Genomic DNA, 66,955 nt, shown 5'->3' on the forward strand with positions numbered 1-66,955 from the left:
GTGCAGTCCACCCTCAATGTACGACTGGCTTTCCCCAGGTTGCACTCCCTTAACATCTCACCTGAGAGATCCCAACTAATTCTTCTGTTTCTGCTCTGGACAGGACTATGAACTCCAAGCAGGCAAATACAGCTCTTCTCTGGACCCTACCTTGACCGACTTTGCTGCCAAGAGGCTGCGTGTGACCCCTCTGCAAGAAAGCATCCAGGCCCAGGTAAAATGTAAAGGTGAAGACATAGAGTACCTTTAGTTGATATTGAGACCTTTGTCTCAGCCCTGCAGAAGCATGTCAAAGAGCAAGTAATTTTCTATCTTTCTGAGTATTCCTGCTGAATGGTATCTGTGTCACATTCTCTCCAAATTTGGGGACCTGTTTTAGTGGTGCCTTAAAGACTGAATTCCATCTACCTGGGCAGAGCAAGTGATCAGGTACTGGGGACAGGACTGAGCCAGAGCTCATGCATGCTTTTCCCAGTTACACCCCAGTTCTCCTGCATCACCTTGGGTTATTCCATCCATATGTGGCCCAAGGTGAATTTGGAAGTCTTGGACCCTGTGCAGGCCAGCAGGTATCTAACAGGCATTCAAGTAAGGGGACAGAATCTCCTACATGAGTCCTTAGACTCTGTGTCTCAGTTTTTCTAGGAAGTCAGATGGGAAGACACTAATTCCTAGAATGGTGCAGTACACAAAGTGCATCCAGGTGAAATGAGGGGTGGGAAAGTGTGCCATCCAACGGAGCTGTGTCAGAGTGAGGGGGACAAGGGTCTCACCACTGTTTCTTTTTCAGGAAAATGATGTAACCAAGCTCTACATGGAGCTGGCAGCAGAAAATAAACAGCAGCTCAGCCGGCTGGAGTTTGCCAAGAAGATTGTTGAGAAGGTACCAGCTTGGCCAGATGGGGCTGCTCTAGATTGGGGTTTGAAATGATCTTTCCAAAGCTGTGAGCAATCTGGTCAGCCTGGGATCCCCCCACCATTTTGCCAGGTCTCCACATCTAGGTGGGAGGAAGGACAGGAATGGAAACCAATGTGAGAAAAAGACCATGAGTTTCACTGACATTTGTCACCTCTGTGGGCCCTCAACTGTCTACTAAGCTGTAGTTTATGCTAGGGAAAAAAAAAATGAGTTAGGGCTCTGGAGTCCTGTTCTCAGCTGTACCTAACCAACATTCATAGACTGAGAATTCTGGATTTGTCTGTGGACGTGACTGGAATTTAATGCTCACAACCTTCTGGAAACATTTCAAAGCAATAGGACTTCTATACATTTCTAGGGCTTGACTCACCTGTAGGAAAGTTCTCTGGTCTGGGTAATGTTCAGTGTGCTCAGGAAGGACAAAAGATTAAACTGTACTGGTTCTGTCTCCTGCCCTGCCTGGTCATGGAAAAGGCCTCTGCGCCAGGTTTAAACAGTGATTCTGTTTCCCTGCCTTATTTTCTTTTAACTTTTGTTTTTCCCTTGCAGAAGGAGGTGCATGAGGACATTGAAGCTGTGCATGAGCAAACCCAGCACTCTGAACACAAAGCCACAACAAGCAGGGAATCGGAGGGCTTAAAATCGCAGCTGGAGGAGGAAAGAAGGAAAGTGGCCAAGATTGAAGAGGACCTGGAGGAACATAGAAACAAGCTGCTAATGTTGAAGACTCAGAAGCCCATTGAAAGAGTGGAAGAAAAGGAGGTAATAGAATATTACAGAGACCCACAGGTGGAGAGCAACCTGTCTAAGATGGCACAGCAGATCGAAGGGGAAGGCAAAAAGAGGCAGAGACTGCAAGAAGACATTGAAGTGATGAGCCGTAAGCTTGCCCAGATGGAGAGCGAGAAGAAGGTCACTCCTGCCCAGCTCCTCACCAAAGAGATCACAAAAATTGAGAAAGATCCAAGCCTGGATAGCGAGGCAGCTGCTCTTCGTCAGGAGATCAAACGTCTCCAGGAGGAAAGCTTGGCTGCTGTTTCTGAACTTGAGCAGTGTAAGAGAGAGCTGCACATGCTGGAGCGAAAGCAGCCCAATATCCGAGAGAAAGTGGTGGTGAAGGAGCTGATCAAACTGGAGAAAAACCCAGAAATGCTGAAGTCCGTTAGGACCCTGCAGCTACAAATCGATGAGGAATCTTTCAAGAGGAAGTCTGCAGAAGAAGCCATAGTGAAAGTGAAGAACAAAATTGAGGAGGTGGAAAGACTAATCGAAACAGCAGAACCCAAAATTATTGTTAAGGAGGTGAAGCAGGTAGAGCAGGACCCGGAGCTATTGAGAGAGTCTTCTAAGCTTAAAATTCTGATTGAGGAAGAGAGAAGCAAAAACTTGATGCTTATAGGTGAGCTGGGAGAGCTGCAGAACCAGTACAGCGTTGCAGAGAAGCAGAAACCGAGGGTGGAGGTTAAAGAAAGGGTCAATGAGATTTTCCTGGTGGATCCTGAAACAGAGCAGCAAATTGCACACTTGAAAAGGGAGCTGCAGGAAGCTACTCTGAAAAGGACAAAGGTTGAAAGCGAAGTGGAAGAGGCCTTAGCAGAGCTCAATGTCCTCAGGTCACAGAAACCAGTGGTGGAACTGAAGGAGGTTATAGAGGAGGTGGTGAAACATGAGAAGAGTCCAGAGATTCTTAGAGAAATCGATAGGCTGAAACAGCAGCTCAATGAACTCGTGAACACCAATGGCAGGACCCAAGAGCAGCTCATTAGGCTGCAGGGTGAAAGGGATGAATGGAAGAGGGAGAGATCCAAGGTGGAAACCAAGCTGGTCAACAAGGAAGTCATCCGATATGAGAATGATCCACTCTTGGAAAAAGAAGCTGATCGTCTCCGTCAAGAGGTACGTAACATGTCTCAAAAGCGGAGAGCTGCAGAGGATGCGATCTATGACTTGCAAAATAAATACATGCTACTGGAGAGGCGAAAGCCAGAGGAAAAGGTAGTTGTCCAAGAGGTGATACTGACTCAAAAGGATCCAAAGCTCCGAGATGAGCACAACAGGCTGAGACGGAGTCTGGATGAGGAGGTAAGCAACAGGCGTCGTCTGGAACGCGATGTGCAACAGGTTCGGGCACTGGTGGAAGAGCAAGAGAAGTTGCTCAACTTCCAGGAGGATCGAAGCAAGAGGCTTGCACTAGAGAAGGAGATGAGACAAATTACATTGCGAATAAAGGAGCTGGAGGAGAGCCCAGCACCAGTGCAAGAAAAGATCATTATGGAAGAAGTGGTCAAGTTGGAGAAGGACCCAGTCCTTGAACAGTCTGCCAGCAACCTGCGCTTGGAGCTGGACCGTGAGAAGATGGAGGTGCTGAACTTGCAGAGAGAATGCAAGAACCTGCAGATGCAAGTTGATGTCCTGCAGAAAACAAAATCCCAGGAGAAGACCATCTACAAGGAGGTGATTCGAGTGGAAAAGGACAGAGCACTGGAGAGTGAACGTGCACGCATCTGGGAGCTGCTGAACAGGGAGAGAGGGGCCAAGCAAAAGGCAGAGGAGGAGGTACGGCGGCTCAGGGAGAGGATCGAGAGAGCTGAAGGAATGAAGAGGACATGGGCTCGTGAAGAGACGGAGCTGCAGAAAGCCAGGAACCTGGCCATCCAGGAGAGAGCCAACTTGGAGGGTGAACTGCGGGAGCTGGAGAGGCAGAAGCAGCAGAAAGTCCTCTTCCTTCGGGAGGAGTCCAAACTGCTCAATCAACGGACGGAGAATGACAGGCAGAAGAAGAAGCAGCTGGAACATGAGTTTTCTCTGCTGGAGGCAGACATCATTAGGGAGAAGGACCAGATCTACAACAAAGAGAGGTTGATTCGAGATCTGCAGTCAAGGGTCAGCCGGGAAGAAATCAATCACGAGACCCAGATGAGAGAGACAAACCTCTCCACCAAGATCTCTATCTTGGACCCTGAGACAGGGAAGGATATGTCCCCTTACGAGGCCTATAAGAGAGGCATCATAGACAGAGGCCAGTACATCCAGCTGCAAGAGCTGGAGTGTGACTGGGAGGAAGTCACCACCTTGGGGCCAAATGGGGAAGTCTCAGTTCTCCTTGACAAGAAAAGTGGGAAGCAGTACTCCATCGATGATGCACTAAGGCTGAGGAGGATCACAAAGGAGGAGTACCAGCTGTACCGAGATGGCAAGATTCCCATCTCTGAATTCGCCTTGCTGGTGGCTGGGGAATCCAAACCTCCACCATCCCTCTCTATTGGCTCCATCATCTCCAAATCTCCTCTCTCCTCACCTACCACCCACCAAACCCAAAGCTTTTTCCCCCCAGCCTCGCAGAAGGGCTTCTGTGATGACACATTCCCCATCGCCGGGGTGTATGACACCACCACCAACACCAAGTACAACATCAAGACTGCTGTTGCAAAGAAGCTGCTCGATCCCATGACAGCTCAGAAGCTCTTGGAAGCCCAGGCTGCAACAGGGGGTATCATAGACCTCATTTCTTGGGACCGATTCTCAGTCCATAAGGCAATTGAGAGGGGGCTGATTGACAGAACCTACATGCAGAGACTGCTCAATGCCCAGAAAGCTTTCACAGGGATTGAGGACCCAGTGACCAAGCGAAGGTTGTCTGTGGGAGAAGCAGTTCAGAAGGGATGGATGACCAAGGACAGTGCTTTCCCCTACCTGGAGGTCCAGCATCTAACCGGAGGGCTCATTGATCCTAAGAAAACCGGTCGCATCCCCGTGCTGGAAGCTGCCCAGACAGGGATGATAACAGGTGATCTGGCCAGCAGGCTCCAGGATGACTCCAACTACGAAAAAGATCTCATTGATCCCATCACGAAGGAGAAGATAAATTACAAGGAAGCCATGGCTCTCTGCCAGAAGGATTCGCTGAGCAGCTTCCTGCTGCTCCCGGCCGCATCGGAGGGTTATCAGCGGTACCACCAGCCGAGCCGTTCCCCCAAGCTCTCACGGTTCAGGCATTGAATGGATTCGGGCATCTCCTGGATCTGGTTCCTTTAGGAGTTCATCCCTTCAGAACACCTCTCCCCACAGAGGCAGCAGCCATCACTGAAGCGGAACGTCTGGCATTTAGGGCTGCACATTCTTCTATCTTAGCTATCTCTGCTTCCCAATGCAGCGTGGTCATGCGAGGACGAAAGTGTGATTGTGAGCGTGCAAGGGCCTGACACACAGAGGTCCCCACTGTCCCCAGGCTGCTGCTGTGACAGCAAAGGGGGGTTCATTGTGAGAGCTCCACTGGCAGCAGGTTAAATGTGGTTATGCCCAGAAAGTGGGGAGAGCCAGAGCGTTTTAATGTAGGGTCATTCTTCTGCATGCAATAAACATAGAAAGTGCATCTCTGTGGCTGTGTTATCTCTGCAGGATGAGGCTGTGAAAGGCTGAATACATGGCGAGTCCTCTCCCCTGGGCCCTGCAGCCCCATCTACAAAGGGTTTACAGGCTCTTGCTCCCCCTGATCTCTTAGCACTAAACCCCCTAAATTTATTTCTGCATGTGAGTCCATACTTTTAAAGATTTTGTTACATTTGTCTTTAAAACTGAAAACCCATGGGACTTTGCTCCCTGGTCATTTGGACATCTCTGTAAGAAGGACTGGGTCATCAACAGGTGCAGTTCCATGTTATGTTTGATCCAGTCTAAGTGCAGGCAGTTATTGAACGGGGCAGCCCCCCTGTCCCCTCCAGCTGCCTGTTCCTGGTGCCTCTCTGGCCACAGCCCAGTGATGGTGGTGGCTGTACGGTGACTGGGATCACTTCACTGAGCTGCTGGCAGAGGAAGCCCCAAGCAAAACCAAACCCTGTTGAAGTGGATGATTTCTGAGGCTTGTCCTACCCCTGTACAGAGGCAGATGTGTTGCAAAGGAACAGATTACTTCAGTAACAGACTGATGATGCTTGTAGTCAACAGTGATGTGAAACTGCTGTCTACAGCCCTTGGCCTTGGCTGCAGGATCCACCCAGCAATACCTGAAAATCTGCACTTGCTACTTCTTTAGGCAAGCTTTCCCTCCTTTGGGTCACTTCTGGTATCAGTCCTTGTGGACGTGAACAAGCCCTAACTCCCACGTGTCACTGTTGAGAGTTGAAATGTTCATCCCTAGCCTCAGCCTTATTCAGAAGAGTCCCCTGGCTTTATTGGATGACAAAAATTACTTTCTATTGACACACGCTGCTCTTCCCCACCTCTCCCAAGGACTCTTTTAGCTGATGCTGCTTGAGAAATCCAACACCTTCAAAATAATCACTAAGAACAGAGGTTTTCTTCCCCTTCTTCCCCCATCAGAGCCTCCATTCCCATGTAGCCCAGCTGGGATTTGCAGTCCAAGGAAGAACTGATCCCATGCTGGCAAGCCCAGCACAACCACAGGTCCCGTTACCTTCCTGCTGGTAGGTAGCACTCAGCATTAACTACCTGAGCTATGGAAACACCAATTTTCTAGTCTAGGATCTGCCTAGGCTCTGTCCTGTGCTCTGCATGGTCTGTGTTTATTGCCAGGCCTAATGGCATAAATGTCCTTGGTATTTATGTCTTAATGCAGATTTTAAAAAACAAAACAAAGCTTTTCTGCAAAGAGCCTGTCTGGTACAACACAAGCATTTGTTCATGTAGAGCAGAAAATGGAGCAGTGTCTGTACAAATGTCTTTAAAACATGTTTGCAAAGGCAGGGAAATTATTCCCATGGCAGAATTCATCCATGTCTCACAAACGTGCCCCTGCGAGCTGGGTGTTATTGCACAGATGCCATGAAATTCTGCAGGAGCACAGCAGGACTTCAATTTTCCTGCCACGTGGCTCTCATGGCTGCTGCACGAGCCCTGCTCGATCAGAAAACCAGCCCTCCCCTACACTAGGTCAGCTCTTGCCAGGCAGCCTCTCCAGCACGACTCCTAACAACAGCTTCAAAAGAAAAGCAACCCCCACCCGCCCCAAAAAAACTAATTTGTGCAAATTGCAGGGGTGAGTGAGCTCCCTGAGTCCTGGTGGCTTCTAAAGCTGCTGGGGAAGAACAGGTGGGAGGTGTGGTAGGGCCCAGAGCAAGGTGAGCAACAAGTCCCAGGTTTGTTGCCGGAGATCTGTCAGGAGGTGCGTCTGCTACAACAAGAATGACAAAAGCCTTTTTCAACGTCAGGAATTAAGCAGAGCTTACCCTGCTGCCTTTGGTTGGGTGGGGAGAAGGAATGAATGATGGAGGAAGCCAAAGGACAGCAGAGCTTGGCTTTAAGACGGGTGGGTCTTGGGAAAGGAGGGGCTTTTTTCTGGATGGACTCTAAAAGTTTCTATCACCTGTGCAAATTCTCTGGTATCACAGGTGGACAGTGAGGTTTGTGCTGCAGCTGTGTGTGAATGTGAGAGCTTTTGAGAGCTGTCAGGATGCGCTGAAATCAGTTCTTAGGATCACAGTTATTGGGAGGGCATGTGTGTGCATGTGCATGAAAAACAGGAGTGCAGAAGTTTGGCTTCCCTAAGTTAAAAATCTGCCTTTTGAGTATTTAAATAAGTAGAACATAACTCTGAACTGGTTTGTGGCAACCTCCGATGGAAAGCAAGCACATCTCACCATGCCAAGACAGGACTGTGCTGCAGAACCATCAGCTCCATGTTCCGCAACAGAATCAAGAGCACATCTGTGCACCTGCCAGGGATTTGAGCTGGAAATGATAAAAGGAGTGCAGGAGATGAGGAAGGGAGAAGAGCTCTATGGAAAAAAAAGGACCAGACAGGCTGTCCTGCATCACTAGCCCAATGGGCTGCACCAAACAATAAACACTGAGGTTTCCGAACAAACGACAAGCCTTTATTTTTTTCTTTACTGAAAGAAAAAACATGAGGATGTCAAAACCACACGAAAAGTCAGTGACAATTCTCCAAATATTTGAACAGCAAAAAGACATTTCCAAGGCAATAAAGTGAAGGAAACAGCAGTACATCTAGAGTGATGATGGAAAGCCAGTGTTTCAGCTGTTACTGTTTCCAGTCATATGCAACAAGTGCTTTATATTAACTGCATCTTTTGACTTCTTGGTTCCAGCTAAAGCACAAGTTAAGACACTGGATAGAGCTTTTCAGCTTGTGAAACAGCAGAATATCAGCTCTCTTAAACAACTCAGATTAAACAACCCAGTATCTGATAACAGCAAAGGGCTGAATGAAGAAGTGTTCTGCTACCGAAAGCGGAGCTCCAGCACACCCTGGTGTCAGAAACTGCCACCGACAGCCCTGGGGATGATCCAGTGCTGGAGTGACAGAAATTGCTGTGTGTCACCTTAGCTCACTGAGTAATGCAAGGATGAACCTCTGAAAGATGCTCTCTCATCCACATTTCAGTGTTTTATGCTGATAAATACCTCACAACCTTTTGCAAATGATCTTTTCAAAACAGCTCAACTCACTGTAACCAGACAAACAAGAATATCCCCCTCCAGGCTCCTCAGGAGAAGTGAGACCCTGGGTCCAAGCCAGCCCCCCTGCTAGGTGCCCAAAACCAGGTATGCAGCTGCTACTTGGAGGTGCAAATGCAGGAGGAGAGCTGTGCCTTCTCATCTGTGTCTCTGCAGCACACATCGCTCTTCAGGGCTCTGAGGGTTTCTCCTGGAGAAGTACGGGTGACTGAGGGCGTCCTTGGCTGAGATGCGCCTGTTGGGATCATACAGGAGCAATTGCTGCCAAGAGAAAAACCCAGCAGATTTAGGATTTAAAAAACCAAATGATGGATTGCTCCTGCATGCACAGGTGCCCAGATGCAGATGTTGCTTCTGCCTTTTCCCTTCTCTGGGCTTCAGGAGTAACCCACAGCTGAAGTTACTGTGGGGATTATGCTAGAAGGGTTTCCTGACCCTCAATGCAGTGGTTTCCTAGAGAAACCTGCAATGACAGTCCTGCTTCAGAGCCAGAACTGAGCCCTATTTGTGATTCAGTGTCTGCGATGGCAGAGTTGAGCACCAGAGCCAGATCAGCTAACACACTTCCAGGCAGATCAGTCCCAAATATCCCCATTCTTTGTGCAGTTTGAAAAATCCTGTTTGTCTCCGGGTCTTGTTCTGAGCCCTCACTCACCTCCAGTAAGTCTCTACCATCTTGATCTAAGTTGGGAACAACATCCTTCATGTCCTTTCTTGCCCACCGGGGAAAGTCCCTCTTGTAGTCAGGCAGCTGGGTCACCTCAGGCCAGGTCGCTTCAGTGGGAGTGCCCAGGGTGCGAAAGATTCGGAAGAGCTGATCAATCTCAGAGTCCCCTGGAAACAAGGCCTCCCTGGTCACCTGGGGAAAAAAAAAAGCCATCTCCCACCTTTCCACCAGCTGTGTGCCCTATTTCCTGCTGCAGGCAACCCTTTGTCCCAGCAGACGCAAACAGCTGCACAGGCCAGGGCAGTTACAATGCAGCGATTCTGCCAGGCACTGGTTGGGAGGGTCACGGAGGTCTCTCTGCTTGTCTGCAGCTCCTCTCCGTGGGTCCCCGTTCCCCGGGGCTGTCCCCCTTTCAGCCAGTCCTTTATGCCTCTGTGTCTCCAGTTTCCTAACACCCACTCTTGCAGGCTATTTCCTTCCCCACCTACTCCCCCAGGCTCTGCTGATCTGCAGCTCAGGGGCTTTGGGAGCTAGGGACAGTGTTATTACACTGTAGGGATAACAAGAGCTCTTCAAAGTATGGAGTATGGACCCCTAGGAGATCCACTCTGCCATGCTCTGAGTGCTAGTTCTCTGCATCCCACTGTGGGCACATGTGCAACAGTCACCTCCTCCAAGGATGAAAATGCTGCAGCAATCAGACTGAAGTTACCCCTTCTACAAGGACAGGCATCACTTTCCCATGTGCCTGGAACTGACTACAGAGGCTTCTTTGCCTTCTGCCAGGCCGCTGCTGGTGGCAGATTTCCTTCTGAGCCCACAGCTCAGGATTAGCTAACCCTCAGGGTGGACTTTCCATAATACACAGCCCAGCACAGGGTGGGACCACAATGTCACAAATGTTCTGCATCTTGCCCCTTCTTCCCCACTTCCCATTGCAGCTGCATCCTCCCTGCTCATTAAAGAGACTATTTAAACCCATTTCACCATTTCTGCAAAGATGCAGCCGATGCTCCACATATCCACACCAGTTGAGTAGAATTTGCATCTCATCAGTATTTCAGGTGCTCGGTACCACAGGGTCACCACCTGGTAAGAAACCAACAAACAAGATTTGTTTCATTTCCCTGGGTGAAACTAGAGGCATGGGATCCTCTCTTCTCAGCTGTAATGCAGTGATTGTACAAATCAGAGTATGCTAAGGCCATGCTGCATTAACAGACACCTTAGTGACAGCAAGATTGGGATTAACAGATAATTTCTTCAACGGGACACTCAAACAAATAAATACACCTTATGTAGAGAAGGCGGGAAGCCAGCTTGCAGGCAGGCTAGGGTAGGCGCAGTCAGCACACTTTGTGGGGATGTGAGGTAACCCTTTAGCTGCGGGTTAGGTTAAGAGCACGTAACTGGGCACACGTGGGCCTCTGTTATGGATGAGCAACTTATGATGCTGCTGTTGTCTACCCACTATGGACTGTGTACCCCACTCTCAGGCGGCAGGGAGCCCCAACAATACCTCATGAGTGTACGTGCGCAGCGGGACTCCAAAAGCTCTTGCCAGTCCAAAATCAGCCAGCTTGATTGTTCCTGCTTCGTTAATGAGCAAGTTCTGTGGCTTCAAGTCCCTGTGCATGACTCTGTGCGAGTGGCAGAAGTTCACACCCTGCAGCAGCTGGAAAAGGTAGTTCTAAGGAGAGAAGAGATTTCAGACAAGGCCACAATGAAAACACTTTGAAGGCTGGATCGTTTTGGATCATTTATAGACCTGAATGGGAAAAAAGACCCTGCTATAATACAACAATACTTAGAGACACACACAAACTGTTGTATGCCTCCAGCCAAAGACCCAGATGCCATCTGGGTAAGAGCAGCTCAGTGCTGGCTCTGCCCAGCAGAAGGCAGCAAGGACACATGCTCACTGCCCTGCCTGTTACTGCTTCCACACTGTACCTTGACCACACTTAAAGGAAACTCTCCAGTTTGGCATGAGTCCATGTATCTCCTCAGGTCCTGATTCAGATACTCAAACACCAGATAGAGCTTCTTCTGGCTGTGTATGACATCCAGGAGCCTGCAAAAAAAGTGAAAACACTTCCTTCAGTACCTTTGTGTGGGAATCCATGCTATGCAGGAGTGTTAGTTTTTTACGGAGTGCATGAGAAGGCCTTCTCCAGATCTTTGCCTAAACATACTCTAACAGCCCAGAGGGATAGAAATATAAAAGCAGCATCTAGTTTGGGGCAGCAGCAGCTTGGACCAGCCTGTGTTACTGGAGTAAAGTTGCAGTGTTGTGGGCTATCGCTGCAAACCAGAGAAGTGCAAGTGACTTCTGCATTTTCCTGTTTATTTTGCTTGTTTCCGTGCAGTCGGGGAAGGAACGGAAGGCTCCTTGTCCTGCCTGTACCCAGAGCTCCCCATGCGGATGAGCAGGAGCTCATCAACACGCTGGTGGGGAGGGTTCTTCCAGGTCTTACCTGACAATGTTGGGGTGCTTCAGCTCCTTCAGGAGGGAGATTTCACGGATCGCAGTGCTGGGGATGCCCTCCATCTCCCTGTGGCAGAGATAGATGACATGGCACCCCGTCCCCCAGTGGGATCCCACAGCCCATCGGGGTCCTGTGTCCCGTCTCCCTTCCATCATACCCCCTCTCCTGCCATGGGGAAAGTCTCTTACACCCCGGCTCATGATGGAGCTGTGTGTGGGGTGAGCTGAGGCGAGGCAGGGGGACATGGAGCCATGGGGAAGGAGAGGGAGGGGGTGACCTAAACAGTGCAAGCTGTGGGGGAGGGCTTGCTTGGGGACACATTTGGAGAACCAGTGGTTTAAATGCCAAAATCTCACTTTCTGGAGGTAGGGGGAGATGAATGCTCTTTGCCCCTCAGGCAGCCACCTCCACTGTCCTGAGGGGCCGCCATGAGGTGCAGTCCCACCGCCATGGCCCCTGGTCCACCCTGACACCCCTCATCACAGAGACAACCCAGGGCCAACCCAGGGGAAAGTAATAAACTTTAATCTACTCAGTCCCCACCCTGGATGGGTTGAAGTCTGCCCTGCCAGGAGGCTGCACCTCAACAGGCCCCAGCACCCCTGAGGGAGACAACACCTCCCAAAATGGCGGCTTCTTCCCCCTGCCCTGGGCCATGGCGACAGGGCCAGGAGGCGCCAGGTCAGGCCCTAGCTGCTTGCAGGAGCCAATAGAGACATTGTTTTCCCTCATGTCAGGCTTTTTTTGAGCCTCTTGCACCACTTAGGACACTGGGCTAGGCCCAGGGGCCACCTGCCCGCTGCCGTATGGCAGGTGTGCGCAGGGCTGGGACAGGCCATGGCAGCCCCCAGCACTGAGGACTTGTCCCACTCACGAGTTCAAGCGAATCTTCTTGAGGGCCACCAGCTGCCCCGTGCGCTTGTTGCGAGCCTTGTACACCACGCCATAGGAGCCCTCTCCAATCTTCTCCACCTTCTGAAACACCTCCTGGAAGGCATTCATGGTGCCACCTCAGCCTTGCGACGGCGGGGGGAGCAGCTGGCACTTCTGAGGAAAAATATAAGGTAAGGAACCCCCAAACAAAGGTGCAGAAGGTGTTTGCTCTTCCTCTGTGTCCCCTGAGCTGTTTTTGGGGTCTGGGTGCCAATTTGGTGCTCCCCCAGCACAAAGACCTGCCTTGAAGTGAGGCGGCTGCCAGCAGACAGGGCTGACTGGGCGCACTGGGCGTGCCTGGGGTCTCGGACAGACCCAAAGAGCCAAACACACTGTGCACCAGCTGCCCGGGAACAGCTGCTTGTGATCGAGGCTGCAGAGTGTGTTGGCTAAAGCAAAAATGGAGCAAAATGGGCGCAAAGATGTGATTTGGGCCAGCAGGAAAGGCAGCAGGGACTGCGCAGGGCCAGGGGAAGCTCGGCAGCTCCGTTCATACAGTGCCTGGCGTCATCGGTGGGTAATTAGGATTCCCTGGGATGTGCTCAGGTCAAACACCCAGCAGAAATGCCTTTGTCTGTTTGTAGTTGGTTTTTTGGTAGTTGTTGGTTTGTGGGGTTTTTTTGCCCCCCCCTTTTTTTTTTGGTCTTGCACAACCGTCCCTTGAACCTCCCCACCATGGGCTGAGCCACTTGGTCAGCCTCGTGGAAGCTGTCCTTGGGTGGGGGTTAATCATTGACTTGACAGACGATAGAACACAAAATTTAAAAATTATTATGCATTGTGTCACCAGGAAAGGCAGAGCCCCAGGGACTGTCTTCTGGAGGAGCTTGTAGGCTCCGTGTCTCTGGATGAGCCCACAGGCTGCAGACCCCAACATTTAGGAGACCCAAAAAGGACTCATTTAGCCCAATGATGAACTACCAGCTCAAAATTTAAAAAAAAAAAAAAAAATTATCATGATTTTGCCAGTTTGAAAGAACCAAAGTGTGGTTGCTCTGTGGATGAAGAGGGATCCACATGGCCACAGCAAACTCCGACGTGGGTTCTTCAGTGGACTGTGAAGGTTGAGTTTGTGCTCATGTCTTCATCCAGACTCATTGCCCAATTCGCTCTCCTCTTCTTGGCTTGTTGGGTTTTTTTTCGTAATATTTATAGGAACCTGGAATTTCAGACATTCCCAGTCCTGGCATCTTGGACATTCCCAACTCTCTGGCAAATCTGGCCATTTGGATAAAATTTAAGCAGGGGGAGGAAGGTAGGAGAACAGACAGGAGATGATGTCTACACATAAACACATCATGGCAGGCTCTTACAAAACCAGGTCAAAATCTTGCTTCTTGAGGTGATGTTTTCAGACTTGTGCTGAACAGAGCGTGTGCTGTGGCAGGACTTTTGTACCTCTGTAGCTGCATGAAGATAAACACAAGGCTAAACTATGATTAAAGATTATAGCAAGCGCAGAAATTGCTGAGCCAACTCAGGCCCTTGAATGAAGTCCGCTGGTAGCAGGGGACTTTGCCAACACCTGCTGCATTTTAACCTGCTGTTGTGCATTGTATGGCTTCAGTCCTATTTTCTGAACCAGAGAATCTGAACAAAAAGAGGAAAAGGCTGCAGGTGGCTCCTTTCCCCTGCAAACCACAGTCCCAGGTCACACCAGGTCTGGGGATTCCTATAGCACAGGAGAGTCTTTTCTCTTGCACTAACATTTTATTCTCATCTCAATTTAGTGATTTTCTGTCTTTTTGTTGATGGTTTAATTCTGCTAAGCGGGCTTGGCACCATGTTTTTAAACCAGAGTGGCACTGATGTAACTTCATCTCCTCTTCTTGCAACTTTTTCAACACCAAGCACTTCCTTACACACCCAGTACTTAGGAGGAGGAAAATTGCATATAGCTAAATTTTCTTACATCATCTATGGAGTTTATGCAGGGCTGTAGCAAGAAAGAGGTTTTTAAGCAATAGAAGACAGTCTGTTTTATTTTTCAGTCTTTATTTAGGAAAGTATCAATCAAAACCTTTCAGTGCTTCAAAAAATAGTGATTTAAGGCTTCCTAAACTTAGCTGTGTCAAGCAAGAAAGTCAAGTGGTGTTTCTCAGGGCACTGCAAATATTTATTTTAGAGCTCAAGTCAGTTCCCCACCTTGGACACCAGCTCCTGAAAACCTGAAGAGGCAGGTGCTACTGAAAATAGTGACTTGTTGTTCTTGTTTCTTTGTTGGTCAGTCCAGGTATGTGAGTGTTTTGCCGGAATACTCCCGTGTGGCAGCTCCATCATGGTAACCAAACACACGCTTTCATTGACCCGCAGCCACACAAGGCTAATGAACTTTGTCCTAATGCCCTTTGCCTCGGATCTGGTAACAGCCCAATAACCCGCTGTGCTTTGGCTTTTGGGTGTGAGCTGTTTAACACGAGATTCAGAGACTTCCCCTTTTTCTGATGTCTCCAAGCCTTGCCTTACAGAAGGACCAGTATAACTCAAGTGCTCCCTTTCCTCAACCACCCTTTTAAACAGAGAACAAACCTGCTTCCCAGAGCTATTTTTGGTGATGACACCTGGCATGAGTGGACAACCCACAGTCACATACTGACTCACAGTCTTCAAGTATTTCCCCGCTTAGTGAATTTACTTTGCCATTCACCATGGCAAAAAGCAGTATGTTGCAAACCCACCTTCTAAATTTACTTCTAACATATTTCTTGCAAATGGCAGGGCAGGGACCAGCGTATGGCTGTCTCAGAGCTGCTGTCAGGACATGCTGTTTCCCATCTGCTCCTGCCTCGCGCTGAAGTATTTCCTCTGCTCCTGTATGGCTTGTTCCAGCAGGGGCACATTCATCCCTTCCACGCAGGTCAATATTCGTGCCTTTACCACTGGACCCTCACCTGGGAATATAAACAGGAAATTTCCGTAGAAAGAAAATCAGATGGAGCAGCTCGGAGGCAAACGGACCTAAGGCAGCATATGGCTCCAGCTGGCCAAATAACCATCACCTGAGACCTTGCAGGAGACCAGACTGGCCACATGCCACCACCAATGTGAGCAGCAGGCCCAGGAGCTGGTTATTTCAGTGAGGAGCTTTCTCTCTGCCCTCTTGGCTACAAAACGCTGGTGACAGACACCATGTTCTCCTTGCACTGGGGAACACTGAGCCCAAGACATGTCAGTGCCAGTGTCAGTGTCTACCATGCAGCATCTACTTCACAGCTGGATGAAGTTTGGTTTTCCCTGCCTAAAAAGCATCAGGCATGGGTCTAAACTAATTTCTGAATGACTCTGTGCAGACAAGAAGAGGGCAGAACAAAGTTGGGCTTAGAAGAGGCTCAATGCGGACTATAACCAACAGTTCATCGGTGGCATTCAAATGGTAACACGGAGCTGCTCAAAAAGGGCCAAGCATTAGTGACACACCTGCCATCTCAGCCTGCTCCCCTTCCACTCCTGCAAAATGGGGACAACTCACTCCTAAGCTGCGATGACCAAAATAACATCTCTTTCTAAGGGAATTCTGCAGCAGTGACTTAGCAGGTCACTCACTAGATGCCACGTGCAGTGTGGCTTTCCATACGCTACTGAGGATTTGAATGGCATGAATGCAAATGCTTGTTACCAGGTGTGGCCAAGACAACCCTTGGGATTTGCTTCACAACCTCCCAGCCCAACCCAGCGCACACAAAGCCCCGTGCAGCTGGAGCAATGCTCAGGGCACGCCGGTAGAGACAACAGGCTGCCATGCGTGACAGGGCCCGCCTGCATTCCTCACGCCCCATGTCTGGGGCAAGGGTATAATTAGAACCTTTCAGGGATGGCAAAGACCAACCCTGCCAGCTCACAAAGCAGCATTGCTGCAATCAGCCACATTTGGAGGGAAGAGGATGTGGTGGCTGGCAATGATTCCCGAAGGCTTTAGCCCAAGTTTCACAAGCTCAGTGATGCTGCTGAGGTGCTTCTTGTTTCTAACAAAATCTGTGTCAGAGCACTGGATTTTCACCAAGGTATGGGTAGCTTTTCTCATGGTCAATGGGGAGAGACAGGCTTCTCCTGTCCCAAATCACTCATGTGATGGAGGTAGCCGCAGGAGATGAGCCTTGGCCAACACCAGCCTCAGTGACAGCGTGTCTCACCGTGCTCCACGAAGGAGCTGATAACCATGAACAGCAGCAAAGGGTGCTGGTTCCTGGAGCATTTACCTTCCCTGTGTTCAGCCTCTCCCAAGACCAAGTAGCAAGATCCCAGCTGGGCTTCGAACGGCTCCACAAACTTGGTGTCCACACAGACCCGGTACTGAGCTGAGCTGTGCTGAGCAGTGAGAATGGCTTCGGACCGAGCCAGGTCATAGTGGCATAACCTGGGAGTGATGGATTTGGGAAACTCAGTGGTGCAAAGGAGGAGGGAGGAGGGTTAACCAGTAAATGGAGGAGGGTTAACCAGTAAAGAAAAGGCCTGGCCTTCAAGGAGAGCGGGGTCCCCTTCTCACCTGCCAAATGTCCTCAGTGCTTCCCCCTCTGGGATTGAGCTGTTGATCTCCCATGGGAAATAATAGACACCAGCACTTGGCAGCATCTCACACACCCGCTGCTGGGCCTGCAGTACAGCAAAAAGTCTGAGTTCATGATCCACAGACCAGGTCACGCTGCCCCAAAACTTCTTCCTTGCCCAGGACCCCCCCACCCAGGGGGCTGCAGGAGCTGCACAGCTTCCCTGCCAAGACCAGTTTGCAGCTCAATGCACATGCCAGGCCCCAGGGACCCTGGTGTAAAGAGGGGCTGCTGTACCCCACCGCAACCCAACATGAACAGCAACGGCCAGTCCACCAGCCCCTCCAGGTCTCCCTCAGGCTACGGATGGGTTGAGAAAGGTTAAGCAAGTGGGAAAAACGGTGACTGAGAAGTTCAGAGATCTCCATATGCGATATATGCTATATGCCCATTCAATGCACTATTTAATGCACATGCAACCCCAACTGCAGTGTGTTACATGTAAATTTAATGCACACTTGGCCTGACGTGCAGCACATTATATGCACGTTCAGTGTACTAATGCAGTATACAATGCATGGCCAGTCCAAAATACAGCATGCTATATGGACATTTAATGAACAATTTAATTAATTATTAAATGGCTGGCTGTGGATGCAGCATGTTGCATGCACTCTCAATGTGCTCTTTAAGGCACAACTTAATGCATACATAGCCCCAGCTGCAGCACGTTATATGCAGACTGGATGCACTACCTCATACACAGCTATTTTATTGTATGTTTATTTAGTCCACCGTTGCACGCACAATTTAATGCAATCCCGGCCTCAAATGCAAACGGCACACCCAGTTCACCAGCGCTCCCTGCTCCAGGTGCAGCGCGTTACGTGTGTATTTAATGCACGTTATCTGTGCATTTAGGGCACGCACAGCTTCAGCCCACTGCACGCCCAGTCTAATGCAGGATTTAAAGCACAGTTTAACGCCCACCCTCGCCAGCTACAGCCCGTTCCGCGCACCCTTAAACCCGATTTAACTCAACCCCAGCCCCGACTCCAGCTCCGCGCTCCGCTCACCGCTGCGGTCACGTGTCCGGGCGCGGCGTCGCAGAGCGTGACGTCTTTGGGGGCGTGGCCAGCAGCGGGGGCCGAGGTCGAGCGGAGCGGCTGCGATGGCGGTGAACACGGACCTGCGGCGGGAACGCGCCGCCGCCACCTTCCAGCCCGAGCTCCTCACACACATCCTGGACGGCGGCGCCGAGCGCACCCGCCGCCGCAAGGAGATCGGTGAGGGAGGCCCCGGGCGGGCTGCTGCCTACTCCGCTGAGAGGAATGGGGCCTGTCCGGGCTTTGGGGCTGTGAGGAGAGGGAGACAGCCCGGGGTGGGGGCTGAGGGGAAGAGGAGGAGGTTTTAGGAGAGGGAAATGGGAGGTGAGGGGAGGCGAGAGGCTGCGGGAGAGAGGGGGACCCGAGAACGGGCCTCTAGGGAGAGGGGAACCAGGGTAACGGGGTGGGGGAAGCCCCGGGCGAGGTGAGGGAGGAAGTTTTGGGGAGAGGGAGGAGAAAGTGGGGAGGAGCTTTGGGGAGAGCAGAGGCTTCAGGGAGAGAGGGAGGCTGTGAGGAGGGGGCTGCCTGGAGGACGGGATTATCAGTCTAAGGAGTTAGATTGGAGCAGGAGCAGTGTTATGCCCTTGATCCTGCTCTTTTCCTCTCCCTAGAAAGGATTTGGGGTGACTTTGATAAAGCAATGATCTTTCACCATCCTTCAGAGGGTGAGAGGCAGTGTCCTGTGGGTGTTTCTCTTGGGCCTTCTTCCACCCCTTTTCTTTCCTAGATCGCTCTTGCTCAACAGTACAAATGTGACCTGTTTCTCACCCACCAATACCGTGATTCATGAAACTAATGAAATACCTCCATTCTCTTTTCCCAGCATGTGCCAGGATGGGATTGCTAATGGCTGGTGTTGTGTAACTTGTGTGCCAAAGGGGACACAGAAGGTCTGTGGCCTCTGGGTACTTTGGATTCCACTTGGCATAGTGGGAATAATGGCCGTGCCCTTCTGCAAGGAGTTGTATGGGGATCAAAGTTCATGTTCAGTTGCTACAATGGCTGTTTGAGGATTTGAGATTGGTTTTGAGGGTCCTACAGGTCTTACATCAGTGATTTAACTTCCTGCCAAGTCCAGGAGGGCTCCCAACTTAAAATGTCGTTTATGTATAGAATGGGAAAGTGCCCTGTTGCTAGAATCTCTCTGTCCAAGAGCTTTGATTTCTTTCTGATTTTGTTAACTATTGTTTTTAACTTTCTGATATCGGTACCTTGAGGTACAGCAAGTGAAACGTTGAATAGTTTCTCACTCACTCTCTATTGAGGTTTGCAGAAACTGAGTTTGTTTTCCTCTTCTGTTTTGTCCCCAGAGGCCTTAGTTTTTAATGACCCTGACTTCCAGCATGAGGATTTGAATTTCCTGTCCCGCAGCCAACGCTATGAACAAGCCATCAGGAAGAGCTCTCTGATGGTGATGAAGTTAAGAGAGTATGGAATTGCAGACCCGGAGGAGATCTACTGGTTTAAAAGGTACCTGGCTGTAGAGTTTCCTTCTTGTATGCACTTTGTTCATCGCTGAGGACAGTAGAGTTGTCCTTTTTTCCTGTTTCCTGTCCAAATGAAGCTAAAGACCCATATGAAAGCTCACTGAAGTCTTGGCTTCAGTGAATTTCAGGTGAAACCATGATTTCCTGAATATGTTTTCTTAAATTTTTGACTAGAAATGCACAGTTAATAGTTACACCTTTTTATTATATATAGTGCAGAAAGTAAAAAGTGGAACTTGTATTTTTTTTTAATTTTGGTTTTGTTTTTTGTTTTTCCAAAAGGAATAAAAAATGCAATGAAATATTTGAATCTGAATAGATCTGATGAGGTTGCAGATTCTAATGAAATCTCGTGAAGCTGATTACTTCACTTTGCACTTAGAACTTATAAAGTTGTGTTACAGACACACTTGAAAATGTTCCCAGATAGCTTATAAGTTCTTGTTTGTCACTATCTGTCCTTCAGGCTCCTGGTGCTATACTGGTTTCCTTTGACCTAGAGGCTTTTTGTTGTCTGACCTTTTGTTTATCTGATAGTATTACCCTTGGATTAAGTTAATACAAATAAAACTGTCTTTATATTTGAGTTTCATTCCTTCCAGCTTGCAGGGAACTTAGTTCCTGGCTTTGATGTATATCTCTCCTTAGTTCTATTAAACTTATTCTGATGTAATAAAACAGAAACTGCTTAACGGCGAGATTGTACACCTCGAGAAATCTGGATGTAATACCATGAATATGTCCTCTGGCACATTAAATTAACATTTTACATTAAATAGTGCACCAATAGAATCACAAGCCCCCTCTGACTGGATTTGTAGAAAAGCTGTTATTGGCCTCAGGGTGTGAATATTAAGACTAGTTAGTTGAAACCACCTTGTCTGCGGCAGTTTTAATTTCAAAGAAGCTGGTCAGTAATGATCCGTAACAAGAAAAAAGTTCGATTCTGTTAGATTATTCAGGTACTGCATGGCAAAAGTTAATAATTAATTTTTGCTACATGAGGGTTATTAGAGGTGGTAGGAAAGCTTATTCAATTATTTTGGTGGAGAAAAGTCTATCCTTTATACCAGCTGGCAAACTTCAACAAAGTTTGCAAGATAAATGCTGTCTTTGGGTAGCATTACTGACAATATTTTAAGAAAATATGACTTTTCTGAAGTAGTCAAATGGTAGATTCTGTTTTTGTCTTTTGGTAAACTTATTTGGGAGTCAACAATTTTTAACTTTAAATAGATGACAGATTAGTATTCATACAAGTAGGAAATAATACATCCATATCTTATGTGATATGAATAGTCAGGTATGACTAGTCGTAATTCATGATCCGAAATCAACTGAAACAATAAGGCAGGTTCAGAGTCAATTCTAATTCCAGACATTCAAGATTTCAAAACATAATTTCAGTTACGATAGACTGACTGTATTTTCCAGTGTCTTCTGTAGTAACATGAAGAAGAATGAAGAGCAGTACATATACTTATTACCTACAAGTGAAGTTTGTTTGCTCTAAGAGCTGCACACTGTTAATGTTCTTGATTTGAATTCCTTACTGTCCTGTCTGGTATTTGCAAGGGAGGATGTTGGCTTAATGCTTCTTAATGCTTCTTAATAAACGGAAGAAGTTAAAGGATTATTTTTTTCATCCTTTGATTTCATGTGTGTTTTGAGATCTCTCCCCACTTTCTCACTTGTTGAGTGTCAAACATTTTTTTAAACTTGGTGAACTCCACCCAACTTGCAAAGTTAAGTTTCTTTTTATCACCTATCCAAACATGCTAATTGGTTCTAACTAGGAGGGACTTAATTTGTGTAAAAGATGACCTGGAGAAACTGTGTTTAGGTTTATTTAGTTTTCCAAACTGGAAGACTGAATGGATATGGTGTTGTGACATGCCTTGAATGAAGTTTATGAAATAGGTTGCAGCCTTGGATTCTGATATCAAGTTGGGTTTATTGTGATTGACCGTGAAGATTTTTACATATGGAGGCTTAAGATATTTTGCCAATAATCCCTCATGCCATGTGATTATTCCCAAATAGTGGGGATAGAATTCTTTACAGATGCGATTTTTGAGAATTTTGAGCTAGGTGTTTTCCTGTAGTTTTTGTACACTACCAGAACTTCACCAGGGACTTTTGTATCCCGAGCGACCAATTCTAAAACTTGATTTATGAACAGGCAAGGAGAAATGCTTCTTCCTTCAGCTGCCCTAAAGATGTGCTTCAACAGTTGCTGCTGCATCTTGAACTGGATGCTCCTCCTTCCTGTTTCCACAAGGGCTTTGTTTGGCTCCAAAACATAAGAGGATCTATTAAATATATTTAGAAGCTGTTTTAATTGCTTTTCGTCTGTCAGTTCTTCCTGTGTCTTAGCACGTGTCAGCACTGTGGTTGCTGCTGTGACTACATGTTATGAAAGCCAGCAGCCTTAAAGTGCCAATATTTAAGATTTCTTTTATGGTTTAACTGCAGCAAAATCTAAGTCAGCATGAAAAATGGGGAATTGTTCTGATGTGTAACACTAGACAGCTCTTTGAAGAGAGCAATCTGGTCAGTTTTGATTCACCTTCAAGTTGAAATAACCTTAGTTGAGGAAAATGGGATTAAATGAAGAAATGAAAACAAGCTGGGAGAAACTGGGGCAGAGAAGAAAATATTTGAGAGCTGCATGTCAACAGGTGATTCCTGTGTTCATAAGCCTTGCGTGAATGTGCACTCTCCCTCTGAGAATTTGTCCTTCTCATTTGTCACTAAAGTTAGGACCTGGAGTAGCTTTTGGGAAATGAAACCAGAAAAACTGTGGAAGGGGCCCTACTGGCCACTGCTAAATTCATTTGGAGTGGAGAACCTGGCTTGAGTTTTTTTGTTACAGCTAGAAAATGAGTTTATTACCATGGCATTTGTTAACTCTGAAGCTCAGTAATCACAGGTCAGACATTCTCCACTGAGGTGACCTTTCTTACTGCTTCTTGGGAAGGTTACCACAAAAAACTAGACATGTTTGCTTGTGGATTTTGCTTTAAAGGAAATGACCCTATTCTGTGACCCATTTCTGCAGCCTGAGAATGTCTTTGCAGTTGCTCATTTAGATTTGGAGTCTCTGAAAACATAGACTTTGCTTCTGTTGTACTCTGTTCACTGACAGATACTCTATCAAACTCATCTGCCTTCTACAACTGCCTTTTATTAAGTGGGTGGCATTGGCTGCTGTGGAATCTGGAAAGGTCTATATTGTCAAAATAGTTTATTACTGTGTATCCTTCTCCCGTAAGTGGATTTGGAACTGCATCTCCCTTCTTGACTCACTGGTTGTCGCAGCAAGTCTGATTTCAGTTGTGGATCAAATAACTGGTGCTAAATGCAGCTGACCACAGTTGGTCTTGATGTAGTAAAGTACTTGAACAGTTACACAATGCAGCCTTTGGAGAACAAGCTGTGTAGGAGTGGGAATGTAGAAATTGGGAGGGGAAGGAGTGTGTTCCGAGGAAGAAAAAGAAAACCTGTTCTTCCTCCCTTCACAGCTCACACCTCTTTTGTTTGCCCTGTGTCATGAGGAAAACAAGATTCTCTCTTGTTGTCATTCAAGTTGTTAAAAGGCACGTTAAGAAAACCGTAATCGTTCAGTGTGGAGCATGCAGAGATGAAAAGTTTCTGCTGTTAATTAGCCAGCTTTCAGTTCTGCCTCAGCTTTGTGGATGCAGGCAGCTGTTAAAATGCTGCTTGTTAAGTCAGTGGAATAGTGTGACCTTCTGACTCGGATGTTATAAAGTGTCTGCTTATAAAATGTCATTCTTGCTCTTATCAAAGAAGGTGCTAGTTAAGCATGAAATATCTGGCACTTGCAATTAAACTTACTGCTAGGCAGTGAAAGTTGCTGGTGTGACCTTTAAGGAGATGTTTTATCTTCAAAGCAGCAGTGTCTGACCTGATTTTTCTGACAGCAAAGCATGTGCTGCATCTTCACAAATTCCTTCAGTGGCTCCTGAAAATACACGAAGAACTGTTCTTGCTCTTCCCAAGCTGCCCTGAAATAGTCTATTTGAAAATCAGCATTCATTTGCTCCCTGTAGGTTTGATTTTTTTAGGCCCAAGGGATAGATGCACAGTAATTGTACTGTGGGCAGTGAGGAAGTCAACGGCACTGCTATTGCTCTACAGGTCCTGACCTAAAATAATAACTAACATAGGAAACCACAAGAATGCTGAAAAGTAGCCTGTCTCGTTGTCCTCGTTGCATTTTTAAGCCCTTGGTTACCCTGATAACTTTGGCTTTGTAAACATGTGCTGCTGTAGGCAGAGAATATTTTCAGGTCAACAAACTGGCTGCCTCAATCCAGGAACTCTAGACACTGTACCCACACTCACACCAGCTCGAGCACAGTTAATACATTAAGCACCAGCATTAGATCACTTGATTACAATAGAACTGATCCTGGGAAAATCCTTGTCTCGTTCAGTCTTGTCCATTTAAAAACTGTTCCATTGAAAATAAGCATCTTCAACATGCAGTTGAGTGGTGCTGGAGAAACTTTGTCCTGTGTTTTTTCACTCTATGGCTGATTTTCACTGTATATGTAGGTATTTGGTTTTGAATTATCAATTATTTACACTCCTAAGCATTCATTCCAGGCATGATGTAAAACACCAGCCACAAATGCTGCTGTAATTTGACCAACTATATGCATAGCATCCCCTACGAACTGCGGATACGTGTTGGCAACAAACTCTCAAATAGGCTCCCTGGGCAGGTACCTCAAGATGGAAGGATATATTAATATTTTTCTAGTAGGTATCTTGGGCAGGTGGGAGTGATCCTGGTTGTAGATATTCATGCAGAGCACTCATTGATCTTCTCTGTCTTCGAGGTTGGATGGAATAAGTGTTTGTGTGCAGTAGGTGGAAGATGAAAAAACTGTTCAAACTGCAGAATGTTGAAGGGAAGATGCTGCCATTTCCTACATAGCTTTTACACAATGAAACTTTCAAGCATGTTTGTGTTATGGAGCTTCTTTTAATTAGGAATGTACTTTGCCTGCTGTGGTGGCTACTAAATTAATTGTTCTCTCATGCAATAACTTCTGTATTGGTGAAGCATACCTAAAATGTCTGATTTTGTTTTTTCCTTCCATTCCCTCCATCACTAGCCTGTAACAGTAATTTTAATTGAAGGTGAGTTCCTGATCTCTCAGCTGATACAAGCAGCTACAGGTAGTACAGAGCTCTTCTGAAAAGCACTTGGGCACCTAAGAAGCCTTTTCCTTTTCAATACATAGTGCTTCTAGCTAATAAGGCCTAGTGCTAGGCTACTGGCAGTAGCGTGATTTATTCCCTGCAAGCCTGAAAGATGAGGGAGAAAATAATGTGCTCTTCATGTTTTTGGTTTTAAGTTCCACATGAATCTTTGTAGAATAGTGGTTTTTTCCAGCTATATAACAGCAGGATTCCTAGGGTGAATAAAATACTTGAAAAAAACATTTATGTTCTCGGATGCCTTCGTATTTGGATGTTGCTTGTGGGACAAAAAAAAGAAAATGCTTGAAATCATCAAGGAGATTATTTCTCTTATGCTACAGTTGCAGAAGAGCCTTTCAGGATCGCAGTAACAGTAAGACTGAGATCCAGATCCCTCTATTTCTCTCCTGTAGAACATGCTTGGGCAATTTTCCTGAACCTTTCGGTCTCCACTTCAGCATGTTTCAAAATACCGTAGAGACCCAAATGACTGCTGCTCAGAAGGAGAAATGGCTGCCTCTGGTCCATGGAGTCAAGATAATTGGCACCTACGCCCAAACCGAAATGGGACATGGTTAGTTGCCTTCAGGGATCAATGGGTAACCTCTTTTCTGTAACCCCACTTTGTAAACTGATGATGCTCCATAGGTAAATCTAAAAGGTAAAATAGTTTGGTTAACTGTGGATGTTTCCTGTCCTATAGCCAGACGGTTACTTCATTTTGCATCCTAACAGTCACAGAGTTAGTTTTAGTCTTTTCCAGAATGCACCTCTTAGCTGATCACTGACTTTGTAGTTGTTTACCTTTATTTTAAGATGAGGAGGTTGTTCTAAGCCCTGGGAGCCTGAATTTCACTTGAACTGGTTGGAACATGTCAGTCAAATGTACTGTGGTTTTTATTTTTGCCTGAATTTGGGGCATTTGTGTCTCAGTTCTTAGTGTGTGACTGGCCTGCACAAACAGGTCAGAAGTATACATTTAGATGCAACGTGGTGTGGTGAGATTGTGCATTTTTGGGTTCGAAGGTAAGGTATGCTTTGCCCCAAGCACTTCTCTTCCAGATGCTACTTCATTGCAGCTGTACAACTTCGTGGAAAAATCTTGGTTTCAAAGAAGAAAAACATTCCTACTATTGTTGAAAATTACTTTAATATATTTGAATGGAATAACGTTTAATGGATCAGAAAACAGTCTTTTAGCCCAGAACCTGGAATTGTGGCTGTTAAATACCAACAAGAATAGTCTAAGAAACCTGAGACTCCAGTGCTTGTCCTGGCATCTGAATTTGGGAACCACGATACGTACAAGTCTGGACAGTTGCAAAAGTCAGATGGCAGTGCCAGTGGCCTGGCTGTTCAGTTGCAGCTACTCACGGTAGCTGAAACATTTGTAGAAGATGCAGTGGAGGAAATCCTGTCATCTATTCCACTTGGGAGAGATGGAACGAGCCAGCCCAGCTCAGCGCCGGAACCAAAGAGACAATGGGATGGCAACAATAAATGCCTGCTAACCTTGTCTGCTTTGTTGCACCAGCTTCTTCAAATCAGACACATTCACACCAAAGTGATTTGTTTTACTTGCTATTTAACACTAGATCATTGCATTTTCTTGCCTGGTAATGGTCTGGTTTGCTTGTAGTCCTCATGGGTTTTGGTGGTAAAATTAGTATTTTGAGACTATAGAAATAATATAGAGGTAGTATGGTAAAGTAAGTATGCCTTACATGCTGAATAATCACAGTGCAGCTGTTTGACATTCCTACTGTGAATGTTGAGTATTTAGCTACTTTGTCAGTAAAACTTCTGAAGTATTGTCACTGAGGTCTGCTTAATCTAATCCTGATGGTTAGAGACTGGTATTGAATTGAACCCTAGTCTGGATGGGTAATTGCTCAGTTTTATCTTAGCGAGTACCTACTTGGTAGCCTGTGATTTTAACCAATAACCAGTGAATAAGTCTCTTGAAAGAAAAAAAAGGAAGCAGTAGCACAGGGCTGAAAAGGAAATGGAGTAACTAAAACACTGTCCTGTTTCTACCTGGTTTTGTAGCTATTGCTGGTAAATAATTATTTTCTTTCATTCTTTGACTGTCAGCCGTGTACTTCTCACCAGTACCAAACTCGCTTAAAATCTGGTGTTCCTGATAAATCACGAGCCCACTGTTGAGCTTTGTCACTGTTAGTCCAAAAGCTTAGAAAACATTGCTCCTGTGTTTGTTAGATGGTTGAGTTTATTTGCAGGTGCTTGAGATTATCAAAGGGAAGAACTGCAGTTCTTAGGAAGCTCCAGGTATAGAGCTAGTTCATACTAATGTGTATTTAGAGGTAACACAAGGATGCATTCTTCCCACTTTGATAAGAAAGCCAACCGAGTTTGAGCTAAGCTCAGATCAGTGCCCTTTCCGTAATGCATATCTTGTTTAAATATATATCTATTCCTATTAAAGACCAGTTACATTATTTCATACATAAATGTGCCAGATGGACATTTGTACAGAAGATACTGATCCTCAACATATATCCCAACTATTTTAATATTCAATACTATCTATATTTAAAGATTTAATTAAACATTTAATTCTTTATATCGAAAAATTTAATAGACTGGTTAACTACCTAACAATGTGTGACAGAATTTGGAGGAAGGATAGTTCTAATGAAATGTGTTTAGTTGGAGAGACTTTCTGCTGGTGATTTACTGGTTGAAAAATGTTGCTTTTCTTGCCGTGTTGTTTATGTTCGCATCTTTGGCACATGCAGAGCACTGTCCTTTTAAGAGAGCTTTTAGAAATAGCTGAAGTTGAATGGAGTTGAGTTGGAATATAATATACACTAGTTGTGTCTAATCTTTAATTAAAAAGAAAGTCAGCTAGATAGTACAGGCAGTTAGGACAAAGTTCAGGGAAAACCAAGCTCATACAGCTGGCTAAACTGGGAGTTCTACCAGGTCATACCCTCAAACCATGGAGGAGAAAAGGGGACTTCATGTCTTTGGGTGAAGTCTCGCTTCATCCAGCCAGATCACATCTTCATCAAACTGACGTTCTGACTCGGTTTAACTTGGGTACGCTCTGGTTTCCAAACCACAGTGAAGGTCTGATTCATTCTTTTGGTTTGGATTAATCCTTTTTTATCACTATGGTGCATCAAAAATACAGGAATGTTGCAGATGCATCTCATGTATGATTAGAACGAAATGTATTGGAATATGTTTATTTCAGAGTAAGTGTAATTTTTTATTATTCAGGCCTGAGAAAAGGACAGTGCTCTGGCTTTCTAAATTATACTTGCTGAACTCTGATTTACACATGATTTTTTTTTTTTTTCCATTCTCTTCTCAAATCTCCACCATCAATCCTCATGCTTGCTTCCATCCCATAACATTGCCTTCACACTCCCATCCCATGACACTTCTTCACAGCTTTGTTCATCGTGGACGGCCTGAACCTCTGGACCTTCATCTGGGCATGTTCCTCCCCACTCTTCTCACCCAGGCAACCCCAGAGCAGCAGGATCGCTTCTTCATGCCTGCCTGGAACCTGGAGATCATTGGCACTTATGCCCAGACGGAAATGGGCCATGGTACAGTACATTCACTAAATGCTATTTCAGAAATGGCTTTGTGTACAAAGGAGTTCCCCTGCCTGGAAAAAATGGTGCGTGCTTACCCCACAATGTTATGTGTGCGGTTGTGGCCCTAGGGAAGAGCACACTGCCTCTGAAATTCTTAATAGATCATTATGTCACATGCTGCTTGCCCTTTTTTTTTTCTCTCCTACAGGAGACTTTGGTGTCTGTATTGCTATGTATGAGCATATCAGGTGCTCTTGTGCCATTCAGACCACTATAGATTATTGCATATGGCTATGGGATGTCAGCGTGACATCTGTTCATTTCTACACTTACCATTCTTTCCAGTGTGATTTCTGCTTTACTTAATGCTCAGTTGGAAGACAAAAAGACAGAGCTTTAACGTACTGAAAGAGATGGCAAAAAAGTAAGAGTTGCTTCTTACCTTGGGACCGACCTTGGATCAGAGAACCTGTGGATGACTTGATTCCAATGCTCATGTTTTGTGGGGAGCTTTATTCTCCTGGTTATTTAGCTCACTCCTATGTGTTCTTTTTATCGGACCATGAAATGTTATTTTTTTTTAATTTGCTGTCTCAAGTAGACTTTGTTGCTGTTCCTTTGCTTTCAAGCTTTGAAATGGATTTGGAGAACTCCAGCAGTATTGTGATTGCAACAGTTTTAATCTGAGTTTCAAAGGGAGGATACTATGACCTGGGAAGCTTTAATTTTGACATCTGGGAGTTGCAGATGTGACTTTTTTTTCTAAAAATGAGTAGGACTCACCTTTGTGCTGAAGTGAGGTGTAGAGACTGTTTGAAGCATAAAGTCTGTGGAGAATCTCTTGCAACTACTGAGATCTGAAGATCCTTTGCCAGCAGAATAAGTCTATGTTAAGCTCCCTGTGAAGTCTGCAATTAACTACTATGTGCTTTGGAAATGTGGTTGCATCAAGGTGATATCCTTTTTCATGTTGAAACTCTTGTGTAGAGTCACTGCTGTCTTGCTCTGTTAGTCCAGACTATCAGGAACCTTCACAGCTCATCTAGTTTAAGCAGGTAGGCCTGTGTGATTAATGTTTTTCACATGTGCAGGGACAAAGCCACAAAGACAAGTGTGTGAAGAGTTGGGGGCAGAAGACAAAGACTGTTCCTGGAGTTGTTACCTTCATCTTTTTGCAGTCTGTTCACCTACCTGCATCAGTATCCTGGCATATTTGTGCCATTACTAGCTGTCTTGGAGAAACTGCTCCATCAAGGGAGGAGAATTGTAGGCCTGATGAGGGAATGAAGAGATGGTGGGCACTACTATTTCATCTTGTCGCTGACAAGTATATGATCTTTATTTTGCATTTTAATCAGATTGCAGTTTTAGTGAAATCCAGGTGAGCGTGTTTTTGTGAACCTCTTTAACTGAGAATGGGCTTCTGGTGTGTAACAGCAAAAAGGTGTCAGATTGGAGGTGCTTGGAAAACTAGTCTTAGACCATGGTGGGGGGGAAAAAACCCAACATGTTTTCTGAGAATTGGCCTCAGGTCCCAGAATATGATTAAACTCTCACTGATTCTTCCTTAGTTGATTGATACTTAGTCCTTTATATAGCCAGAAAGCAAAGTTAGAATTTGTACACTACTACTGGAGTTCAACTTTCCATTGTCCAGTTCTGTCCTTGTCTCTGTTTTGTGACTGACTTTCTGCCAAAGAAACACGTGTTTGCTTGTTTTCAGGAACTCATCTTCGGGGTCTAGAAACTACAGCTACTTATGACCCTGCTACCCAGGAATTCATCCTCAACAGCCCCACTGTGACCTCCATTAAGTGGTGGCCAGGTGGACGTAAGTGCATCACTGTTTGTCTAAATCTGGAAGATGTATGGAAAAACTCTGCGAGGTGATGTCATGTGTATTATATATACAGAATGATGATTGAAAATTGATCCAAAGAGTTGGCTGAAAAGCAGTTACTCTTGCACAAGTAACAGACTTGCCGGAGCCTGCTAAAACTTTGGATTGTCTGTGTGCTCTGAATTGTTTCTCAGAATCATTCACACTGTATGGATTTGATGTAACTTTTGACTGCTTGTATTAAAATTTTTATTTCCTTCAGCTCCAGTGGCAAGTTTGCCAAAGACTTGGTTATTGTGTAGTCAAGAGGATCATATTGAAATTTCATTGAATTGAGCAACACTGTTTGTCTAGCTGTAGAATTCGGATGATAATCAGTGTTGTAAGTCTGGTATTCTAATGCATGATGCGGTTATCTCAGATCGTGCTTTAAGGAAGGAGCATCTGTGTGTATAAGTTTGACTATTGTTTTTTGTTCTCCTTCTGACTCCCACTCCTTTTGCAGTTGGAAAGACATCGAACCACGCCATCGTTCTAGCTCAGCTCTACACTCAGGGCGAGTGCAAAGGCCTGCATGCCTTCATTGTTCCCATACGGCAGCTGGGCACCCATGAACCTTTGCCAGGTAAAAATTAACATTGAGGGGTTAGCACTCATGGAATACATTAATTCTCTCCAGTTCTGTACAGCTGCGTGTGTATCCTGTTAACATACATGGCTTATTTCACTAGCTGATTTTGGCTTGTAGGTGGTGGGTCACAGGGCTTAAAGGAATCTTTCTTATGACTGACCTACCACTGAGTCATCTTTAATATCCTGCTTTCAGTGTGAAGGTTAGTTTCAGATTGGGTTCTGTCCCAGTGTTTCCCAGCTATGCATTCTGTGAGGCAGTATGTCCTACTTCCTGAAAAGGAAAGAATACCTTTCATCATCGTTTAGCTGGAAGTGGGCTGGATGATCTTTCGAAACAGCTCCCCCAGTGACTGGATAGTAGGACTACATGTAAATTGTGAAGATCCCCATGTTTTGATATTCGCTCTTCCATCAAACTGATTAAGGTCCTAGTTAGTTGTTACTCCTAACAATGCCAGGACTTGCTAGAAAACTAAACAGTCTCGTTATTGGTGAAAACTTGAACCTCTCACATGGTGTTTAGTTCCTGTTTCTTAATGAAAGCGGCTTTGTCTGTGGCAGGTATTACAGTGGGTGACATTGGGCCAAAATTTGGTTATGATGAAATGGATAATGGCTACCTGAAAATGGACAACTTCCGAATTCCTCGGGAAAACATGCTGATGAAATATGCCCAGGTAAAGCAGTGTCTTTCAGCATACACTGTCAGAAATTGACATTTCAAATGCTTTTGTGTGGTTGAATAGTATACCAACAAGATTTGAGGTTGCTTGTAAGTGCTACTTGACGAGTTTACAGCTTGAGATATGACCATGTAAAAGGAAGGAAGGAAACCTTAAAAATCAAAAGGTTTTTTGTTTTGTTTTGGGTGGTTTTTTTTTTTTTTTTGGTAGGTTGAACCAGATGGCACCTATGTGAAACCACTTAGTGACAAGCTGACCTACGGGACCATGGTGTTCATCCGATCTCTCATTGTGGGTGATTCAGCTCGCTCCCTGTCCCGCGCTTGCACGATTGCCATCCGCTACAGTGCAGTGAGACACCAGTCTGAGCTAAAGCCTGGGTAAGTGCAGTGTCACCAGAGAGCAGACTTAACTGCTGAGGGAAAATTCTCAAGTACTGGAGGGAGTAGGGACTGTGGTTGATGTTTGTTTTGGCACTTAATGGTTTAATCCAAGGAAGTGAGTAATCTCTGATTCTTGACTGTATGGTCTTACTCTGGCTTGAGACAGATGCAGCTTGTACTATCCAAATGGAGAACCTACATAGAGTGTAACATGACTTGTGCAGCCGTTTATTAGCCACTGGCATGCTTACTCATCTGTGTTTTGCTCTAGGGAGCCAGAACCCCAGATCTTGGATTATCAGACCCAACAATACAAACTCTTTCCTCTCCTGGCAACAGCATATGCTTTTCAATTTGTGGGAGCTTACATAAAGAACACCTATCATCGAATTAGTGGAGACATCAGTGATGGAGATCTGAGTGAGCTTCCAGAGGTACTGTGTCCTCTGATTTTATGTAAGGTTTCTTTACAGCATGGGAGAAAAGGCATGGAGCCTTTTTGGCTTTCACTCAGGAGACATCTTTTAATTATTTAGATTTGGAGATCCTAAGCCCAGTATGTGCTGGTGACTTTTATTTCTCTATTTGCACTATTCATTTAGCAGTCTTTTACAAAAAAAAAGGGAGTAATGAAGAGTGAGAAAGCTACTGTGAATATATAATGGCATATCACATGGTAGTGAAGACTGGCTGTGTGTTTGTGCTGTAGCTTCTTGATAATTTTTGCAAATGACTAGGGTAGAACTGATGTGTAATCATAGGTATCAGTACTATACTGAGGGGTTAGGGTTGTAAAATGTCAGTTTTCAGGTAGGGATTCTGTCTGAGAACCTAATGTGACAATAGGCAGTTGAGGACAGTCTGGTACATGTAATGCTTAGAGACAGAAAGGACAGGGTACTCAAAAGAAGTCTTCACATGTACAAACATTTTCAGATAAGTGGTTTGGCTCAGAAAAGAGTCCTTACAAGAAGAACAAGACCCTGTGGGACAGTGGAAGAATGGTGTTGACTCTAGTTTTTCTGGGAGACGCAGTACTTAGTGTGTACGTGTGCAAGCCTGGTGTGGAAAACTAAAAAAATCTAACTTGGTTTTGCTTTTGTCCCTCAGCTGCATGCCCTGACAGCAGGGCTGAAGGCGTTCACCTCCTGGACTGCCAATGCTGGCATTGAGGAGTGTCGGATGGCTTGTGGTGGGCATGGCTACTCTCGCTGCAGCGGCATTCCTGACATCTATGTCACCTTCACCCCATCCTGCACCTACGAGGGAGAAAACACCGTCATGATGCTGCAGACAGCTAGGTATGGTAGCTTCTGTCTGGAGACGTTCTTGCCTTGGCGTTATGATCTTTGTAGCTGAAGTGATGAGCAGAAGAGTATTCTGTATTACTGTGAAACTAGTCTCCCATGTTTCTGTCTCTTGCCCTATTTTTGACGGAAAAGTGTACAGCTACAACTGTTCTTTGCTAGTCTGACCCTAAGAAAGATTACTTCTCTCCAAGCAGCTCGTGAGTAAGTTGCCGTCTGTTGTCTCTGTTTTCAGGTTCCTCGTCAAAAGCTACACTCAAGTGAGTTCCGGGCAGCGGGTCACTGGCATCGTGTCCTACCTTAACGAACTCCCCAGGCAACGCATCCAGCCACAGCATGTGGCTGCTCCATCTGTGACTGTGCGGATCAGCGATCCAGCCGGCTTGGTAGAGGCCTACAAAGCACGTGCTGCCTGGTGAGTTCACACTTCCTAGCCTGAGCTGAGCACCAGTAACATTGTGTGTGTTGGGAAATGGTAGTGATGCGCTGCCCTGTTAATGTTAGAGTCTCAAGATGCTTGCAAAGCTTTGCTGCATGTGTTGCTTTCAAGAAATGACATGCTTTACTAGGTTATAAGAGGCTACAAACAGCTTACCTATAGCCTAGGTACTCTGCTCTGTTCCATTTTTAAATATTTTTTCTTGTTTAAACGTGAAGTATATTTGAGCATACAAATACCAACATTGTTCAAACTGCTCAGAGGCCTATCTGGAGAGAAACAATCCTGTTGTGAAGGAAGTATGAGAGTAGAACAGATAGCTACATGTAAGTATTCAGGCACCATGTATGTGCTGTCAAATGTTTTATTCCTCTGTAGCTGTGTTCAGGCTGCAGCAGTGATTTTGGGGGGTTTTAGAGCCACAACTGCTTGCTCCAGGCAATGGATTCCATTGTGGCACGCAGCCTCCAAGTTCTGATGTTTTAGACTGAAATTCATAGGAATTCAGTATACTTGTTAATGAGGTGTTACTGCATAACCTGTTTTTCGTCCTTCTATGAAATAGGCTTGTAGAAACTGCAGCAAAGAATTTGCAAGCTGAACTGAACCACAGAAAGAGCAAGGAAGATGCCTGGAACAGAACTTCAGTTGATCTTGTGCGAGCATCTGAGGTTAGTGATGTGCCCAGGAAATGTGCTATAAGAGCTCATCTCTTCATGAACCTGATTCACCTTCCATTCTTTTCTTACAGGCACACTGTCACTACGTGGTAGTGAAGCTTTTCACTGCAAAGCTCTCTGAGATCACTGACGCAGCTGTCCGTGCTGTCCTGACTGAGCTGTGTCTCCTGTATGCACTGTATGGTATCAGTAAGAACACAGGGGATTTCTTGCAGGTTGGTGTCTTTTTCCAACGACTTAAATCTCTAGAGCCAGAGTAACTGTTTGCAAAGATGCTTCAAATGCAACGTTGTGTGAATGCTTAGGTGTAAGGTCCTGATGGTTGGCTTCCAGAAGGCCATCAGCAGTGCAGGTCTGCTGGAGGCTCTGACCAAGCAGAGCTGGATGAGAAATGGTAACATGGCACCTGTCTAGGTTAGCTTAAATGTTTTCCAGTTGGTGACCAGGTGTTCTATGTTGAAAATCAAAGAGTTAATGAAGAAGATTGCTACTGAAGGTAACATGCAGGCACTCTAAAGAATGAGTTTCCCACCAAAGATGAAATAGTGAGCCAGTATGGTGGGCTATGCTAGGCAGCTCCTTTTGCTTGTACCCTGTGGCAGATTGCCAGTTTGATTACTAAGTGCTTACAAAACACTACATTTTCTTTTTTCCTGAACTGCTGGATATTTGTGGGGAGTAGGGCTGACATACATTAGGCAATAGGGAAGGGAACGTTCTTGTGACTTGCATACTCTTCTGATAATCTTTTCTTTTTTTGTCTTCCAAGGCGGGTATTTTGACTGATGCCCAAATTACTCAAGTGAACCAGCGTGTGAAAGAGCTCTTGGCTATAATTCGTCCCAATGCAGTAGCACTAGTAGATGCCTTTGACTTTCATGATATGCATCTTGGATCTGTGCTTGGCCGGTACGATGGCAATGTCTACGAGAACATGTTTGAGTGGGCAAAGAAATCCCCACTGAACAAAACAGAGGTAAAGAAACCTTAGTTCTTCCTCTTAGGCCACATCTGCCCAGGGAAATAACTCAATTTAGGGTTGTTAATTTTGGTCCAGTGATCTCAGCAGGTAATGTGTGAAGGAGGGAGAAGAGTCACTAGTGGTAATGGATGAAAACAAGCAACTTCTGCTCCTCTGCTTTCAGCAAATTTTGTTTAGTTACTCTCCCTTGTATATCTCACATGCATCCTTGTTGGGATACTGTTGAGTTTCTCGGTTGAGGGGAGGAAAGAATTCTCTCCCTAGAGGAATAAATTGAATAATCTTATTGAATTTAAAAGCAGTTATCTCTTGTTAATTCTGCTTAGTTACAGGAGTTGTGGAAGCCTTAGCTGTTTCCTGGCAAATCTTTTAATGCCTTCAGGCAGTAATGATGTCTGGAGAAGGAAATAAATTGCCCCCATGTAGTACTGAATGTCAGGTGTTGCACGTCTGCCCTAAATCTGCAGCTCAGCTAATAATAGCAACTGAGTTGAGAAGTCAGTGCCCTCTTCTGTTAGGCAAGTCAGAACTCTAAATCCTGTCTCGGTAGCTTTACTGCCTTTGTTCGATTTGGACAGACTGTATCTCCTGTGATGGGCTGCCAGAGACTGTGATTGTAGTTAAATCCCATCAGAACTTGCTCCCTTTTTGTGCTTCTGAAGTCAGTGGGGCTTAGGAGCTTCACTACAGTCCCCTAAAGAGACCTCTAGCAGTTTTCTTTTAATTACAAATGCCAAAGAACTGTGTGGATATAAGGTATCTTGCATTGTTTTCTTACAGGAAAGGTAGTGGGGAGGCTATTAGTTCAGGACTTATATTCTCATGCTTTGTGTCATATAGGCACTCAAACACAGGATGTAACTGGCTGTTCTTCTATCCCCAAAGTGCCTCAGATTCACATTTCCTTAGTATAAAAAACACACTGCAAGATGTGAAGAGCTAAAACTGTTTTAAGGCTCAGGCCTGACCTTGTTGTAAGCACCACCTTGTCGTTTTCACAGGTTCATGAGTCTTTCCACAAACACCTGAAGCCGTTGCAAGCCAAGCTGTGAAGCCTGCTGGTTTTGGAAAATGCACACTTTTCCTGGCCTGAAAATGGGTGTTGGCGTCTGTTCCTCAGGCACCTGAATCAAACCTTTCAAATCCTGGTAGCTGTAGGACAGTGAATAATTGTAGCCACTCTTTCCACTTATATAAATCGAGGTGTTTGGGGAGAGTGCGTAGGGATTGATGCCTGTGTTTTTTTTAAAGTGCAATTATAATGGTAAAATTAACCTTTTGAAAAGTTTGGAAAGCTTTATGGATTCATACAAGGATTGCTTTTGTGAAGCTGCTAACTAGAGAGAAGTTAATGTCAACTGGAAAGGTAGCAGGATTTTACTACTAAGTAGTTAACAGCCCTAAGGCAGTAACTTCTAATGAGCAGTTATGTTCTCCCCCCAAAAGCATCAATGTCTTGTTTGTAAGATTAGCACCACCTCTCCTTGTTTGGCAAATATTTATGCTCTCCAAAGCCTCCTGCATAGTTTTGTGCACATGAATCTGCCTGTGGCACCACTTTGAGGTAACTGGGAAGTAAAATCCTTATCCTCCCCTGGAGCCTCTGCTTCCTTCATCTTTCCAGAAGACATCTTCACCTTTTCCAATACGTCCTTTTTTCACTGCCCTGCAGAAACTCCCTTTGCCTCTCTGCCATCTCCAGCATTGGCACCTTACTCATTGTTAACAGGAAGTCAAAGGAGAATATAGTGATGCTGCTCTGAAGAAAAAAAACAAATAGTAATAATCAGCTGGGTGCTGATAATAATGTTCTGCCCTTTTAACAGTTAGTATTTTTTTTGTAGTACTATCTCAAAGCACTTTACAAATGTTAATTTCGGTGATTTGTTGTGAAAAACCACATGGAGTGGTAGAAACTGCAAATTTGACCTGGAATGATGAAGCCAGTGTTTGAGGGCAGAAATCAGTTGACCGAGGTCCTTAGGTCTTCAGATTGTTCTGGGGTTTTCTTCTGTTTTTTCAAGGCATTCTTCAAGAAAATGACAATCCCAAGTGTCCAGATCTTTCTTTTTTTTTGGTGTGGGGGTTTGATTATTTTTTGTTTTCCTACCCATGTTTTTCTAAGGAGCTTTCTCTGATTTGCTTCATTTTGGTTTTATATTGACTTGGGACTTGCACAGTGTTGTCTGGATTAACAGATGAAAGATTTCCCTTCTAACGGAACCACCTGATGCCCCGTGAAATCCCTACAACTACACAAAATCCTTGCTGTTCTTCAAAACCAAGAACAATAAAACCTCTCCACAACAGATAAAAGCAACTTTGAGCTTTTAAAATGGTAAAAAGCTTCAGCACAAACACAGATCCTGCAGTTCTGAGGCAACATCTGAGAAGCTGCTTCTCTGCCAGTCTCTCATTTTGAATCGCTTTTCATGGAGGACTTTTCCTCGTCCTCACAATGATCAGACACGATGTTTGGCTCCACGTGCAGTAGCTTAACAGAAAGATATGTATAATTTTAAATAAAGTAATCAAACCTGCCTTTTGACTGCCGAGTCTTTCAGGTTGAGGGGAACCGCTGCTGTTCAGGCTGCCAAAGGAGGGGAAGGGCTTTGCCTTTGGCCGAGTCACTGGAGCAGACTGGGGAGGGAGTGTGGAGCAGTCGGTTAAAGATGTATGGATGAGAACAACGCTATGACTGCATCGATAGAGTTAATCACAAAAATCGATCTCATTTAAAATAATGGGTGAAACAATGTAGTTAAAAGACCTTAAATGAATGGGATTTTGTCTTCTTTCTGGCTTTGCTCTGCAGTGTTCTAGGGCAGCTCCCCCAGTCCAACAGGTTGGCCTCTGCACAACCACGGGAGAAATAAAACTCGCTATCAGGATGGATCATAGGCCAGCGGAAGCTCGTGGCTGCCAACAGCGAAGATTGAACAGTGGTGTTTGGCAGCAGCAGCTTTAATTCATAAAAGCCATTTCTTAAAAACTGTTTTCTCCTGGGTTTTTTTGGAGGAAGATAGTGATGGAATGGCAGATGCTGCACTCCCTTGCTAGTGGTGAGGTTAACGTACACTTTTTCAGTTTGCTGCTGTTAGTGGTAATGCCACAAGATGGGATGATTTTTGTTGCGTGTCTTGGTCAACAAGTCACATTTCAACTCTGCTAAATGTCCCTGCAGCTTGGTGAGGACTCACCCATCCTGTGACAAAATGTGATGGTACCATTTCCACAAGTGTTGAGTCTTTTCTGTGCAAGTAGAAGTGATTTCAGTATGATGTGATTAGAACTGTGCTTCCTTGTTATCAATTAATCACCAAGACGGGGCTTGAAAGCCCAGTGGGGGGGATTGTTTGTGCCACAACCAGCCTGATACCTTGGAAGGTCCAGCTCGGGGGCAGTGAAACCCCCATTCCCGGGGTGTCTGTTCCCCATAGAGAAACAGGACATCTCCGCTGCTGCCCTGAGCCCCGCCTGGGACGGGGGTGCGAGGGTGTTGCCCCTCCCGAGCTCCTCCCGCCAGCTCCGGGCGCAGCGGAGCCGCCGGGCCCCGGCAGCGGGGGCTGGAGCTCCCGGGCAGGCGGGGACTACATTTCCCAGCACGCCGCAGGGGGAAAGGAAGGACCGGGCAGGAAGGGAAGGGAAGGGAAAAGAAAAGGACCGGGCGGGAAGGGAAGGACCGGGTGATCTGCCCGGGTTACTGGGGGCCGGGGATGCTGCCGGTGGCACTTGCTCCTTCTGGGGGGATTTTGCAGGGTGCGGGGGGGTCGTTCCTCATGCAAAATGCTGCAGGGGTGCAAGAGAGTTTTAGGGAACAGAGGGTTGTTTTTAAGACTCAGATTGAGCCTTCTTTCGAGAGTCTGGGAGGAGCCGGGGGGGCTGCAGAGGGGCCCCGGGCAGGAAAGGGACGGTTTTTTAACAGCAAATCGGGAACGGCCTCCTCTCCCTGCAGGTAGCACGTTGGTGCGGAACGTGACCAACGGTGCTCGATCGCCCTGTAACGTGGTGGTGCAGATCGTTACAATCTGTAACCAGACTCACAGGAGCAGGGGAGAGCTGGAGTTGTGCGATGGTGAGCGTGATGGGTGCTCAGGCAGGCCGGGGAAATCCCCGTGTAATGCTCCGGAACCTCAGTGGGAGGCAGGAGCCACCCGAGGGCTGGCGGCTTCTGCCCGGCGGGCAGCGGGGGCTGAGCTCCCTGGTGTCACTGAAGGGGTCACATCTCCCTGCTCCCCCGGGCTTTCAGCTGCCATTTCCCAAGCAGCGCGGGCGGGACGAGGGCGTCGCTGGTGCTGCTGGGTTCTCGGGAGAAACCTGCCTCTGGCTTGAGTGTGCTTGAGTCCATCTCAGACTCGCTCTGTTTTCTAATGAGGGAATTCGTCTTTCTCCACAGGCTGCGCAAGCCAAGAAAAGTTTAAGAGGTACGTACACTGGTGTGCTTTCCTTTTACTGTCCGTTGGTGCTTTGATCTGCTGGGAATGGCTGGGACGGAGGAGTTGGGACACTGGGATGAGGTGGCAGCCCTGGCTACCAGAATGGTCACCATCCTTGTGTGAAAGGTGCAGCTCAGGACATCGTGTCGTTCCTGACCCAAAGCTATTCACCAGCCTCTCACTTGGGCTCTTGTGTACCTTTCTTGGGGGCTTTCCCAAATCTAGGGGAGAATATATGCATTTATTTCAGTTCTTCCCCTCCCCTGCTCCCTGATTGCTTGTTTAGAAGCCTCTTGCAGCCCCTGATACTGAAACAGTGCATTTGGGGTTGCCCAGGGGCTCTGAGATACTGTCAGGTGAGAATTCACAGATCAGGTGCTGCTTGTGGCCAGCAGCTGCCTGAAGGGAAAGCAGCTGGCTCGCTTGATACAGAAGTCTTGATTCTCCTTCAGCGAAGCCAGTTTTACATCCATAAAATACAGGATCAAGTCCTGGCGCTGGCAGCTCTCTCTAGAAGACATGGCAGGCATGACATTGCTGATGCTTGAGACCAAATCTTTATTCCTGGGGGGTCTCAAAAGAGTGAGCCTTGTTGACATTGGGAGCTTTTCTACACCAGCTCGATGAGCTCACCTACCTCAGCACCTTTAATTTGTCTTGTTTCAGGCTCCAGTGATGACATCCTTGACGACCTCCTGGGGTCTGAAGGTAAAACAAACCTTCTTTGCAGCTGAAGGGGCAGCATCCTTGTCCTGATCCTCCCTTCCTGGGAGCAGGAGCTGCTGGTGCAACAGCCCTTGATGTGCGAGGGGCTCCAGTTGTGAGGGGGATGAAGCAGGGAGCGGAGGGGAGAGCCAGATTCCCAGAGCCAGAGGCCCTGGAATAGGTTGGCCATTGATCTGGGGAAGCAAAGTAAAGTTTGTCTCTGATTAAAAGCCTCTGTGGTCCATGAGAAGCTGGCAAATCCTCCCTTGGGGTGCCTAGGCCAGGACTATGCCTGTGTCCATCATCCTAATTTCTCCACGTCTTGTTTTCAGATGAACCCAGTGTCAAATCTACCAGAGCTTCCCAGGCAGCCGGCAGCAGCAGTGGGAGAGCCTGGAACCCCAGTGTGCAGACCAGCAAGAAGTGAGTCCCTTTCAGACACAACTTCTTCCACTTTGAGATCTCTCTGAAGCTTTCCAGGAGAGTGGGGTGCCTCCAGCCCTGTACATCTTCTGTAAATGTCCCTTAAAACCGTTTATTGCTTAACTACAGCAGTCCTGGCACTACCATCTTTTATCCCGGTGTTATTTGAGCCTCATTTTCTGTGTGCTGTGATATGGTTGCTCTGGTATGCTCACAAGCTCACATGTGGCACTGCTAACGTCGGACTTGTGTCACAGGTCCGTCCTAGAAGATGATTTCTACAGCAAGCTGGCTGTCGAAGCTGCAGAGGTGAGCCCAGAGTTGGGGGGAGAGCCTGGATGTCCTGAGGGCTGGGACCCCTGTGTCACCCCATCCCGGTGAGCAGTGGGATACCAGAGATGAAGGGAGAAGTTTGGCTGAAGAGGTCACCCCTCTGGCATCCCTGTGTGGTAGGGAAGACAGGAGAGGGGAGCGGGTGGATGCTGGAAAAAGGGCTCCCAGGTACCCAGGAGGAGACGGAGCAAAGCCAGGGGGCAAATGCTGCTGCAGCCCAGCCTTCCTGGGTGCATAAAATGAGGAAAAGCAGGGGATGGAGCAAGGGGTGAGGAGTTTCCAAAGTCTGCTCATCTGTCTGATCTCTCCCCTCCCTGGCACGCAGGGATCCAGTACGTCGGATGTGCAGAGCCTGGGGGTACGTACAGAAATCCCCCCATCTCCCCACCTTGTGCTGCAGCCACGGTCTCCAGCACCAGCCTCCCAAGGGAGAGGCACTGCGGCATTCGCTGCGCTCACCCTGCACCCGTCCTCATCCTCTTGCTTTCCAGGACGTGGACGACTTGGCCGCTGAAATCCTGGGAATACCAGAACCTGGTTCTGGGCCACTGAAGACCCCCATGAAGGGTCCCGGGATAAGTGACTCTTCGAGGGGAGCAGAGAAAACCACAAGGAAGCTTCCAGCTGCTGGGAAAGGTAATAAGGAGATTCTGCTATCTTGCAGCCTGGTTGCAAACAAGCAGGGGGTCTTTTTGTCCTGGGTAGGGAACAGAAAGTGGCTTTGTTCCCTAAAATCCTTTTCCTGGTCCTTTTTGGGGCTGTCCCAGACATCAAGTGTACACGTGGTGGGGGGATAGTGCATGGCTTATTGCAGAACTCTATTTCTAAATAACATTGATTTTGTTTGGTTTTATTATTATTGTCTTTCCTGCCCCTACGGGGTAATTCTCGAATCTAGCTGATCCTTTGGCAGATCTTTTATCTGATAAGGAGCAGGATGCTCCCAAGAAGGCAGCTCCAACCAGCAGTAAAAGCAGCTGTGATAGAAAACCAGAAGAGAGCAAAGGGAAAGGTAGGTGGGGTTGCTTGTTGCATCCTCTCTGTATTAAATGAATCAACAGACTGGCTTAGCTTGTGTGAGATCCAAACTGATTGAATCAAAAGCCACCTAGTTCCATCTCTTATGAACCGGTGTGCTCATTTGTAGAGCAACTTGATAACATGGTTAATTGTGACACAGCTCACTGAATGCTCAACATTGCCAGTGTGCCACAGGTTACAGAACTGGCCTTTCCTTTCTGGGAATGGAGGCTCTGATCTTACCTTGAACCTCACCCAGCCTGTTCTGCACGTTGCCAAATGAGAACAAGTTTTCGGGGTCAGGATTTGGGTGGCTGTAGCATCCCTGGACCATGCTAAGGCCCAGCTTGGGCACCCTGGGGGGCATCCAGCTGCACTGTGGCTCTGTTCCAGGCAGTCACCCCTCTTGTTCCTGCAGCAGGGATGCTCATGGGTCTGGCAGTCCCCTAAAATCACTTTGCACCCTGATAAATCCATTCTGGGCACAAGTAGCAGCTGATGGGTTTGTGCAAGGACTAAGGTGCATTGGTGGAGCAGCGGCTTTGGGAGAGGGGGATGGGAATCATCTGCTTGGAAACTTGTAAAGGTAAAAAAGCTGCTGGTGTTGCCAGAGCTGGAAACCGCAGTGTCAGTGTCCCCCAGCAATGTCCCAGCAGTGGATACACGGCCACGGAGCAGGCAGTGGCATGTTGCCACTTTGTCACTTGCTGTGAGATTAGGTCACTGAAAAGAGTTATTTAAAAATGACTTTGTAAATCATCCTGAGAGATAAGAGCAGGCAGGGCTGCTTTGATCTCTTGTTTAAAAAAAAAAGAAAAGCCCCGCTCAAACCTCCTCCCATATGCGATTCCATCCGCAGAGTCACCCCAGACACCCCTGCGCACCACGGCCCCGGCTCAGAGGAGGAAGGAGCTCATGTTTGAAGATGACAACGATGACGACATGCTGGAAGCGCTGGGATTTGGCAGCGGCAAGAAGGAGTAAGGGCAATGAGGAGGGGATGGGAGTAACGCAGGGGGTGGGCTGCGCGTTGAGCTGGTGCCACCGTGCTGGGGGGGGATGCTGGAGATTCTGCCCGTGGGTCCCAGCAAGGGGCAAGAGCAGCTGGTTTGGCAGAGAAGAGTCAGAGCAGCCTGGCCAGGCTGTGTGAGGAGGGACAGCCCTTCCTCTGGGAGAAACCATCTGCCACCGTGTCCCCACAGAGAGAAGCTCCGGCCAGCGCGCTCCATGCTGGATGAGTTGTTTGGAGGAGGCTCCGCAGCCAAAGTCTTGGAAGAGCTGAACACGGGAGAGCGCAGAGACTTCAAACAGGATGAAAAGTCCCAAAAGCAGCCAGGTGAGCACAGCCAGGGATGTTGGGGAGGCCTGCAGAGGTGACAGCATTGGCTTGGGATAGCGAGATTTATTTCTAATGCCCTTAGAGAGGAAAAACCCTTTCTGTCAGGGTGAGCAGGGCGGTTAACAGGCTGTCAGCCAGCACTGGGGGGAAGGTGGTTCATGCTGAAGTCATACTCTGCACTTGAGGCAGCCTGGGAGCATCTTTCACTGTGGGCTGATTCCCAACAAAGATGCATTTCCCAGCCACGCTGGGGAGAGACGTTGCTCGCGGGTTTCTGAGGAAGATGTTTCCAGCTGTGTTTTCCCAGAGGCAGTGATCTCTGTGGGGGTTGCAGGGCAGGAGAAGGAGGGGAGGGCTGGTGTCTTTGCAGTGACTGCTCCTCGGGGCGCTGACTCAAGGCTGCTTGTCTGTACAGAGAAAAAAGAGTGTTGGGACAAGGAAGATCTAATTTTTGGAGAATACCAGCCCTCAATGGGCTCCAGGCCATCAAGAAGGCAGTCAGTGAGGTACAGTGCTGCGTGTGTGTCTGTAGCTCCAGTCACCACCCCGCTGTCCCTGCGGTGGAGTAGGCAGGTCCCTGTGTCCCCTGGCAGGCCAGGGGTGCAACTGCTTCTCCTTCAGCAGGTTCACAGCTGAGAACATGGGTGAACCGAAGGCAGAGCCCCGCTCCAAACCATCCCCTCCAGCCAGCCAGAGCCCTGTGCGGCGCAGAGGGTCCAGAGCCAACTGGCTGGGCTTAAAAGATGAAGATTTTTTTGACTCTGAGCTGCCATCCCCCGTGAAGACCAGCAGCACGGTGGGCATTACCCCCAGCCCCGCCAGCCAGCTCCCGGCCGCAGAGGAGGCAGCAGCTAAAACCGGCCCAGAGGAGCAGGAGGACTGGCTGATGGCTGCCTTGGCTCGCAAGAGAGCCCAAGCACAAGCCAAGGCTGAGAAGAGAGAGGCTGAGCCCCTGGAGGCAATGGGGGAATGGCCGTGTCCCCGCTCTCCCCTCAGCCAGCCAGCCGCCTCCCCAGCAGCAGCACAGCCCGCAGCTGCCCCACAGGACACGGCAGCGGGCACAGGTGGCTCCAGGTGAGACCTCCTTCCCCTTTGGGGCATCCTCCATGGAGAGAGAGAGGTCCTGCAGAGAGCAGCTGCGGGTGTGAGATGGGGAACGGGGAGGGCTGGTCGGCAGCAGCCATCACTTTGGTCTGGGACCTCTCTAACTGGGAGAGAAGGCTTTAAACTTAAAACGATGCCAAGCATAACGTTTGCAGCCTCTCCCCGAGCTGTGACACTGCTGTGAGTTACTTGTGTCTCTGTGCCCACACAGGGGGCTGGTACCCTGGCTCAGCACCGTGAAACCTGCCTCAGTGAGCCCATCGGATACTGCGAAGGAGGATCCTTCTGGAGATGACAACACCATGGGTGCGTTCTGTGTGATTGTACAATTTGGGCAGCGGCTTGCAGAGAGGGTCCTCGTTCCCTGCAAAGAAAGGACTTGCTCTGGCTGAGCAATGGGTGGCTGTCAGTTCCTGTTGTCCCTTCTCTTTCCCCCTTCCCTCTTGCTGCCCCCACACTTGTCCCACCAGTGCTGTGTGCTGGCATCCCTGTCCTGCCCTGGGCTGAGGCTGGGCACCAGCTCAAACACCACTGAGAGTGGCTTTGGGACCCCAGCCTCCTCCTTGGGTGATGGAGATGATTCCCATTGCCACGTCTGAGTCACGGATTTGTTCAATTTTCAGTACCCACGCCTTCGTTACCAGGAGAGAAGGAGATACCAGACCCTGCCCCACTCACTCAGGTGGGTCTGCTGGGACAAAGTGCTATGGGTGCTTTGGAAACCATGTGCATTTACAATGCTATGCTGCCTGAGCAGCATGGACAGAGCTCCCCAGGCATGTATCTATAATATCAGTGAGACAACAAAGGCTCCCAGAGGACTTGTGGTCTTGTCCTTGTGTCTGTCCCCAGACAGAGAAGAGCCCAGCGGGCGTGTGTCTCTCTCCATCCCCACAGGCAGAGGCCCCAGCCCTGGATGTGCTGCCTGAGAAAAGGCTGGGGGCTCCCGCAGCCCAGCTCTGCGAGGAGACATCGGGCTGTCGGGCAGAGCTGCTCAGTGTCAAGGCTCATGTGGCAGAGCTGGAGGGCAAGGTGAGCCCCAGCACCTGCTGGATGGGGAACATGGGTGACCAGGGGGAGGAGAAGGGGCCATGTCTGCTCCAAACAGCATCAGGGTGACAGGAGAGAGGAGGAACCTCCCTGTCCAGAGATGGCCAGGGTTTCTGTCCCCAGAGCAGCACAATGACCTTGTCCTCGGATGCCCAACAGGTCCAGACGCTGGAGATGCTGCAGGAAGAGCAGAAACTGTTACTGGAGAGCGTCCAGAGGCAGCACCAGGAGGACCAGGATCTCCTGAAGAGCACCCACAGGTACCGGGCTCTGGCCTGTGCTCCCCTCCGCTCTCACCAACACTGTCCCCTGGGTGACAAGGACCAGGGGTCAGTCCCATTGCCAGCACGTCCCCAACCAGGGCACGGCACTGGGCAGCAGCTGAGGGTTCAGGGCTCAGACTGCAGAGAGCGAAGCAGCCCCTGCCTCAGTTTCCCCACACACAAACCACCACCAATCTGCTCCTAAATCCCTATGTGCCCTTTGGGTGCAGAGTGTGATGAAAGCAACACGTCTTCTGTGCTGTGACCTCTTGTGGGCTCTCTCTGGGCAGGACCTTGATGAAGGTGCAGGAGGAGACCCACAGGCAGCAGGAGGACATGCTGCGGTGGCAGAAGGAGCAGCTGCTGGCTCAGATGGAGAAACAGAGGCAGGACGCGGAGCAGGAGCGGGCAGAGCTGCTGGAGCAGCACCGGTTGGACCTGGAGCAGCTGCGAGAGATGCAGAGGTGAGAGTGGCACGAGCCGCACGTGCATGGGGCCAGTACCACCAGGCTTGGCAAGGGAACCAGGGAACAGTTTGGGGCCATGGTGAAAGGAGAAATCAGAGTCCAGAAGTGTTGAGTTGGGGCAACTGGGTGGCTTTTGCAGTGGGGATTTGCTTTGTAGATGGACACAGGGAGGTGCAGCTGGAGACATCATTCCAGAGTGAATGCGTTGTATTTTGAAAGATGCTAAACCCCCTGTTTTCCCTCCCCCAAATCCCTTTTATTCAGGTCAGCAAGTCACTCATGTCCACATAGTTTGGGACAAGGAGAAATACATTTCTGGTAGAGAAGCCCAAAACCCCTAGATGTGGTCTGTCCCAGATGTGGGATGTCAGTGGGGTGCCTCGCGACAGACCACCCTGCCAGCTCAGCAACTGGGATCTGGTTCTCAGCCCCATGACCACAGTGCTCATCGTGGGGAGCACCAGTTTGTAACAGCCCATGGTGGGCTCCTTCCCTGTGTCCCGCAGGGCGTCTGTCCAGAAGCTATGGAAGGACTATGAGGAGCAGATCCAGCACTTGAAGTGGCTAAAGGAGCGGGAGATGGATGTGGTGACCAGCGCCATTTCTCACATCAGGTACTGATGGCCCCATGTTGGTCCCTGTCCTACAGGCAACCAGCCTTGGACCACAGGAGTCACCCCTGTCCCCCTGCTACCCGCAGGCTCCCCTAAGCAGCAGCTACATCTTCCTACTGCTCTGCTGTCACCCCGAGAGGTTTGGGGCAGGGCTGCCCAGCCTATGGCCCACCACGCATCCGCGTCTCCATCCTGATGACACAAAGTGTGTCCCACAGGGGTGACCCTGCCCTCACTCCTCTTTACAGGTCTCTGAATGGCGACATGGACCTGCACGACCTGGACTGCAAGGTGGAGGCCACACACCACTCTGCCTCCCAGGAGCTGGCCACAAAGGCACAGCAGTGGGACAAGCAGCTCAGGAGTAAGTCTGCCATTGCTCTGTGCCACAGTGGCTGCAGAGTCCATGCTGGGGCTGGGGACACTCGGGGAAACAGGGAGACAGTTGGGCTCTGAGTCAGGCAGAGGCTGGGAGCCCAGGCTGGCAAAGCTCTGTCTGCCTTGGTCGTGGACATCTTGGGGTCTCCCTCTTATGGACTGATGTCCTGGGGATGTGCAGAAGGTGATGAGCACAAAGCTGTGCAGCTTTTCTGTGAATATGGTGTGGCCAGAGGGGGTTTCCCACCTCCTGCTGCTCACAGCCTTGCTGCTGCCTCTCCCCAGTGCTCCGGGACAGGCTGTCACAGCAGCAGAAGGACAGGGAGGAGGAGTGGATGCGACTGCAGGAGCTGGCGGCCAAAAGGGAGGCAAGACTGGATGAGCAGACTCGGCTGATGGAGCGGGTGAGCCCACACTGTGTTCTGTGCCCGGACCGGGCTCCTGGCTGGGTCTGGGATGTTTGTCTGATCTGCGGGGGTCCCTGGCCTGAAGCCCGTGAGTGGTGTCTGTCCCAGACACACAGATGAGGTTCTGAGGGATATGGTTCAGTAACAGTGTTGAGTTAATGGTTGGACTTGGGGATTTTGAGGGCCTCTTCCAACTGAAATGATTCTATGATTCTATGTTTTAGGGTGTGCAACCAAAATGATTCTGTGATTCTATATTTGAGGGTGTGCAGCACAGTGAGGGGCTCCATCCTTTCTGGGGAAGGAGCGTTTGTGTGTGTGTGTCCAGTTCCAGCTCTACTAGCCCCAGTCCCCACACGTGGGTGGGCGAGGGCACTGCTGGAGCACCTGATGCTGTTGCTTTGCAACTGAACTGGCACCCACGAGGAGCTCAGCAGGGGCAGGGCTCTCCCATCCCTTGGGAAGTCTGAGATGGTGTCTGGGATGGGCAGGTAATGCATCGGTTTCCCCCACGCCCCATCCTAGGAGCAGGCGGAGCTGAAGATCCGCGGCCAGGAACTAAAAGCCAAGGAGGAGCAGCTGAGGAAGGACCAGGAGAGGCTGGACGAGGCCTGGAAGGAGCTGTGGATGGAGAAGGAGAAGGTGAATGATGCCGTGCTGCATGTGGAGCTGCAGGAGGAAGAGGTGGAAAAGGTAAGCAGAGCATCTGCGCTGTGGTTCACAGCCACGCACAGGCCGGCAGCACAGCTGGGGTTTCACACCCTTCATGAATCCCGGTCCTGTCCTGGAAGGGGAATAAGGGGACACATAGAGGAGCCCTGTCCCAGGGCAGCAAGGATCCCTGTCCCCAACCTCCTCAGCCGCTCTGCTTTGCAGCTCTTGGCCCAGAAGATCGCGGAGGCACACAGGATAGAGTTGGAGCACCAGGCCAGGCTGCAGGACGTGCTGCAGAACTTGGAGCAGCTGAAGCAGCAGCAGCAGCAGCGACTCCACCAGGGAAGTGTCCCCTCAGCCCAGGACCTTGGTGCCCCGAGCAATGGCCCCTCCAGTGCCATGGCTGAGCTTTCCCGTGTGCTGTGGGTGGGAAGGGATGTGCTGGGGCGCAGCACGCAGTCTGCCGTTCCTCTAACAGCAGCTGCACCTTGGGCTCCTGTTCCAGATGTGCCACCTCTTGTCGAGACGCCGCCTCGCCACAGGTTCCGGGACATCGGGGAGGTCATGGCTGTGGCCGACCGTGCCCTACTCAGTGCCCAAGTGCAAACGCTGAGGTTCCACATCCAGAAGGTGAGGCAGGGGGAGAGCGGGGCTGAAAGGGGCTGTGGAGCAGCTGGGGGGAGCTGGGCTGGGTGAACCTGACGGGGGTCTGAGAGCTGGGGGTCTCCTGAGACCAGGGCTGGGCTGGGCTTGCAGAGACCACAGAGCACCCAGAGGGAAGGAAAGGTGGATGCTCGCAGCTTGACTCGGGTTGGTGACCCCCTTTCTGTGGCACTTTATGGTATTCATGCCATCCTTCCTTCCTCTCTTCTCAGGAGAAATATTTGTTGGAGAACGAGAAATTATTCAAGTCCATGAAGAAAGCTCCGTGTAACACTTCATCTCCATTGGCGTCACGTCCATCATTCTCGGGGCTATGATTTTGTATATATGTTTGTGTATAATATATAATGTGTATATGATAATGTATGATATTCACTGGAAGCTGTAAATATAGTGCTAGTTCTTGTCAAATTTCATAGTTTGTTACTCTGTATATTAGTCAAGTGTTATCTTTGCATTTGTTTTTCAAGTTCTTCTTATAAGTAAACAATTCCTGTTTCCTTTGAATCATATCTTTGTTTCATGGCTTCCTGTGTCTCCTTTTGACCTCCTGTAACCCCCCTCCCCAATCTTAACAGAGACATCGATGGGGGAGGAAAACAATCGATAAATCATCCTAGTTCTCAGCTGAAGCGCTGTCCTTGTCTTTAATCTTGGAGTGTACGTAGTGTCAAATCTTTCCCCCGGTGCTGTGATACCCTCAGGGCGAGTGCCACCGGCCACCCGGCCGATGCTCCCGGGACACAGCTGCTCCCACAGGGCTGATTCCATCAGCCACTGGGCTGGGATGACCGAAGGGGTCAGTGGGATTGCGGAGGCTTTGGCTTCACCAGCGCCCCGAGGATGCTCCTGTCTAGCTAGATGGAACACCACACTGCATGGACAGAATAATGATTTATTGGAAACAAATATTCACACAAAATATAAAGGCAATCATGTCAACCATTTATTTTTTAACAGGACAAAGCTACCCCATTACAAGATTTGTTCAATAACAGGATTAGATTTAATAACAATGCAGAATACTTTAAATCCCTGAGCCTTAGGCCTGCTCATCTTTTATGCACCTCATCCTCCCCCATTCCCCCCAAAGCTGCTGGATATTTCATTTCCTCCTCAGTTGCGCTTGTCATGGATTACCATCCAAAATTACAATTTCATTCTTTACATCAGCATGAAATTTCAAGATGCAAGCAAGCCCACGTTCCACACCAAGTTCATTCACATTGAGTTGCAGGCATCCAGTTCAAAATTACTTCCAATTTCAGGCTGGTATCCAACTTACAGATAAGGCTACTGACTCTGAAGATATAACTTGTTTTCCTTCAATCAGACATGGAAGCCAACTCCTCCTTTTTTCCCAGCTGGACAAGCCAATTGTTTTTACTTTTCCTTCAGGGGTATGGAGATGTGAATGCAAGGCTTTACGCACAAGTACTTTTACATCTGGACTTAAAGCCATGACAAGGATGCTTAGTAACAGAGGTCAGTTCCTACTGCAGCCTTCTAGTAATTTTCCTATATGCCCTCAACAGTTTCTAGGTTTCCAGCAGGCAGACAGTTTAAGAATGTCAAACTCAGGTAGCAAAAGCGTTTCCTTCAAAGCAACGCAAGCTCTAATTCTCAATTTCAGTAGGAAGCCACCCTGCAAGGCCACAAAGGTAGGTCCAGGCATAACACATGCAGAGAATTTTCAGTCCAAGTTCAGACATTTTCCCCAGCAAGATCATTGTCTCTTGTCTGAGGGTGTAATATTTGAATCAGCAGAACTCCTCAAGCTGACACACAACAACGAGCATAAGCAAAGCATGGGGGACAAAGCTAAACCTAAGCACTTTCAAAAGGATGCAGCTGATGGCGGTGTCCCCCTGTCAGTGGCTAGCTCTTCAGCTGGAGATGGAAACAGAGATCTAATAAAATTCAAGGCATAAATCAACTAAAATCAAATTCTTTCCAATATTAGAGGTAGATTTTTATCCAGTGTAACACACAATGGCCACTCCTGTAAGCGCAGAGCTCTAGGAATTAAACAATTAAGATGAACTTCGACCTATGTCCTCTTAGAATAACTACAGCAAGCTTTTTGCATATCCTTCAAGAAAGCAGGCACACCGCTCTGTAAAGAGAAAAGTGGAAAAGCAATTATTGCATAAAGTAATCACGAAAAACCGTTAAGCAGGATAAGAATTCCCACTATGTAGATCATGCCTTAAAAAACACATACAGGACAATTCTAAGATCTGCTACAAAGCAGCAGACCATTCCTTTAATGCTTCATGGACAGAATTAACCATTGACGTTTGCTGGTGTTAAGGCTGTTCACGTACGCTCTGGAACACAGATTTGTCATTTTTGTTCCAGAAACTTACCTGCCTGGTTGACTAACGGAAGGAATTTGAAAGGGAAAAAAAATTAAGACAATTGCCACTCTAAAAATGGGATTGAATACTTCTACCCAACATGCAGAAGACAGGGATGGATGCAGTGAACACATTGTTCGAAACACATCAGGCAACGACAACCGTGCTGTCGGCTGTTACTTACCTTGGCAGCCCAATTGACCAGCCACGATGGAATCATGCCGCCAGGATTATCAAAATAGTACATACAGACTAGAGATGGGAGAGAAGTCACCAGAGAGTTATGCAGCCATAGTCTGAGTATTCGCTCTAACACCGTATGACAGAAGCTGTTGCTGTGCACGACTGAAGCACCAAGTACAACAGTTCTGCTCTAAATTCTTCTCAAGAATGTCAACTTGTACTGAAGTGGAATGTGAAATAAGTACAGCCGTTCCCAGGTAACCTCTGGGAAGTTGAGGGCACCACACTGTTAATTTAGGCTATTGCAAACCATTTTAGGCAGCTCATCTTATAAAATAAGGTTGTCTTTAAAGGACTAATCTCAGACAGGAGTGAATCTCTAGGCAAACCATTTAATTTAGACATCCGTCAAACATGATACTTGAATCCCTGCCGAGATAACCAGACTGCAGCTGGTTTTAGCTTAAAATTCCCAGTCTCCCTCTTTGTGCGCTTTGATACACACATTCTTTGGCTTTGTGACTTGTGATCACACTTTCTTGACCTCTTACCTTTAGATCCAGTCTTGCCATCGCTTTCAATTGCCAGACTTTGTTTATAACTTTTAACTCTGATAATACCAGGCTTTTCAGGGCACTGAGGAACAGACACACTTTGAGCTAAGACAACCCAGATCTTCCGCCCATCCACATCCATCTCTCGACATTCACGAATATAGACATACTGTATGCTATGTTGAGGAGGCATGTCAAAACAGTGTCAGTTTGACAGATGATGAATGGACAAGTTAATTCCATTACAAATACCAGCTCCTTATGCTTCTACAGGACTCAGTCCTGCAGAGTAATAAATCAGCTCTGTGAGCTTCAGCTGTGTGTGGGAACAGGCACCCACACTCTTCTCCGTGCTATACATATCCATGTAAAATGACTGCAAGATCTTAGACCGAGCACAGCAGAGCAGTAGAATCGGCATATTATTGGCATCCCCAGATGACCAGGTGACAAAAACTGCAAGAGGAACAAAAAGCTTGAAAGGATACATCTCTGTTTGAGAGAGGAAAAGGGTACTTCACTTCCCAGTAGATTACTTTTTCACCATCATATGTTTCCTCATATAGTTCTACAGTGGAAAAAGGAAGATTGATACAAACTTTTATTTTCTACTGCAACAGAACCATACATGGCGTGAAGAACTGCTCAGATTTCAGACATGACCACATTTTACAAGCAACCCTTACGTCAAAATCAATATGTACTTGTAGCAGAAGACATTAAAAAACGTTCTGTAGCAGGGTTGTTCAGAAATCAAACACACAGAACCATGCGACCTGTTTTTCTGCTGCTATTGAATTAATTGTCGAAAAAACAAACCAAACAAAAATGAACCAAACGAAAACAGTAAAACCCCAAATACAAACCCCAAACACTTTCAGACAGTTAACTAATCCCAAAGCCCTTCCATCTCAAAGCTTTCTCCTCGCCTATGTAAACCCTGAATAATTCTGAGCCTCAAGTACAGCATGATTTTTCACAAGCTTGTCATCATTCTTGTAAACGACTCTGAGTTTACAAGGAACTAGGACAAGAACTGCTTTCCCAAAGAGGTCTTACATGAGGGATTAGTGAAGTCTGAAAAAGCTATTAGGAATTTCACAGCTGTATATACAAGCAGGGAACAAGAGGCTTGAGCACTTTATGAGGCTTCATGACACCATCTTCATTCTGCCTGGAACTCAATCAGAAGGCAGTTGAATAGGAAGAAAGTATCTAAGAATAGTCCCTAAAACACGGCAGTGACTCAGTCAGATAGCAGCGTGGCATAAAGGAGAAAATTAGTTTGAACTACATAACTGCGTTTGAAAATCTGTCTACTGCACAGCTTCTTCCCGTGGGGCGGTAATTGCCATTATCAGGTTAATGGACCAGACAAGCCATGGGTAATTCCTGTCTGCTCGGGGACTGGTCATTATGTGGGTGCAGCTAAAAGTGTGTGATCCAGAAAGGTGGTTCATGTTAACAGAGCAGTCTTTTCCTTCTTTTGAGCAGAATTCTGCCTGAGGCGCAATATATCCTTCAAAGCCAATGCACACAGGCTGCCACATCACTTTCAGTGGTTTTGAAAATAAGGCTGAAACAGATTTATAATCTCATTGCCAAGGCGAGAGGGGTGCCACAGATGGGAGATTCTTTCTCTATATAACATGTTCCAAACAGGGCTTCTGCTGGCGCGCCCTGCAAGTCAGCCACAAAAACATCTCTTCTCCAGGCTGGAGCAGAACTGGATGCACAAACTCCCAGCGCTGGAGCAAGCTACAATACTACAGCATCCACCAGAGGTCACTGGAGCATTGGTTTAGTGTATTAGATTTACTTCCACTTCTAACTGCAGCTCTTTCCTTCTCCAACATTTCGGAGGCCTCAGGTAAACCGTTGGCAAGAGCAGATCAAGGCACGACCCTCTGAAGTGCCCACGGGAATCCTGTCCATATCTGCCTCCCGTCAGGCCTTCCTGAAGAGTTTTGCTGAACAGAACTAGAGGACAGAGATCAGCTCCTCTTATGTTTAGTGCAGGAGCAGGTATCTTTTCAACCTAAAAGGCAGCTACTTCTACCTTGGTCACGTTTTTATTTCAGTTCAGCAGTGAGCTCTGGACAGCTGTGACTGCACAGCTGCACGAGCAACAAGAAATACGAACAGTAAAACAAATGGCAAGAAGGCTCTGAATGAAAGCTTTCTGGTTTTTCTCCCTACATGTGAAAGAAGAAAACCCAAGCTTATACAGTTTACACTGAAAACAGTAGTTAGCACTATTTCATCATATGTACAGTTCGAAAGAACAGGTGGATTTGTGTCAGTGTTTAAGCTAAAGGGAAAGCGTTAACCTTATGCCAATGCCCTTCACGAGTGAACTTCTGTGAAATGCTGGACTTGAAGTACCAGCGCAAGTATAAATTCACAGATGAACATATCATGGTCAACACGGATGTAAACACCAGCTCTGAAACATTATCTAGTTTTTAGTTTAAGGGTGTAGCTTCCCCCTACTGCTTCCTTTCTTTTCTCTAAGAAGGTATACAAAAAAAAAGTGTTTAAGAAGGATTCAGTTCTCCTAAATGCACTTAAATTGAAGACTACTGAATTAACTTAAAATAATACAGTGTTTTTACATCTAATGTGATAATGCCGAGTCCCACTCCAGCTCTTTTTGTTTCATTAACAGCAAAGCGGCCTTTACTACAAGAAAGCTATTGTCCCTTTTGACAAATAACACTAATGAAGACAGAGCATCTTAAGCTTGACCAAGTACTGACATGAGTCAAGTGTGTGGTTCTCTGTATGATACAGCCACAGGCATTACTAGTAATTGTTCACCACAGAGCTGCCCTAGACTTAACAAGCACAACATTTAACAATTATTTCCTTTTTAACACTGTTCTTTGTTCAGCAAAACACTTCCACCATGTTTTAGTTTTATTGGCCTGAACCAATGTTACACATAGGCTTAAGACGGAAGAGCTCCTCATCTCCAAAATAAATGGGTTATCGGGTGCCTGCATCAGCTGAACAATATCCTCGCCTTGTCACTGCTGACTTAGGGTGTTCAACCCTCTTTTTCAAAAACAACATTAACTAAAAACACAGCTAAATTAGTTATTCCTTTCCCTGTAAAAACCCAAAGTCAGCAACTATTCTCTCAACAGACAGTTATTTCTGATGGTAAAAGGTGCCAAGAACAACCAGTGTTTTCAGGAAGGGAACAAACTGGTGCAAGCCATTGCACTGCTCCGCTGCAACAGGCAAAGAGGCACAAAAGGTGCTATCTCCATTTCTCCACAGAACATCTACTAAAATTTAACCTAGGAATTGCAACCAGAAGCTGCAAGGTGCTTCAGCATAACAAGTGATGCCAATTATATGCTTTAACCAATATGGGAAGAATTCATTCCAGAAGGATGCTATATGGTGAGGAGATGTTAACTGTTCCATGTCAGTGTGTATTTGCAGAGTGCAACTTTATCCCACAAGATACTTAAGTCTGCCTGAAAGTCTTTGGGTGCAGCAACTTTAAAATACCTTTGAACAAAGTCTTAGTGGGAAGAGTCAGCGTGGACGTAAAGCTTGCTTTTAAACTGTCTAGATGAGCTTACCTTTAACATACTGATCCCATTGTTTTCTGAAATCTAAATCCATGTAGACATCCGCACACAGTTTTGGGGGACAGTCAGCAAGACCACCGAAGATTTTATATTCATAAAGTCCTGATTGCTGTGGAAACAGAATGGGGGGAGGAAAAGTCACACAGGAAAGGGAAGCACTCTGCAGCAGGGAGAACAGCTGAAGGAAGTTAGGTGGGGCACAACGACGAATTTGCTCAAGAGCTGTGAAAGCAAGTGTTCAAAAAACAATAGAAGATTCAGTCTTTAACCTCTCGACTTTTTGATCTATACATGAAAGTTTAAATCCAGACAGGCTGAGCTGCCCAGCACAATGGCGGTTCCTTCCCTTACACCAGTACCCTTTTAGTGCGTAAGTAGTTCCAAAGGGAACGTGTTTCTACACACACCCCTTTTCATCTCCAGTGGTCAGTGTGGACTAAATCCTGCCAACCTTAAGCTTACCAGAAGCATTAAATTATTGTGGCAAGGTCTCCATACCCTATATAATGTGCTTGAGAATCGCGGACATTTCAAAGGGGTTACTGAGTACTGCACGATCTGGAATAAGCGGTCCAGCGAGTCAGGTGTGCTTATACTTCAAGCTGTGATACAGGAATGTTTTACAATGTTCATGCTTATATACAATGCGCTATTATATCTACCTTGAATATTTATCAGCTACTTTAAAGCTGTCTGCACTGAAGGGGCGGGGTGCAGGATATCTCCTATGTTAATGCTTTTACTGTTTCTCGCAACATACGGAAACTCCATCTGTGCCTATAGAGCAATTTTGTCCTATTGTTAGTACCAGTTCAGGACTAAATTAAAACAATGAGAGTATTTTGAATATACAGTGTAGGAGTCAAATTCAAGCACTGCCAAGGAAAGGGAGGGAAGGATTATACAATGTTCTGTTAGTGAATGGTTGGGTTTTTTCTATCAGTTCAGTCATTCTTACATCTGTAGCCTTCAAGTTCTTATACTGTAGCTCAAGACAAATCAAGAAATTATGTTCTTCTCTACCAATCTATTTGTTCCACTGCTTAGACAAATCGTGGTATACATCATTAAATATCTCCCAGTAAAAAGGTAGTATTTTGCTAGCTGTATGAAATAACGAATCATGATCTGAAAAGTGAACAGGACATCTTGCAGGCAGACAGGCAAAAACATTTGATAAAACCATGAATTTACAATGAGAAAGTTAAAACAAGAGTGAAATGTTCCAGGTTTGGAGAGGCCTGTCAGCGGGAGAGTCAATCCGTGGAATGGAATACAGCACAGAGCAGGACAGCCCTGGAGATCTGTTTGTGTGGGCTGCAGAGAAGGTGGAAAGAGAAGGCAAGAAGAAATAAAACTGCTGCCTTCAGCTTCCTGCACTGCCACTGCTGTAGTGGATTTGCAGTTCAATGTGTTAAAAGCCAATTTTTCCACTAACAACTTTAAGCAAAACCCCTTCTCCTAGAACTTGGTTCTGTTGCAATTCAAAGCAACTGAAAGACAATACAAACAAGAGACTTCTATCCCAGCAGAATCAGAAGACTGGACTTGGAAAAGCCCCTTTATCCCACCCAGTCTGTCCATTTTCCCTGTGTTGGGGTCCTTGTACAAGGCACTGCAAACTCAGCTCTGCTGTGTGTGCTCACCCATGTGCTTGTCTTGCTATTGCCAGCTACCATGTTCATGCTGTAAACGGGGACTATTTACCACCAAAAAACTCCAAGGTGTATGAAGTCGCTTCTTTTAAAAAAAGATACTTTCCCTAACCTGTCTTGCCTTTCACACAGACCCATACATTTGTTTTATTTGCTATTTTTTTAAAACATGACTGTCCTTGAAATGATTCCAAACCCTTCTAAACAGCCTCCTGATTTTAGAGGGAGAAAGGTGCAAAATCAGTCTGAAGGGAGTTTTGGAGAGAGGCAGAAGGGAGAAGCTCAGGAGGATGCTCCAGCACGGGTGGTCCCGCCTTCACCACCCGCATCCTCGGAGGGGTTGGGGAGTGGGACACACAACCTCCCCGTTAGACCCACGACTGCTCCTGCGGCCGACAGCACCTTCCACCAGGAACTTCTCCAGCTACCAGCTGTTCACAAGCTTTAGAGCCTCACAGTTCGCAGGTTCCCCCGGCAGTTTGTGAGAGCGGTGTTTACTGCAGCAGAGCCGCTTTCTCCATCAGCAGTTAATAGCATTACCCTGAAAGCTGCTTGCTGCGAGCCCGGCGAAACTGAGCCGAGGCCGGTGGCGCCCGGACGGCCAAGGGAGCTCAGAGAACCGGCGGCTCCGGAGCGGGATGTGCCGCGCTCCCCCGCTTTCAGCCGCGCTCCCCGCCCCGGGGGCGCGTCCCCAAACCGCGCTCAGCCCCGGGCACGGCTGCCGCCCCGCCGCCCACCTCGTCGTACAGCCGGTAGATCCTCACGCCCATGCTCTCCACCAGGAGCTGCCACGGCCCCCCCGCAGCCGGCGCCGGCTGGTCCAGCTCCCGGCAGGCGGCCTGAAACTGCTCCTCGGAGAAGCCCCGCGGCGGCGGCGCCTCCATTCTCCGCGCCGGCAGGACACCGGGGCCGGTCCGGGCCCAGCCAATGGCCGCCACCGCCCCTCCCCGCCGGCCCCGCCGCAGCCCGGGGCCGCCGCGCCGCCATCACGGGCTGCGGGGCCGCGGCGAACCGGGGAGCGCGGGTTTATATCGGTGTAAACCCGCCGGTTTCCCCGTGCATCCTCCCGTTCGTGACAGGGACTCCGTTTCTCGGTGGTACGTGCGGGAGGCGGCCGCTAATTCTGTGTGTCATCGGTGTAGTGCCAGAGCAGGGCCCGGTGCCCTTGGTTAGTGGCTCAGAACCTTTCTTTGGGTGTTCCCCAAGGACACAGATTGAATAGTCCCTATTGGCACATGTGTGTGTATATATATGTGTGTGTGTGTCTGTATATATATATATATAAATTTTTTCCACGTTTTAATAAAGCAGTTTCCGTTACAGACTGTTCCGATGAGAATATATAAAGAACATGTTCCGATGAGAATATACAATGAACGCATAGGCGCAGTCCAGATGGTTGGTCGGTGTGTTTGACCCGGCACACATGGAGGCCCATCTAGCCTGGCAAAGGGGCCAGCAAAGAGGTGGCTGCTGGTGGCCTGGGGTGGATGGGGTGGATGGGGACACAAAGCTTTGTCACAGGGCTGAACTCTGGAGTAGGAGGACGGGGACGCACCTCACATGTCGGGCTTCTGCTGAATTACATTGGCTGTAATATGCGAATGTGTGAGGCTGGAACATTCAGGGCATCAAAACATGAAGTGGCTAGGGCAGGTTTTCTCCCTGGAGTTGTAAATCTGTTCTCATTACAGCTTTATTATTCTAATTCCTGTGAGATTTTCCCTCTGAACACTGTGTCCTCAGAATAAAACACAAACAGCTCTGAGCTATGGGACATCATCAAACCTACCAACTCACAAAGAGCCTGCTTGACAGCACCAGCCCAATGGACTTGGTGGTGACCTCTGTGCAAGGCTGGCAAAATGTAGCTTTTTCTAGCTTCCCTGCCAAGTGGCTGACTTCTTTGACAAAGAGTTCACTTATGTCAGCTGTCCCTTCCAGTTACAGTCAATTGGTTTGCAAGCAGAGCATGAGGATTTCTGCTGACTCTGGTTTGGACGATATAGGCTGAGTGTCATCCTTGCACAGCCCAGAAGACTTTGGGAGAGTTGTGGCAGAAGGCAAGATGGTCTCTCGTGACCCTTCCCCCAGAATATAAATTTGATGCCAGAATCTGACCTTTAGCATCTTTCTAGTATAATGTCACTAATTGTGGAAAGTCTCTGTTCATACATCACCTGCTCTCACCTCCCCAGTGAAACCGCTAGGCAAACGTTCCAGTTCTTTTGTTTTATTTTTGCAGTATGCTTGCATGTATTATGAGCTTGTATTGTTAATATTTATTCAGTATGTATAAAATATTTTGTGTTCTTTGTGAATTGCAATAGTGTGCTTTCAGTCAGCTGAGCTGGTTCTCCAAAACACTGTTGACAATACATTTCTTACGGCTCAATCCTTCTCAGTAGATTCTTGGCTGAGCTCAGTTGACTCCAGTGGAGCTGTGCTGCTCACCCAGCTGACAATCTGCTCTTTAACACGTAATATGAGGCAGTGATCTGTAACTGAGACTGATTTAGTTTATCTTGCAGAACCATTTCCTTAAACAGTAGCTTTGCAGCAATTTTATCGGATTTCTATCTCACTTTAAAATCCCATTCATGCTCTAAAATAGGACTCATGTAAAACTGAAAAAGTTTGTTGCTCTTGTTTTTACAGAGAAGACTTTCACCCAGCATGAAAAAAGAGGAGTTGTGAGTCCAAGGTTGATGTTTAACATCCAGTAATTTACATGCCTGTAAATGAACCTGTGTGATTACATGACCTCTTAAGGAGCCTTATTTGAGCAAAAGGACTAAAGGGATCACAGCTCAACATCATTGCCTATTGTTTTATGGTAAATGTTTTGTATTATAAGGTTGTCTGCATGGCATCGGAGTTGGAAGTTGGCTACAGCTGCTTTGCCACTCCCTCCTCCCCCAGCACTCATGGAAAAAGAGATTTATCTCACAAGGCTACTCTAGGGACCAAAACTTTGAAAAAAGGCGTTACTGTGTGACTTTTTTCTTGGTAAATAAGGAGTGGTGGTTACTAAGAAAGCACAAAAAGTTCTGGGAGGAAACTTTATTTTCTCTTTTCATGTAAGCGTTATTATTTTTCACTTATATGTCCACGTATTGCCCTTAGTTTAGGAATAGAAGCTAAATTTTGAACCCAAACCCTTTAATATCTGCACTACTAGGTGGTGTGGCTGCAGTCTGGGGTGATTCACGGTGGGGACTCACTTTGCAGAGCTCTGCCCCGGCAGACGGGGGGACAGCAACTGCTCCAGGGCAGCTGGGTCTGGGAACATGAACCCAAGCTTGAGCTCAGCTCCCAAAGGCAGCCTAGATACAGCACGATCCAGCCCCACACACGGATCAGGGACCTCAGCACTCACTGAATGAAAACTGAGGGTTACTATTCTAGGAGTTTCGAAAGTGCCCACGACTTGACCCACATGCTTACTATTTCGTAGGTATTTAGGTGCTGCTGCTTTCAGTGGGAAACGATACCTCAAGGAAACTTGCTGATCTGGACTATCAATGGGATTAATGCACCTAAATTGGCCACCTGTTTTTTAGAATGGAAATAATCTGTGTTAATTCCACCCCAGCACCTAACCTTTTTACTACTGAAATGAACATCGAGTAATCCATGGTGTTCTATGGTGTGTAATCAAACCAGTAAATTGGAGAACTCCTCCATCAGGAAATCGCGTGTGGCCAGAAATGCAAACAGCAGTGAATACTGCATTGGTGCTTTCAGGCCCCAGTTGATTTTCAGCATTTTGGATATGAGTATCCATGTATGTGAGAGTGTGACCAGCTATACTGTGTTTTCCTACATCTGTCTCTGTGTGGCACTGGTGCACTTTGAGAAATTCTTGAAGATGTAATAAACATGCGGGATTTTGACGGATTCAACTGCTGTGCAGACATTTATATACTATTGTCATTCCGTTTCACTCAGTGCATTCCAAAAACTTAGCAAAAGTGCTGAATAGTCCTGACACACCCTTTACACAGTATGCACATCCATATTTCTGTTATACACAGCCAAACCAATCATAATCTTCTACTACTATTGTTTTATTGACTGCATTATGTAAAAGCCTTTTTTAACAAATTGTTTCATGACTTTTGCATGTTGCAAGAAGCCAGTTCTTCAAAATAACAACAGCATATCCTACCGCAGATGTGCACGTGTAAGGCAGTCTATATTCCCCTCTCCTCTATCAGTCAAAGGGAAATATGGGGTTTTTTCAACACTCTTAGAATATGTAGAAGTCTTGCCTGTCTGCCACAGTGAGATTTATCTATATTTTATGTATTTTATACTTCTGCCTAAATATAATAGGTGTATTCCTATTCATCTTCAATATGTGATTTCCTGCCTTCTAATACTAAATATATTTTATCTATCTTTGGTAAAGAGTTTTAATATGCTGGACTCCCAGTGTCAGGACCCATCTCTCTAATTTGGCCATGTTTACTTTTGATTTACACCTTTTAGCCACAGGGTTTCTGAGAAGTAATGCACTCCAGTGCAGATAAGCTGGAGAGTGTGAGGTGCAACCTGTTTACCTGGCGCTGAGGAAAGAGGCAATTTGAAAACTTGCTGTGGGAAAGAAGGGATTGCAGTATTATCTGCGTGGCCTAAAGTGACTCATTCAAAAGATAAGCAGGGCTACTTACGTCTTGATTTGGCAGATGCTTGTCACTACCACACCCTCTACTTTCCCAACCTGTTTACATGGATGTAGAAATATTTCTTAAAAATTCCGGTAGCATATAATGCTAAAGCAGATGATATATATGAAAAGCTCTGTATTAGGGGAATAGTAAGAACTGGTCTTACTGCAATAGTTTTTTCTTTCTTAACTACACTATAGGTCAGACACGTGACTTACTGTTAATTTCATGGAATGCATCTATTATGTAGGAGAAAATCTGGGTATTTTACCTACATGCAGTATTTTAGATAGATCTGGTGTATGAATTTAGTCCCAGGGATTGTGCTGGAATAGGACAAAGAAAGATGAGCAGAGAATTTTGGTTTCGCAATACAGATCTTAGACTGAGTATCACTTGAATGCTTTGTGTTATACAGGATGTCAGCTAAAATAATCTGAACACTTCTTCTGGCCTTAAACCTGCATGTCTGTGCATCGACAGCCACCGAACACCATTGGCAAGTGGTGATTTCCCCATAGCATTTTCTTGCCCTTCTCATCAGTTTTCCCAAGCCGTCTAGAGCTTACAGAGAGGCCTGTTTTAAAGGAAATAGCACAACCGATGGCCTGTGTAGGTTACCTGGAAGCTCATAATTTTCTTTTCACTGCTGGAGAGTCAATTACAAGTGGCTGAAATGCTCTGTATTCACTAGACTGACCATCTGAAGAGGGAACGGTGTGTGCTCTTTATGCCATTTCTACTGGCAGAGGAGGATTAAGAAGCAAAATGTCTCTTGACATCATCTGCTAGGCGAGCTTGGACAATTCACTTTTTCAGCACTTTGTCTGCATTTCCCTTTGTGTCTTTGTGCCCTGTAAATTCTTTGGGGTACTGAGCGCAGGTGGAAAACCAAGAAAAGCCCACAGAGCCATGGGAAGAGTTCCTACCGAGTCTGCCTTAAATCTCAGCTGAATCTGCTGGATTCTACTGCAACAGTCTCTAACAAAAAGCAGAGTTACGGTGAAATTACGTTGTCTTGTGTTTGTGACCAGGCTTCCTCTTAGCTCAGCCAGAAAGCTGCATGTTGCAGAGTTCTGTAACCGACTTGTGCAAGATTCAGGATTTGGCTGCTGGTAGCATGGTGCATCCCCCTGTTAATGAAAAGCACACATCCCCATAAGGAATGCAGCTCTTCAAATGCAAACTTCATGTAATTATGAAAGCAGTAGGAGATAAGAATAATTGTTTTCAGTTCCAGATGTCCTGTCTTCTTCAGTGCTGCAGGAAGATTAAGTGAAAGTCGAGCAGGGCAGTAACGAAGTTCAAATGCACAGCAGTGTAACTGATGTTGGCTGAAGTACTCGTAGGATCTAATGGAGTTCAAAGAAAATTCCTTCCCATGTTCTTAGTCACCAAAGAGGTTTCTCACTGTCATTATAAGCACATCCATTTCATGAGCGTGATTACACACAGCGTGGGTGGTTTGCATAGCTATCGACCGACAGGGCTGAACTCCCTTGTGCTGTAAACTCTTTTAATGAGAGGGGAGCTACAGGATTTGATGTGGAGGTTTGGTTCTTTGGTTTAACTGGCTTTGCTAAGGACTCCATTCCCCATCACAAAACACATACACTGCATGACACGATAAGGACAATTTACAACATATTAAACACGTTGAAAGAGTGTTTTCTAAAAGTTCCAGTAAATGTAATCAACCGGCATGTTGTGTCCGTGTGTGGGCTTAGGGATGAAATAAAGGAAAATTCAGTGGAGGGTGAGGGAAAAGGCAAGAAAAACTAATTGAATAGTGAGTCCATAATGGTTGTATTTTGCCAGATTAATGAGTCACTGTTTGCTGTGCTGTTAAGGCCCAGGAGACTGGTAGAAACTCAAAGACATGAAGCATTGCAAGTGTGTCTTAGTAGGCAGAGCACCAGCATTGCTCAATTTGGGAGCAAAGCACTGCTCTCTCAATAGGCTGCGTGAGTTCCAGAATCACACAGGCTTCTTGCTCATTGTCCCAGGCGCTGGGGCCGCATCTCCTCCAAAGCAGCTGTGTTAAGGCCCCAGGGAGGAGATTTTGTCATTTAGGGCAGGTCCTAAAGGGGAACTATGAAGCATTTAAGTGTGGCAGTCCAAAATTGTGAACCTGTAACCCCGCACTGCAGCTGTTCCTCAGCTGTTTGCACTGAATTTCTACAGGTGCCAAACATGCTGCTTTGGGTATGTTTGGTGCTTCTTTCTTTATATCCTTGGAGAGTCATGCTCAGAACGCAGCAGGACCTTAAAAGGCAGAGGTAATCAGTCATCCCTTTTTTAAAAGGCCAGAGGGGTAGTGCCCAAGTTGTATTTGACCCTTATGTGCTTGAGAGCTACAAACCCACCCTTGTAGGGGAAAACCTGCTAATCCCTCAGCACTAGCAGGAGATGTCATTCCCATCTCACAGCTTTTCTGTGTCACCAAAAGGAGTTACAATTGCCCTGGGTCTACAAGAGAGTGTGACTTTCTAGGCTATTGTTAGGGCATTTATTTGTACAGAAACACGTGAATTCTAAGCCCAGCTTCAACGCTTGTTTATGTGTACTTCTGATTAGTTCATAAAAATGAGTATTGGGAGTTATTTTATGTAATACTTTCCGTATTTTATGTAATACTTTCAGTAATAAAGTTGGCATGAGAAAGTAAGAATGTACTAGTGAAACTGTTGGTGGTGTAAGCATGGGAGGGAGGTCCTCTATCAACATAGGAGGACAAAGTACTACACTGGGAAGACTAGAGAGGAATTGATGTAATAGGGCTGGGGTGAAAACTAGGTCAGGCACATGTGTGCTAACAGCAAGTATTTCTGATATAAAGTGAGAAATGGAACTCAAACTGGAGAAGAATCCAGATATAGTGAACAATCAGAGGGTAGTTATGAAATGTTAGTGATTTCTGGTAGAGACAGGAAAATACTTGACTTGTATGCAGAATACTGGTAAGGCCGCATCTGAGAAGATCAAAAATAAGACTGAATCTGATTTCTACCTCTTAGGACATCAGAGGTTAATTGCCAAAAGAGAGAAGATCTATTTTAGCCAAAGGCTTGTCCATCCATGTATGACTGTCTGTGAATACAAGTGGCTAGAAACAAGACTGAGTTACCTAGATATCAGCAGAATGGGGCTCATAGCCATTCAGCTGGAGGAGCAGGAAACCGACTTGGTTTGAGGTGGAACTCAACAAGTTTAATAAAGATATTATGTGGCATGGCTACCTGTATTAGAAGGACTGGACTTAATGGCCCAAGAGATCCTCCCTAGTGACAGTTCCCCTCAGATCCAGTTTGCTCGCCATTTCTGCTGAAATGCTTATGTATTTGGAGGAAACACTGGCAAACGGTGAAAATAAATGCCAGTATCTTGTATAAAGCTGTAAGCTCTTCCAAACCCCCTGGCTGATTTGGCTGGAGGAGATGAACTCTTGGCAGGATCTCCATCACTGGGGAGTGTTTAGTGATACACAGGGTGAAATCCTGGCCCCTGTGAAGCCGATGGAGGTTTTGTTATTAATTTCTGTGCAGCCAGGATTTCACCCTGGAAAGGGAGTCAAAAGTACATGCATGCTTTCAGAGACAGAGTGGTTGATTAAATACATCTGGTGCGCTGCTCTTTTATCAATCATTGATAAAATAGTGCCTTTTAAATATAAACTTTGGGGAAGCTTAACTGCAAAATTCAAACATGTCCTTTTACAAGACTGCAAAGCAAAATATGCCTGCTTTTTGTCTGAAAAGAACAGAAATTGTGGTGAAAAATAACACAGACCCATGCCCATCCACTCCAAACCCCTGTAGTATTTGATGTTGCGCTGAAGTGGGTGATTAAAGCATAGAAAGGACAGTTAAAATATTTCTAGATGATACATAAAACTAGTTTTCAGCAGGGACTGTGCTCTGGCAGGACCCACCCGCAGTGCTGCTCCGTCCAGAGCTGGAATCACCGTGTGCTGATCCCCGTGGGGCCGGACACCCTGCATGGTGCTGTGCAGGAGAGCAGAGGGCTGGAAAATACTCTCCCACGCCCCGTGTTTAAGCAGACACATCTTGGGGGGGGGTGATGCTGAGCCCTTGCCGCGATGTGTGTGACCTGGCGAAGTAGGAGACACGCAGGTCCCCACCGTGCGCACCTCTGAAATGGGCGTGTGAGCCTCGCAGCGCCGGCATCGCCGGGTCGGACAAGCAAAACCGCGGAGGGCAGGGCCCGCTCCTTGCTCGCCCTGCCCAGCCGAGCTTCTGAAGGACGGACAGACAGACAGACAGACAGACAGCCTTCCTCCCGGCCGCCCTCCCCAACAGCAGAGGGACCGTCCCCAGTGAGTGCCGCCCCGCCCGCCGCAGCTCTCGCTGCTGAATTTGCTCCGGTCCCTTAATGGTTTCGCTCTCACCAAGAACTTTGTTTACAGTCCCTTGTGCAGCGAGCTGCATCCCCCTCTTATGCTGCTCCGGGTTCGTGTCCGCCGCAGTCCCGTCCGGCGGGCGGCAGGTAAGGATCGGCACGGCACGGTGTGGCATGGCAAGGCGTGGTGTGGCATGGCAGAGCATGGCACGGCATGGTATTGCATAGCATGGGCACGGCATGCCACGGCGTACGATAGAACGGTCTTGTACGGCTCAGCTCGGCTCAGCTCGTCTCGGCACAGCTCCGCTCGGCAAGGCTTGGCTCGACAAGGCTTGGCAAGGCTCGGAGCCACCGGATCCGCATGCCCGGCGCCCCCAGCGCAGCTCTCGGTGCCCGGGGGCTCCGGGGCCCGGCTCCCCGGTACGGCGGGG

At 47.2% G+C, this 66,955-nt stretch overlaps 7 protein-coding genes across 27 annotated transcripts in view; 4 read left to right on the plus strand and 3 right to left on the minus strand.

Annotated features, from left to right (window-relative positions):
• Positions 1-5,291, plus strand: part of EVPL (envoplakin) — a 24,608-nt gene extending 19,317 nt beyond the window's left edge. The window contains exons 19-22 of the mRNA XM_065034738.1: positions 1-18; positions 104-214; positions 791-883; positions 1,469-5,291. The exon at positions 1-18 is cut by the window's left edge and continues 66 nt beyond it. Coding sequence (XP_064890810.1) covers positions 1-18; positions 104-214; positions 791-883; positions 1,469-4,918 — 3,672 coding nt within the window. The 3' untranslated portion in view covers positions 4,919-5,291. The remainder of the gene's footprint in view (positions 19-103; positions 215-790; positions 884-1,468) is intronic.
• Positions 5,292-7,730: 2,439 nt separating this feature from the next.
• Positions 7,731-12,733, minus strand: CDK3 (cyclin dependent kinase 3). 2 transcript variants are annotated; one of them, XM_005503208.3, is made up of 7 exons: positions 12,387-12,733; positions 11,501-11,578; positions 10,977-11,097; positions 10,543-10,713; positions 10,011-10,112; positions 9,012-9,215; positions 7,731-8,617 (listed from the first exon to the last, which is right to left on the minus strand). In XM_005503208.3, the coding sequence occupies exons 1-7, from the start codon at positions 12,512-12,514 to the stop codon at positions 8,495-8,497; spliced, it is 927 nt and encodes a 308-aa protein (XP_005503265.2). In that variant the 5' UTR covers positions 12,515-12,733; the 3' UTR covers positions 7,731-8,494. The 2 variants fall into 2 exon arrangements, with proteins under 2 accessions (XP_005503265.2, XP_064890818.1); XM_065034746.1 differs by lacking the exon at positions 12,387-12,733 and adding an exon at positions 12,056-12,136 and having other exon boundaries at positions 8,271-8,617.
• A 1,690-nt stretch (positions 12,734-14,423) lies between these two features.
• Positions 14,424-18,073, minus strand: TEN1 (TEN1 subunit of CST complex). 4 transcript variants are annotated; one of them, XM_021288551.2, is made up of 4 exons: positions 18,006-18,073; positions 16,929-17,035; positions 16,642-16,799; positions 14,424-15,336 (listed from the first exon to the last, which is right to left on the minus strand). In XM_021288551.2, exons 2-4 carry the CDS (start codon positions 17,012-17,014, stop codon positions 15,200-15,202), a joined length of 381 nt encoding a protein of 126 aa, XP_021144226.2. In that variant the 5' UTR covers positions 17,015-17,035; positions 18,006-18,073; the 3' UTR covers positions 14,424-15,199. The 4 variants fall into 4 exon arrangements, with proteins under 4 accessions (XP_021144226.2, XP_005503176.2, XP_021144227.2 ...); XM_005503119.3 differs by having other exon boundaries at positions 17,920-18,028; XM_021288552.2 differs by having other exon boundaries at positions 17,949-18,010.
• Positions 18,011-37,817, plus strand: ACOX1 (acyl-CoA oxidase 1). 3 transcript variants are annotated; one of them, XM_065034743.1, is made up of 15 exons: positions 18,072-18,215; positions 19,346-19,505; positions 25,171-25,331; positions 28,178-28,338; positions 30,053-30,160; positions 30,675-30,794; positions 31,364-31,479; positions 31,696-31,865; positions 32,140-32,302; positions 32,979-33,169; positions 33,411-33,590; positions 34,180-34,285; positions 34,366-34,509; positions 35,064-35,270; positions 36,278-37,817. In XM_065034743.1, exons 3-15 carry the CDS (start codon positions 25,267-25,269, stop codon positions 36,326-36,328), a joined length of 1,782 nt encoding a protein of 593 aa, XP_064890815.1. In that variant the 5' UTR covers positions 18,072-18,215; positions 19,346-19,505; positions 25,171-25,266; the 3' UTR covers positions 36,329-37,817. The 3 variants fall into 3 exon arrangements, with proteins under 3 accessions (XP_064890814.1, XP_064890813.1, XP_064890815.1); XM_065034742.1 differs by lacking the exon at positions 28,178-28,338 and having other exon boundaries at positions 18,011-18,215; XM_065034741.1 differs by lacking the exon at positions 25,171-25,331 and having other exon boundaries at positions 18,011-18,215.
• A 1,121-nt stretch (positions 37,818-38,938) lies between these two features.
• On the plus strand, positions 38,939-49,644 carry FBF1 (Fas binding factor 1). Of its 14 annotated transcripts, none has more exons than XM_065034755.1 (24): positions 38,939-38,962; positions 39,232-39,351; positions 39,673-39,700; positions 40,379-40,420; positions 40,750-40,840; positions 41,098-41,149; positions 41,499-41,531; positions 41,665-41,809; positions 42,072-42,185; positions 43,053-43,173; positions 43,396-43,529; positions 43,948-44,038; positions 44,157-44,606; positions 44,848-44,942; positions 45,260-45,318; positions 45,534-45,668; positions 45,846-45,946; positions 46,240-46,413; positions 46,923-47,030; positions 47,279-47,394; positions 47,694-47,812; positions 48,341-48,508; positions 48,692-49,099; positions 49,345-49,644. In XM_065034755.1, the coding sequence occupies exons 2-24, from the start codon at positions 39,349-39,351 to the stop codon at positions 49,447-49,449; spliced, it is 2,892 nt and encodes a 963-aa protein (XP_064890827.1). In that variant the 5' UTR covers positions 38,939-38,962; positions 39,232-39,348; the 3' UTR covers positions 49,450-49,644. The 14 variants fall into 14 exon arrangements, with proteins under 14 accessions (XP_064890827.1, XP_064890824.1, XP_064890826.1 ...); XM_065034752.1 differs by having other exon boundaries at positions 38,942-39,035; XM_065034754.1 differs by having other exon boundaries at positions 38,942-39,001.
• Positions 49,645-50,056: 412 nt separating this feature from the next.
• PCTP (phosphatidylcholine transfer protein) lies at positions 50,057-58,470 on the minus strand. Its single transcript, XM_065034758.1, has 6 exons — positions 58,227-58,470; positions 55,826-55,943; positions 52,718-52,797; positions 52,227-52,398; positions 51,677-51,744; positions 50,057-51,248 (listed from the first exon to the last, which is right to left on the minus strand). Exons 1-6 carry the CDS (start codon positions 58,371-58,373, stop codon positions 51,183-51,185), a joined length of 651 nt encoding a protein of 216 aa, XP_064890830.1. The 5' UTR covers positions 58,374-58,470; the 3' UTR covers positions 50,057-51,182.
• A 7,791-nt stretch (positions 58,471-66,261) lies between these two features.
• Positions 66,262-66,955, plus strand: part of TMEM100 (transmembrane protein 100) — a 10,229-nt gene continuing 9,535 nt past the window's right edge. Inside the window, exons 1-2 of one of the 2 annotated variants that reach the window (XM_021288540.2) lie at positions 66,480-66,498; positions 66,589-66,668. The gene's annotated coding sequence lies outside the window, so the exon portion shown is untranslated. Of the gene's footprint in view, positions 66,669-66,955 lie in introns of both variants that reach the window. The other variant, XM_005503117.3, reaches the window with a different exon arrangement.

This window comes from Columba livia, chromosome 18, assembly GCF_036013475.1.
Source record: "Columba livia isolate bColLiv1 breed racing homer chromosome 18, bColLiv1.pat.W.v2, whole genome shotgun sequence".
Lineage (NCBI taxonomy): Eukaryota > Metazoa > Chordata > Aves > Columbiformes > Columbidae > Columba > Columba livia.

Coding starts and splice junctions, on each gene's coding strand:
- TEN1 (XM_021288551.2), bottom strand. CDS start 17,014: ATGCTGCCAAGTGCTGGTGTCTATTATTTCCCATGGGAGATCAACAGC. Junction 16,800..16,928: donor GCACTGAGGACATTTGGCAG/GTGAGAAGGGGA, acceptor CATCACTCCCAG/GTTATGCCACTATGACCTGG. Junction 15,337..16,641: donor AGAGGCTGAACACAGGGAAG/GTAAATGCTCCA, acceptor TTATATTCCCAG/GTGAGGGTCCAGTGGTAAAG.
- ACOX1 (XM_065034742.1), top strand. CDS start 18,101: ATGGCGGTGAACACGGACCTGCGGCGGGAACGCGCCGCCGCCACCTTC. Junction 25,332..30,052: donor CCAAACCGAAATGGGACATG/GTTAGTTGCCTT, acceptor GCTTGTTTTCAG/GAACTCATCTTCGGGGTCTA. Junction 33,170..33,410: donor ATGATGCTGCAGACAGCTAG/GTATGGTAGCTT, acceptor CTCTGTTTTCAG/GTTCCTCGTCAAAAGCTACA.
- CDK3 (XM_005503208.3), bottom strand. CDS start 12,514: ATGAATGCCTTCCAGGAGGTGTTTCAGAAGGTGGAGAAGATTGGAGAG. Junction 11,098..11,500: donor AAGCACCCCAACATTGTCAG/GTAAGACCTGGA, acceptor CTTTTTTTGCAG/GCTCCTGGATGTCATACACA. Junction 10,714..10,976: donor TTCCTTTAAGTGTGGTCAAG/GTACAGTGTGGA, acceptor TTCTCTCCTTAG/AACTACCTTTTCCAGCTGCT.
- PCTP (XM_065034758.1), bottom strand. CDS start 58,373: ATGGAGGCGCCGCCGCCGCGGGGCTTCTCCGAGGAGCAGTTTCAGGCC. Junction 55,944..58,226: donor TCTACCGGCTGTACGACGAG/GTGGGCGGCGGG, acceptor CTGTTTCCACAG/CAATCAGGACTTTATGAATA. Junction 52,399..52,717: donor TTCCTCTCTCAAACAGAGAT/GTATCCTTTCAA, acceptor CATAGCATACAG/TATGTCTATATTCGTGAATG.
- FBF1 (XM_021288542.2), top strand. Junction 45,947..46,239: donor CTCCTGAAGAGCACCCACAG/GTACCGGGCTCT, acceptor CTCTCTGGGCAG/GACCTTGATGAAGGTGCAGG. Junction 47,813..48,340: donor AGACTCGGCTGATGGAGCGG/GTGAGCCCACAC, acceptor GCCCCATCCTAG/GAGCAGGCGGAGCTGAAGAT.